This window comes from Nicotiana tomentosiformis, chromosome 11, assembly GCF_000390325.3.
Source record: "Nicotiana tomentosiformis chromosome 11, ASM39032v3, whole genome shotgun sequence".
NCBI classification, from domain to species: domain Eukaryota; kingdom Viridiplantae; phylum Streptophyta; class Magnoliopsida; order Solanales; family Solanaceae; genus Nicotiana; species Nicotiana tomentosiformis.
This window is the reverse complement of record NC_090822.1, coordinates 27,640,602-27,712,690: the sequence shown is the minus strand read 5'-3', so window position 1 is coordinate 27,712,690 and position 72,089 is coordinate 27,640,602. Positions and strand designations below refer to the sequence as shown.

General features: G+C 39.8%; 2 protein-coding genes and 1 long non-coding RNA gene across 3 annotated transcripts; 2 read left to right on the top strand and 1 right to left on the bottom strand.

Annotated features, from left to right (window-relative positions):
* Positions 1-5,442: 5,442 nt before the first annotated feature.
* On the top strand, positions 5,443-7,408 carry LOC138901178 (vicilin-like seed storage protein At2g18540). Its single transcript, XM_070188923.1, has 4 exons — positions 5,443-5,596; positions 5,681-5,719; positions 5,882-6,321; positions 6,872-7,408. Exons 1-4 carry the CDS (start codon positions 5,443-5,445, stop codon positions 7,406-7,408), a joined length of 1,170 nt encoding a protein of 389 aa, XP_070045024.1.
* Positions 7,409-36,814: 29,406 nt separating this feature from the next.
* Positions 36,815-37,246, top strand: LOC138901177 (uncharacterized). Its single transcript, XM_070188922.1, has one exon. It carries the CDS (start codon positions 36,815-36,817, stop codon positions 37,244-37,246), a length of 432 nt encoding a protein of 143 aa, XP_070045023.1.
* A 24,343-nt stretch (positions 37,247-61,589) lies between these two features.
* LOC117276679 (uncharacterized) lies at positions 61,590-62,813 on the bottom strand. The gene is made up of 2 exons (XR_004506947.2): positions 62,769-62,813; positions 61,590-61,840 (listed from the first exon to the last, which is right to left on the bottom strand). It is a non-coding gene; the product is annotated as an uncharacterized lncRNA (long non-coding RNA).
* Between the last annotated feature and the right edge of the window lie 9,276 nt (positions 62,814-72,089).

The following is a 72,089-nucleotide window of genomic DNA, read 5'->3' as shown; positions in this document are numbered from 1 at the left end:
CAGTTCTTGACTCATGGATAAGTACCTTAATTTGTTTGATCTCAACTCTTCTTAACTACTTTGACTAGAGAGTCTGGATAGATCCGATCCAAGTGAGTTATGTGCCAATGTGTGTGTAAGGTTTTTGTTGATATGCTATGCATGTCGGTTGAAGTCTAGAACTTGACATGTGTGTTTCCAAAGCGAAATAACAGTCTTGTTCAGTCTAGGAAGTGATATAGTCATTTCTTTGTTGAGCCAGATATATGTCTTTAACCTACCAAAACTTATGTGTATCTTAGTTTGTCCATTTGAGCATTTAATCCTACTTCTTTGGCAACCATACTACAAGACATATATCTTTGTTTGAATTGACTATCTGTTTGAACCTTTGACCTCTCTTGACCACTTGAAATTGTGATGAGCTTGTTAAAAGCTAAGGAGAGGTATGGTTAGGGTTTTTAGTGGAACTGAGAAAAATGGAGAATTTTGCACTGTTTAAATATTTGTGAGAGCCACTTGTAGGGAATTGAAATAAAAGTGAATTTGCTTGATAAAAAAAGAATCGGAACTTTGAAACGAGAAAAAAAATGAGTTGGGTATGTATTAGAATGAATTTTTGATTCCTTGCTATTGGTAGTTCTCATCTTATTTATGCTTAAAGAAATTGGGAGTTGATGTTATTATGTTGTGAAGGTTGGGGTTTGGTTATTTTTTATATATATATATATATATATATATATATATATATATATATATATATATATATATATATATATAAGTGCCCAGGGAGATATAGTCACTATTATCCAAATTGTATCATACCTGTCCCGCAACCTACATTGAAACCAATATTAAGTCCTACTTGATCTTTGACTGAATGAGCTCAATTAGTAAGGTATTACACAATGGGCAAGCCTATGGTATATCTTCTGTAGCACATGAATTTTATTTCCGAGAGTGAGTGAATTTTATCTATTTGAGTTCCTATTTGTTCTTAAATTTTATTCTATGCGGAAGTACTCTATTTTTGGTATGAGGGCACATGATTTGCAAAGAAAAGGTAAAGCCATTGACCTCTGTGTTAGAGTAAGTGAGCAGGTTGTGAAAAATAAGCGGTGCTTTTGAGTTAAGTCTTGGGGCTATAATGTTATGATATGGTGCATAGTTTGCTTTAAATATTCTTGGCATGATAAGTTAAGGAAGTTGTTTGATGAAAAGGTCATCTCTATGTGAAGTGTAGTTTGATAGCTCGAGAACGAGCAATGGTTTAAGTGTGGGGTATTGATGGTAGGCTAGAAATCCGTAGTTTGCACTCTAATACTATATTTTACTTGTGTTTGAGTTTAAATGATGGTGATTTATGCTTATAACGTGTGTTATGCCTTGCAGAAAATGATTTCAAGTTAAAAAGATAAAGCGGGGCTAAATTGAACAAGCTGGAGCTTTGAAGTCTGTATAAAATCCCAAAAATTAAATCGGGATCGCGTTCGGGGGTCGAGGACCAAGTCTGGATATCAAAAAGTGTACGAAAAATTTACTCTAAGAAAATTGCATTACCGCGCCGCATGGGGCACGGCGAGGCACGACACGGCTATGCAATGGTGCTGGCTTGTTAGATAACCTAATCTCTGAACTTTCCCACAGGCGCGCTGTATAGGGCGCTGCGCCCTGCGCCGCGTCTATGCATTTTCGTTAGAGTATTTTTCTAATTCGGCTTGGAAATGGTAGTTCCGTCCGGACCCACTTCTAAATGGCATAAATACACCAAAAATACGTTTTTGAAGGGACTTTTGACCTACGAAAGATTTGGGAAGCAACTAAGCCAAGAAGACACAAGGATTCATCAAGATTTCAACCAACAATCGGTGCAATACAGGAGTTTGTATCGAATCGTTAGCATTGATTTTTTTGTGTCTTTAAACCTTAATGAGATGAATGTTTTCATTGCTATGGAGTTATTTCTCTTAGGGTGTTGACATAGATGGTATATTGATAGTTTAATTAGGGATTCGATTCTTGACAATTACTTGAATTATTTGATGGAGTTTTAAATTGTATTTTGAAGTTGTTTATTATTTTGCTTAATCGAAAAAGGAGCTTTATATGGAATTTCTTTACATCTTATGCTCTAATTTAAATCCGTGATTCAACTAGGTAATTAAAAGAGCCTCTTGAGTTATTAATCAAACTAGAAAATAGGAAAATATTCGCGAGAAGTTACCCTTTAGACTAAAACCACTATTTTATTCGTTGCAATTGTTCACCGTGCTTCAATTGGATTATTTACTGAAATTAACTTTTAGTTGAAAGAGGAATCTTAACTTCTTGTATAATCTAATTATTTGGTGCATTCGTGAGAATCAACAGTATTATAGTGTAAACTACCTCAAGAATTGGATCCCGGGTCAATTATCTTGCACTTGTTTAGTCAATTACCCTTATTTCTCTCATTGATATTTCTTATTTGCCCAATTTTTGTCTTTCATGATCAATTGATAATTGCTTAAATTTTAGTAGTTAATTGTAGTTGATAATCATTCAAATCAAGTGTCAGTTTTCCTGGATACTAATCAACTAAAGATTATTCAAACACTGTTTAAATTCAATCCATGTGGAGACGATAATTTACTATACTATCTTTGATTGCGGCATGCTTCGCTTTTTGTCAACATGGATTTCACTCTTCGAAACCTCCTCCATCTCTATTCTTTAAAATTTTACTATGGTTGTATGATAGATTTATTGTGGTATCGATTCAGGATTGAATTCAACTTTGAGACTGCCCGTTCCTCGGAGAAGTGGAATGATTAACATAAGTACACTTCTTTGCTCTTATTCATCTCATAATCTTTAGTCTTTGAACTACAGATTCTATGAAAATGATTGAAAAAGTTCACGACATCAAGGAATATGCGGAGAAGATATCGTCTTCTTCTCCCGTGGATATGAATTCGTGGAAGTATATCTTTGTGCTTCCCGGATTGAAGGCTAAGAACCTTGGGTACTTTCCAAACTGATTATCTTCTTCCATTTCATTTCGTTCTTCTTCCATTTAACATTCCATGATCTTATCTTTCTTTCATTGATATAGGTCTTTGGTCAAGAAAAACTCAACCCCGGGTCTTGATTGAGATTCCAAAAATGAATAATGAAGCTCAAGATCAGATCTTGAAGTTGACCTCTATGAAATGGAAGAAGAAGAAGAAGAAGGATTCAACGAGTTCCATTTCGAGGAGGGTGTCCTTATCATCCCTCCGAGAAAAAAGACAAGGTCCGGCAGAAAGCAGAAAGAATTCGGGAATGACCACAGTAATCCCCGAGATAATTCCCTGAATGCTTAATTCTATCTCCGGGATGAGTCAGAAGAAAATGATCTAATTCTCATGGAGGGTGATGAAATAGAATTCCCGAGTGAAAGGAAAGTAGATGATACAATCCCCTTGATAAGAGAAGATAAACAAGGTCTCTTCTGCACTATACTCTTCAGGTTTTTCCCTTGTTCGTTTAGTATTTACTAAGTTCGTTCCTATTTATTGTAGACATGTGATCGAAAAAGTTCAACCTTATGCCATGATTGACATTCCGGAGATTGAGGAGGAAGTTCAGGCCTAAAGTTTAAAGTTGTCTGCTATGAAGTAGAAGAAGAAAAGTACCTTAGGTACTGATCCTGAGGATGACCTTGCCCGTCCTACTAGGGTGTTTAAAATCGAACCGAAACTGAAAACCAAACCGTAAAAGTGACTTAATGGCTTATTGGTATCGGGTTACAGGATTAACAGGTAATGAACTGATTGAAATTTTATTATTAACGGCTTATCGGCTTGGGGACGGATTATTCAATTTTCTTATCGGATAAATCGTTAACCCGTTAAGAATTTTTATATCTATATATTCTTATCCATAAGTATATTAAATATTCCTTTCACTTATCCATATGCAATACTTTACCTTGGATACAGTGTTTACCCTAAAAATTGAGTAACAATTAAACTTATATTGTGATTTTAAGGATATGTGATTTAATCCAGTACCAATTAATAAATAACGAATTGAATAAATAAATTGGACAATGAAATGAATCAAACCGGTCTGCAAACAACACCTCCACCTCAATTCGAGACAGTCTCGAGGCTAGTTAATAAGAATAATAGAAGATGGAACAAACATCGATGAACATTGATGAACAAAGAAAACAACGTATATGCATATTCTTATCAGTGAATAATAATTGCCCTTTACAAGTGAATGGGATCCCTCTTTATATAATAGAGGAATCCTAAATAAGGTACAACTCTAATAACAGAAGTAGATCCTATGATTGGCACTAACAACCGCTTTGATTTGATCTGTTCCGGGATTTCCGCCGTGATCTTCGACCGGTTACTGATATCTCGTCATTCTGTTATTACGCCTTACCCGACGTCAGTCATGCTTGATCTCGATTGTTGCTGGCCTCGATCTCATAGAACACTTCGATCTCTAGGCTCGATGTTTTATCTTCGAGCTCGAGCCCAATTTATTATGAGGTTACCCTCGGGGCAACTCCCCTGCCAACGAAATCGGGTATGTCCTATTTCGACCGTATACAAATAGTCCCCTCATTTTTTGGAGTGTAATGAGAAGAAAGGAATTTTGAAATTTTGATTTAATAACTCGATCAACTATGATGTCAACATCCTGACGTAAGCGACAGAAGCGATTGAAGCGTCATGTCTGCACAGTTTCCAAATTCATTAATTAACGCCAGTTAATGGTCGGCCACCAGTGCTTTCAAACCATCAAAATGGCTATTATTAATAGAACGCCTTCATAATCTTCTCAAACTTTACTTTCAAACTTCTTCTAATCTTCAAAAGCTCTTCTATTCTCTTCAAGTTCATCAACTTTGCCGGTTTCCGTTTGCCAATCTCTTATTTAAACACAAATTCTGCCTTCTTCTTCCTTAAACCTCATATAGCAATGGCAAAAACATCAAAGACCGTTCCTCAAGAGGAAAAGGCCTCCTCATCGCGGTCGGCCAGTGTCAAAACCCCGGTGGAGCCACATATCGAAGTGTGCATCCCCGGGGCCATGTGAACTTACTTCCGACTTTAAAGTCAAAAAAGCCGATGCGAGCCCATGTCTAGATACATCTGTTCGATATCCGAAGGCGATCTAGAGTCGGCGAAAAAATACTGCCACTAGGAGAATAAAGAGGTGGTGATTCCTATCCCCGAAGAGGACATCACCGCTCATGTGAAAGGGTTCTTAAGTATGTATACTTACCCTTTCACACTAGGTTCCGTCGATCCTGTCATAATCAACTTCTGCCGCCAATACCGGGTAACCCTAGGCCAAATCTACCCCTCTTTTTGGCGCATTGTCATTTTGCTCAGATTCTTCTGGAGCAAGGTCGAGGGTATGTCTTTCACCCTCGATCATCTCATTAGGCTATACAGCTCCCGTCTTTATCGGGGCGAAATGATAAGGCTTCAGCGCCGGGCCACGAAGGTGATGTTCTCGATCATAGACGTGGACAAGGACCAAGGGTGGATGGGCTGGTTTGTCCGAGTCAGGACCTCTGACTTAATCCCCGCCGAGAAGATGCCATTCCCCGAAGAATGGAACTTGAAGCGTAAGTAGAACCTCACTGATAACGTTTGATTACTTGTTGTGTTTCATTTACCTCTTCTCATCTATATTCTTCTTTATGGTGCAGATTCCCCCTGGTTTCCTGGTGCAATCCCGGACCTTGCAGGTTAGGTTCGACAACTGGTTTCAATCTCTTCGTATGCTGAGCGCTTGTGGCGCGATCTGGCCAAGGGCCGATGGGAGGCCAAAAATCATGGTAAGTTTCCCTGTCCGTGTTTGATGCTTTCCTGTGAAATACTTCTTTTTAACTTGATTTCTTCTCATACAGGTCTTGGAGATAATGTCGTCATGAGGCCGCCTCCCCTCGAGGAAGGGGAGGCCTCGAAGCCGACCAAAGACAAGAAAAGGAGAAGTGCCTCGACTCCAGATACCCCGAAGCCCAAGAAAAATAGGGCTCAAAAGTGGAAGATTGATCCCTCCGTTCTGTCTGTCGATGTAGTCCAAACGCTACGAAATGAAGACGAGGAGGGAGAAGATGCCGACTGCCTGCTGGTGGCTCGGAAGAAGGAAGGCATCAAAGCTTTGAGAACTGCTGAGCCGGTGACGATCGATGAGGTTCAGCCGCAGATCGAGGTGATCTCGGGGGAAGGTCCGAGCAGGGTCCTCCAGTCATCGGGTGCTGATGATGCCTCCTGCCGTGATGAGCAATCGGCGGGTGTGCCCGAAGGGTCTAGTTCTGAGGCCCTTCAAAGAGAAGAGAAGCCCCAAGTGACTTGCTCGGGGCAATTAACATCGATGATTCGCCGCCCGGCCCCACATTCTCTGAGGGTCAGTTTCGGTATGCCCGGTCCATTGGACCCCCGATATGGGGACGGACCCCGAAAAGGATGATATATTTTGCGGCTGCTTTGAGGGGGTCGATCATGTTCCCGAACTGGACGCATCACTCATTTTTGATGAGGCTTAGCGGCTTATGAACCAAGTGAGTTTTAGCCCATGTTACCATGCTTGCGTTTGTTCTTATTTCTCTAAGTCTGATTTCCTTCCTTTCTGTACAAGCGACAAGGCTTCATCGAGGAGTGTCCTCCAATTACCGAGCTGAGCTGGCCCGATGCGAGGCCGATCTCAAAAAGCTTATGGAGGAGAGAGACGCCCTCAAACTCCTCTAGTGTACAAAGAAAAGGAGATCATGAGTTTTCGAGCCGAGCTGACAAGAGATCATAAAGATCAGACTGAGCTCATTGAACGAGTAATGTAAATTTTTGGGAGCTTGTTATGTATTAACTTGATATAGGCGACTAACACTTTGATCCTGTAGGTTCAACAGAAGGCCGAATTGGTTGAGCAGCTTCGTGAGGAGGCCAAGATGAAAGAGGCTGAGACTTTGGGGTGGAAGCAGAACATGGACCGTCTCGCCTCAGAGAAAGAAGCGGTTCGGGCCCAACTGTCTTTGGTTGAGCTTCAACTCCAAAGTGTAAAGAAGGAGAACTTGGCTCGAGCCCAGAAAATTGAAGAGCTCGAGATTTGGTTGGCTACTGAGCTTGCAAGGGCCACATCCGAGGTAGAGGAGCTCGTGACCTCTTACCGAGCTGATGTTGAAGCCGCTAACACTCGAGCAAAGGAAATTTCTGACGCTGCTGAGGTTAGATTGTCCCGTGTTGCCGAGCATACTAGGCGCAAGTCTCGAAGAGAGACTCTTAAAGAGGTACATGCTCGTGGCTTCGACCTCACAGCTGATATCGAGAATGCGAAGGTTTTGGAGGACGAGGTCAGAGCTTTGCTTTCCGATGAAGAAGACTCTGCGAGTCGATCCGAGAGCAGAGGAGATGAAGATGAAGCTCCCGAAGCGGACTAGGCAGTTAGGATTTTTTCCCCTTTTGTTTTTTTGTGTAAGACCCTATGTGGTCTTTGTAAATACTTTGCATATATGAAAGATTCCTTTTCTTTTCGTTTCGTCTTCGATTTTTGATTTATGATAAATTTTGTTTTGCCTCTGCCTTGTGAAAACTTCATTGCAATCGTGTTGTTGTAGCCTCTATAATCGAGTGAGCAATAGCTCGAACTCAGAGTAGAACAAACCCTTAGGTTTTTTAGTTAAGCGAGGGTGAGTCCCCGAGCTTAACAATATGTTCAAGATTTTTATTTTGGACGGCTTGATCGAAGCCGTAATTCTACTATTTTTATAGCCGAGTTCGAGTAAGTTTCGAACTCATAGTAACAGGACCCTTAAGGTTTTATATCAAATAATAATGAATCCTTGAGCTATATTCAAGTCAGTTTTATTTGAGCTCGGAATAGTGGAACCCTTAGGTCCGAATTGAGTGAGAATAAAATCTCGAACTCCAAGTGTATTGGCCCTAAGGCTCTTTATATTGGGCCGATATGGCCTCTAAAAGATGGCTATTTTTTCCCTTTTTTGGTTTAGAAGACTTAGTAAAACATTTCTTTATGCCTTAACATGTATTCTTTACCCATTGGGTTTTTTAGAGGGTTCGATGTCAATTGAAACCCCTTTGCTTTTTGTGCCTTAGGACGTTTGTGTTAAGATAATTTGATACCTCTTAAGGTTTTTTGAGGGCTGATTTTATCGAAGCCCTTTAGATTACTTGCCGAGGGCAGCCTTTTTTAACCAGTTTTTCAAAGAATTCGAAGGCCTATTTTTATTACGGGATTCGGACGTCTCCGAACCGCCTTAATTTGGCCGTAGCCTTTGGGTATGGCTCTTGGGCTTATTTTGCAATAACATTCCCGAGAATAATGGCCTTGGCCTGTAGATCGAGGGGTGCCTCTTTGAGGTCTTATAAATTTGAGTTTAGATTACTCGAATATGTCGATCGTCAATGGCAGTCCCTGAGTGCACGAGGTATATTTGCACTTGTCCCTTGAGCCATTTCTCACAAAATCATAAGTATGGAGCTTGTGTAGTAGAAAATTTTCTTTGAGAGACAATATGTTTGATATAAAAAGAATGCTTCTTTGTATAATTTATACATGCGTACATGTTTTTCCATCGGGGCTCGACTAATCTATACGAACACGGTTCATTCGACCGTTTGGCCCATTACAAAGTTTCTCTATCGAGACCCTTGTACACGAAGTATTTTCCTCAAAAGTGTAACATCTGAGAGTGATGCCCCCCAGTATTCAAGGTTGATTGTAAAGAAGCCTTGGATACTTTTGAATGGTCCTCGGGTAGCACATAATTGTTGCCTCGTTAAAAACCTCGCCGGAAAAACCCTCTTGGGATAAAAACCGATCTAAGGGAAAACGAGTGCAACACATGCTTTAAAACCTGTGGTCTCGATGTCTTCGATCGATCACCTGCAGTGAGTTTGTGTCATATATATAAATGAAAAAAAGGAATAAAGTCATACCTTAGCAATAATACCGTTTGAGAAGCGATATGTTCCAATTATTTGGCAGTTGTTCGTCATCCATCGTGACGAGCTTATAAGATCCCTTTCCGACGATGTCGAGGACTTGGTAGGGTCCTTCCCAATTTGGGCCGAGCTTCCCTTCATTAGGATCTCGAATGTTTATAGTGACTTTCCTCAGGACTAAATCGTCGACTCTAAAGTAGCGAAGGTTGGTTCTCCTATTGGAGTATCTTTCGATTCGTTGCTTTTGTGCAGCCATTCGAACGAGTGCGGCTTCTCATTTTTCATCCAATAATTCGAGGCTAGTATTCATAGCCTTGTGATTTGGCTCTTTTGTTGTATGTAGAAACCTGGCACTGGGTTTCCCTACTTCGACTGGAATCAAGGCTGCAAAGCCATATACTAAGGAGAACGGGGTTGCCCCCGTACTGGATTTTGATGTTGTTCGATATGCCCAAAGGATTTCGGGTAGAATTTCTCTCCATTTCCTCTTAGCGCCGTTCAACCTTTTCTTTAGGTTTTGAATGATAGTCTTGTTCGTCGATTCGGCCTGTCCGTTTCCACTATGGTGATACGGCATTGATAATATCCTTTTTATTTTGTGGTCTTCGAGGAATTTCGTCACATTGCTGCCGATAAACTATTTTCCATTGTCACACACTATTTCGGCAGGTATCCCAAATTGACATACGATGTGATCCCAGATGAAGTCTATAATCTCTTTCTCTCTCACTTTCTCGAATGCCAGTGCTTCAACCAATTTAGAGAAATAGTCAGTCATAAATAAAATTAACTTGGCTTTACCTGGGGCCGATGGCAGAGGGCCGACGATATCCATCCCCCATTTCATGAATGGCCATGGGGATAGGACTTAATGAAGTTATTCTCCGGGACGATGGATCATCGGTGCAAACCTTTGACATTTATCACATTTTCAAACAAACTCCTTAGTATCTTTTTCCATGCTATCCCAGTAGTATCATGCTCTAATGATTTTGTAAATCAGTGATTCGGCGCCGGAGTGGTTCCCACAAGTGCCTTCATGGACCTCTCGTAGAACATAATCGGTGTCTCATGGTCCTAAGCATACTGCCAATGGTCCATCAAATGTCCTTCTGTATATTGTTCCATCCTCAGACAATGTGAATCGAGCAGCTCTGGTTCGTAGGGTCCTCGAATCTTTAGGGTCCGATGGGAGCTTTCTGTTCTTCAAGTATTCAGTATATTTATTCCTCCAATCCCAGATTAAGCTTGTAGAGTTTATCTCGGCATGACCTTCCTCGATCATGGATTTCGAGAGTTGGACGACAGTCCCCGAGCTGATCTCATCTTCCTTGACCGATGACCCCAAATTTGCAAGTGCATCAGCCTCACTGTTTTGTTCTCGAGGTACATGCTGTAAAGTCCATTCTTTGAAACGGCGCAAAGTTACATGTAGTTTGTCTAAATACCTTTGCATTCTATCCTCTTGAACTTTGAAGGTTTTGTTTACTTAGTTCACCACCAGTAAAGAGTCACACTTGGCTTCAATGACTTCTGCTCCCAAGCTTTTAGCTAGCTCGAGACCTGCAATCATGGCCTCGTACTAGGCCTCATTGTTAGTCAACCTAGAAGTTTTGATAGATTGCCTAATAGTGCTACCCGTGGCCTCCTTAAAAATGATGCCTAGACCGGACCCCTTCGCATTTGAAACACCGTCTATGAAGAGGGTCCATATCCTCGATGATGTACCCAATTTTAACAAGAGTTCCCTTTCAATTCCGGGTATGAGTGTTGGCATAAAATCGGCCACAAAGTCCGCTAAAATTTGAGACTTGATGGCCATCCAGGGTTGATATTCGATATCGTACCCACTGAGTTCGACGGCCCATTTGGCCAATCGGCCCAATAGTTCGGGTTTGTGCAAAATATTATGAAGTGGGTAAGTGGTTAATACGCATATGGGGTGACATTGAAAATACGGTCTTAACTTTCTAGAGCCGCTTATCAGTGCAAGTGCCAATTTCTCCAAGTGTGGATATCTAGTTTCTGCTTCTCCTATGGTTCGACTTACATAATAAACGGGAAATTACGTACCTTGCTCTTCTCGAACTAGGACACCACTTACCGCGATTTCTGATACTGCCAAGTACAAGTAAAGTTTCTCATCTGCCTTTGGAGTGTGAACTAGTGGTGGGCTTGATAAGTATCGCTTCAATTCCTCTAATGCCTGTTGGCATTCCGGGGTCCAGGCTAAATCGTTCTCCTTTTTGAGTAGAGAGAAAAATCTGTGGCTTCGATCCGAAGACCTCGAAATGAATTGGCCTAAGGCAACTATCCGTCCAGTTAGCCTCTGCACAGCTTTTACATTGTCCACGACGATGATGTCTTTGATGGCCTTGATTTTATCGGGGTTAATCTCGATCCCCCGATTCGATACCATGAAGCCAAGGAACTTTCCCGAACTAACCCCGAAAGCATATTTCTCGGGGTTAGCTTCCTGTTTTATTTTCCTTAAAATCTCGAACGTTTCCTACAAATGAGCCAAATGGTCCTCTGCGCGCAAGGACTTAACTAGCATGTCATCAATATAAACTTCCATTGAGTTACCTATTTGTTCTTCGAACATTGTGTTTACTAGGCGTTGGTAAGTAGCTCCTGCACTTTTTTGCCCGAAGGGCATTACATTATAACAATATGTTCCATACTTGGTGATAAATGAAGTCTTTTCTTGGTCTTTCGGGTTCATTTGGATTTGATTGTACCCGGAATAGGCATCGAGAAAAGTAAGGATCTCGTGGTCGGTCGTGGCATCGATCCTGCAATTGATGTTAGGTAGTGGAAAAGAATATTTGGGGCACACCTTGTTTAAATTCTTATAATCCACACACATTCTAAGTTTGTTCCCTTTTTTTAGGGACTAGAACTACATTGGCTAACCATTCGGGATATTTCACTTCTCGAATGGACCCTATTTTGAGAAGTTTAGTTACCTTGTCCTTTATGAAAGTGTGCTTTATCTCGGACTGGGGTCTTATCTTTTGCTTCACTGGTTTGAACCTAGGGTCCAGGCTTAGCCGATGCATCATTATCTCTGGTGGGATCCCTGTCATGTCTAAATGGGACCAAGCAAAACAATCTATGTTATCAATAAGAAATTGAAAAAGCTTTTTCCTGAGTTCGGGGGTTAATCCCGTTCCCAGGTATACCTTTCGCTCGAGCAGGTACTCTATCAATATAACCTGTTCCAACTCTTCGACCGTTGATTTGATAGTGTCAGAATCTTCGGGAACAATAAAAGTTTGAGGGGTCAGAAAATCATCCTCTTCTTTTTCTATCTCCTGCTTCCGTGACTCGGTCGAGGCTGGTGGCTGTGATTGCTATTTGACTTCCTGTTTACCTTTGATGCTCGACCTTTTGCGAGGTTGATAGTGTCGATATCAGCGTTACCTCATCGACCTCAAACATTTTCTTTGCAGCATACTGCTCCCCGTATACTCTTTTTACACTGGCCGACGTCGGGAATTTCATCATTTGGTGGAGAGTCGAAGGGACTACCCTCATATTGTGGATCCAAGGCCTTTCGAGTAGGGCATTGTACCTCATGTCGCCCTCGATTACGTGGAACTTGGTATCTTGAATGGTTCCAGCCACGTTCACCGGTAGAATAATCTTCCATTTAGTTGTTTCATTGGCCATATTGAAGCCATTTAAGACTCGAGCTGCGGGCACGATTTGATTTTGTAGGCTGAGCTGCTTTACGACCCTCGATCGGATGATATTCGCCGAGCTACCTGGATCCACTGAAACACGCTTAACTTGAACTTTATTTAATAAGATAGAAATTACCAGAGCGTCGTTGTGGGGCTAAGAAATGCCTTCTGCTTCTTTGTCGTTGAATGATAAAGTGCCTTCAGGCACATAATCTCGGGTTCGTTTTTCCCTAGTGATTGATACCTTAGTGCGTTTGAATGGGTCCCTGTGGGATTACCGACGATCATATGAATGACATGCTGGGGTTCCTCATGTTTATTATTCTTATTGGAATCCCTTTCTCTGAAATGATTCTTGGTTCGATCACTAATGAACTCTCGAAGGTGGCCCTCATTGAATAGATGGGCTACCTCCTCCCTTAATTGCCTGCAATCCTCGGTCTTGTGACCATGCGCGCCATGATACTTGCACATCAAATTTGGATTTCTTTGGGAAGGATCGGTTTGTATGGGTTTGGGCTATTTAATATCTTTGATCCTTCTGATTGCCGATACAATGCTCGATGCATCGAGCTCAAATCATCTACCTCGACCGACGATCCCAAATTCGCAAGAGCATCGGCCTCATTATTCCGTTCTCTTGGAACATGCCGTAGGGTCCATTATTTGAAATGGTGTAAAGTGATAAGCAGTTTGACCAAATACCTTTGCATCCTACCTTCTCGGACTTCGAAGGTTTTGTTTACTTGACCCACCACCAGCAAAGAGTCACAATGCGCCTCAATGACTTCTGCCCCCAAGTTTCTAGCTAGTTCGAGACCTGCAATCATGGCTTCATACTCGGCCTCGTTGTTAGTTAATCTGATAGTTTTAATAGCTTGCCTAATAATGTTACCCGCGGGGGGTTTCAAAACTATGCCTAACCGGGACCCCTTTATATTCGAAGCACCGTCCGTAAAAAGGATCCATACCTCGGACAATATACCCGATTTCAAAAGAAGTTCTTTTTTTACTTCGGGTATGAGGGTTGGCGTGAAGTTGGCCACGAAGTCTGCCAAAATTTGATATTTAATGGACGTACGGGGTTGATATTTGATATCGTACCCACTGAGTTCGATGGCCCATTTGGCCAATCGGCCTGATAGTTCGAGCCTATGTAAAATATTAAGGAGTGGGCAGGTGGTTAATACGCTTATGGGGTGACATTGAAAGTACGGCCTTAACTTTCTAGATGCGCTTACCAGTGCAAGTGCCAATTTTTCTAAGTGAGGATACCTAGTTTCCGCTTCTCCTAAGGTCCAACTTACGTAATAAACGGGAAATTGCGTACCTTGATCTTCTCGAACTAGGACACTGCTTACGGCGACTTCCGATACCGCCAAGTACAAGTATAGTTTTTTGTCAGTTTTTGGAGTGTGAAGCAGTGGTGGGATCAATAGATATCGTTTCAAATCCTGTAACGCTTATTGGCATTCCGGTGTCCATGCGAAGTCGTTCTTCTTTTTGAGTAGGGAGAAAAATTTGTGACTTCGATCTGATGATCTTGAAATGAACCATCCTAAGGCTGCAATTCTTCCCATTAACCTTTGTACAGCTTTCACGCTGTCCACGATGGTGATGTCTTCGATGGCCTTGATTTTGTCGGGGTTGATCTCAATTCCCCGATTTGACACCATGAAGCTGAGGAACTTGCCCGAACCGACCCCGAAAGCATATTTTTCGGGGTTGAGCTTCATGTTGTATTTCCGCAGAATCTCAAACGTTTCCTGCAAATGGGCCAAATGGTCCTCTGCGCATAGGGACTTAACTAGCATGTCATCAATATAGACTTCCATTGTTTTACCTATTTGTTCTTCGAACATTCTGTTTACTATGCGTTGATAAATAGCTCCTGCATTTTTTAGCCCGAAGGGCATTATGTTATAACAATATGTTCCACGTCGGGTCACAAATGAAGTCTTTTCCCAGTCGACCGGGTTCATCTGAATTTGATTATACCTGGAATAGGCGTTGAGAAGATGAGGATCTCGTGGCCGGCCTTGGCATCGATCATGCGATCGATGTTGGGCAGTGGAAAGGAATATTTGGGGCATGCTTTGTTCAAATCCTTATAGTCCACACACATTCTAAGTTTGTTTCCTTTTTAGGTACTACAACCACATTGGCTAACCATTCGGGGTATTTTACCTCCCGAATGGACCCTATCTTGAGAAGTTTGGTTACCTCGTCCTTTATGAATGCGTGCTTTTCCTCGGACTGAGGCCTTCTTTTTTGCTTCACCGGTCTAAACCTAGGATTCAAGCTTAGCTGGTGCGCTGTTATGTCCGGCGGGATCCCTGTTATATCTAAATGGGACTAGGCAAAATAGTCGATGTTATTGATAAAAAATTGAATGAGTTTCTTCATGAGCTCGGGGCTCAAACCCGTTCCCAGGTATACCTTTCGTTCGGGCCAGTGTTCGATCAGTATGATTTGCTCCAGTTCCTCAATTGTTGATTTTGTGGCATCGAAATCATCGGGGGTTATGAAGGATCGAGGGATCCATCGGTCGTCATCATCTTCTTCAATGTTCTGCTTACTTGGCTGGGTTGAAGCCGATGTCTGTGTTTGCTATTTGGCGCTCTGCTCTCCGATTGTGTCTCCTTCTAAACTTGATCATTTTATTGGCGAAGACGAGGATATTGATTTTGCTTCTTCGACGGAGAACATTTCCTTTGCACCCGGTTATTTTTCGTACACTATTTTGACACCTCCCGATGTTGGGCATTTGAGGACCTGGTGTAGGGTCGAGGGTACGGCTCTCATACTGTGGATCCACGGCCTTCCGAAAAGGGCGTTATATCTCATATCACCTTCGATCACGTGAAACTTTATTTCCTGGATGGTTCCGGCCACGTTTATTGGTAGGGTAATCTCGCCTTTGGTGGTTTCACATGCCATATTGAATCCGTTTAGAACTAGAGTTACGGGTACGACCTGATCTTGCAGGCCGAGCTGTTCTACGACCCTCGATCTGATGATATTGGCCGATCTACCTGGATCAATTAACACACGCTTAATCTTAGTTTTATTCATGAGTACGGATATTACTAGTGCATCGTTATGGGGTTGGATGATTCCCTCTGTATCTTTATCACTGAAGGACAAAGTCCCTATGGGTGCATAGTCTTGAGTTATAGATCACTTTTCCCTCACAATCGATGTTTTAGTGCGTTTAAGCATCGGTCCCTGAGGGGTATCGACGTTGCCGATGATCATGTGAATGACGTGTTACGGTTCTTCTAGCTCATTTTGCTTGCCGAATTCCTTGTTCCTAAAATGGTTCTTCGCCCTATCACTCAGAAATTTTCGAAGGTGTCCTTCGTTAAATAAGCGGACCACTTCCTCTCTTAGTTGCCTGCAATTATCCGTTCTGTGGCCATGATATTCGCGCATTTGATTAGGATTCCTTTGGGCAGGATCAGTCTGCATGGGTCGAGGCCATCTGGTGTCTTTGATGCATCCGATGGCCGATATGATGGCGGATGTACCAATGTTGAAGTTATACTCCGATAATCGAGGGATTTCTATAGGATCGGCATATTTATCAAAGTCGCTCTTGCTCATAAGTCCCCGAGAATTTTTTCCCCGATCAATCCTTCGGTTGTTCCGAACCGCATCACGTGCTAAATCGTTGTTCATCCGATCTGTGTCGTACGGTTGGTATCGGTCTCTGTTCGACCTTTGTTCTCTGTTGATTTCCCTCTGATTTTTAGTGGTTGTGTGGTTCTGACGTACGGGCCCATACGGAGCTCCCAATTGATCATCTCCAACCCTGATTTTTGATTGGTACCGGTTGTGTACATCTGCCCAAGTTATTGCTGGGTACTCGATCAAATTTTGTTTCAGCCAACGTGATGCTGTCGAACTTAGCTCGTTCAGTCCTTGGGTGAAAGCTTGTACGGCCCAATCATCTGTGACTGGTGACAAGTCCATACGTTCCATTTAAAATCGGGATATGAATTCCCTCAGCATTTCGTTACCCCTTTGTTTTACATTGAAGAGATCTGATTTCCTTGTTGCAACCTTTATGGCACCAGTATGTGCTTTTACGAACGAATCTGCGAACATGGCAAAAGAATCGATGGAATTTGGTGGTAAGTTAAGATACCAGATCATTGCTCCCTTTGCGAGGGTCTCTCCGAACTTTTTCAACAACACAGTTTCGATCTCATCATCCTCCAAATTATTGCCTTTGATGGCACATGTGTAGGAGGTGACGTGTTCGTTAGGATCGGTCGTACCGTTATATTTGGGAATTTTGGGCATACAGAATTTTTTGGGGATTGGTTTTGGGGCCGCGCTTGAGGAAAAAGGCTTTTGTATGAATTTTTTCGAATCGAGCCCTTTTATCATTGGCGGAGCCCCCGGTATTTGATCGACCCTAGTGTTATACGTTTTCACTTTTTTGTCGTTGGCTTTGACTCTTTTTGTGAGTTCCTCGAGCAATTTAGCAATTTCAGGAGCGGTCCCCGATTCCTGCTCGTTTGATTTCACTATGGCGGGCTTCGTTCTGGGGGTGGCTTCTCGAGGACGCGGATTGGAGTTCGGCCCACTTTGCATATGAGTTCGGCTCTGCAACTGAGTTATCGCTGTTTGTTCAGCTTGTAACATTTCAAAAATCATACGCAAGCTGACCCCGATTTCACCCGTGCTGTAGGTGTCTCAGGCTATAGGTCGAGCACCGCCCTGAACGCTTCTTTCCGGTTCAGAATGTTGATTCGTTTCTAGAGCTATTTGTGAATTGATATCCAATGGTACTTCGGCTCAAATTTTGGGTTCTTCGATTCGAGCCTCGTTGCCGTCGTCAGGTAGCCTTCCGGCCCCGGGCGCCAAGTTGTTGGTTTCATCTTGAAGGCCGGCTTCGTGGTCGATAGGTAGAGCTATTTTGAAGTTGTAAGCTAGAGTGTACTGTAGATTTATATCAAACAATCACTGTTACCCTTAGCCCCACGGTGGGCGCCAAACTGTTTACCCAAAAAATTGGATAACGTTAAATTTATATATGGTTCTAAGGGTGTGCGAATCCCTTTGATACAAAATGACAATACAGGTATTTTTGCTATAAAATGGGAATGATGGACGGGAAGACTAAAATGAGTTAGAAAAACAAGCACAATGAAATCTTAATGTATCTTGGAGAACTTGCCTCTATTGCAGTCTATCCCCCTTTTTATAGTAGAGGATCACTGCTTTATCTATAACAACATAATAAAATAATATATATAGTGGAGGACCCATGATGGTTTGTCTCTTCCTTGATTCTCACCAAAATTCTCTCCCTCGGTGTGGTTGTAACGGCTCTTGTCTGCGAGCTTGGCACTGGCTCGAGCTCGGTGTTAGGTCGAACCCCCAGTCTTGGTTCGAGCTCGGTTCTGCCTTGGGGAATTGATATTCGGGGCCTGTATCGATCGGTGTTGCCCCGTAGCCCGATTCGGACATAGGCTCGATAATGATATCGAGTTTTGCCGTTTATAGCGCGAAGCTCGACGTCCCTACTTCGGAATTCGTCGGAGCCTGTCAAGTGGATACCCTTCGATTGAAACGTCATTGTCTCAACCGGTTATTATGACTGAGAATCGGTTTTGACCGTACACACGTATATATAAAAAAATATACGTTGAATTAACACATATAAAATATACATCTTCAATTAAGATGACACTTAGACATGTGAAATATACATAAGTTACCTTCCACTCCCGAAAATGGAATAACATAATTAGCCATTAACAAAGGCTTATTTATTTCAACTTGAATGATCTCTGTTAGATCGGATACAAGTTTTAAATAGTCTCTCTTGGACCGGATAAAAGATACAAGTATTGGTTCGGAATGAACTTGTTCTAGTTGTATCTTTGTGTGCAGAGATTGAATCGTTCGTGTAGATTGATCTTTTCAGGAAAAAAAACTTGAAAAACTTCATTCTTGTCCTCAACTCGAACATAAAGTTCTCACTCATTATCATGAGATGGAGTTCTCGATGCTCTTTGTTCGTGTGTAGTATATGTACAGTCTCCCCCAGTGTTCTAGTTGTAAGTATGAAAACTCGGGCATTGTCTTGTGACTTCGACGGCTTTTTTTCGGCTATGTAATTTATCATGATGATCTTCTATTGGCCCGACTCCCGAAAAGAAAATATAGTAGACGAGAAGTGCTTCTAAGATGAAGATGGCGCTTCAGCTTCTTCGGTTAGATGTTTATTGACCCTGGCTGCGTACTATGAAGGTTCCAAACTGTTGCCAAGTCGAGGGTCTGTATAGTTATTTTTCTATTCGGGCTAGCTATATCCAGCTCTAATGGGTTTTCGAACTTGAGATCTTTCTCCAGAATGGTTTTCATATAATTTCCTTCGTGGACATCTCGTATCACATATTTCGTTTTCTTGGGCCTTAGGCACTTAGCTAAAGCACCATTTAACATTAGTTGATGTAATTTTCCTTCGATAAGTCAATACTATGTTGCTCGTATACTGAGTTGGCGAGATGCTTTTTTTTTATCTCTGGACAATATTCTTGCAAATAATTTACAAATTCGTTACATCAACCTATATTAAATTAGTTGATTTTATCTCGTTTTATCTCTAATCAAGGAAAAAATGAAAAAGGGTACAACTGAATTGCTTCAAAATTTGGTGATGTCTTTTATTAAATCAAGATTTGCTAATGCATCTGCCTCAGTATTTTCTTTTTGGGGTATTTAAGTTACTTTCCACTCCCGAAAATGAGCCAAAAGATTGGTATTTTTTTCCAGGAAAATTTGTCTCCAAATTTCTTGAACTACATATGCTCCTTGGATTTGATTAATCATGAGTTCAGAGTCACTTTTAGACTCTATATTTTTTGCTCTGAGTCACCTGGCTAACTAGAGCTCTGCCACTACAGTCTCATACTCATCTTTATTGTTAGTAATTGAATGTCATTTAATGAATTATCTAATTACTTCTTCGGTAGGTGCAATGAGTACTATCCTAGACCAGAACCTTTAACATTCGACGATCCATCTATATGGAGGATCGTAGGTCCGGGGAATTGTCTCGAAATATAATTGCCTCTTTTTTTGGGTTTTGAGAAGTATACATGTTTAGAATTCTGTTAACCCGAAAAATCGGATAACATTAGATTTGTATATGGTTCTAAAGATATGCGATACAATTTGATATAAATCGCGTAGAGAAATAGAAATATGTGTATTCTTGACTACAAGAATGAGAATAGTGAGCAAAAAGAATGAATAAGATAAAGTAAAACAAGCACAAGGGGATATCTTTCAATGTGAGAAGTGATCTTTTTCCCCTTCTTTTCTTGCTTACAATCCATGTCCCTCTTATAGTAGAGGGATCCTACTTTATATACAATAAAAAATACGTAGTGGAGAGACCATAATGTATTATCTTTTCCTCGATTTTTGCTAAGATTCTCTCCCATAGTGCGGTTGCAACGACCCTAGTCTGTGAGCTCGATACTGGCTCGAGCTCAGTACTGGATCGAGCCCTCGGCCTTGGTCCGAGCTCGATTATGACTTGGGGTCTCGGTATTCGGGGTGAGTGTTGGCCGATCCATGCATCTTCGATAATCTCCGCTTTGCCTCGTAGTTCGATTTAGATATGAGCTCGATAATGATACCGAGCTTGTCATTGATCGGTCTTAGAGTTTGAAGCTCGATGCCCTTACTTCGGACCTTGACCGAGCTTATCATGCAGATATCCTTTGATCGAAACATTATCGTCTCGACCAGTCCGTACGACTGACTCAAATCGATTTTGACCGTACACAGATAGTCTCCTCGTTTCTCGAAAAAGGATGTGACAAGAAATGATATAATTTCCCAACAGCTCGATCAGATATATACTGACGTTTTCATCGATCCCGACCCTGGCGTATGTGATAGCTATCCTATCGGTTCGGTTTTATCGAGGCATTTAATGTGTCAGACAGTGGTCGGCCACCTCTGATTTTGAACCGCCATTGCTCCAATCTATAAATAGACTTTCCTTCCACCATTCATCATTTTTACGTCTTCAATCATCAAAAATTTTCAAGTTCCTTTTCGTCTTTTCTGGGTTTTCTGCCTGTAAACTTGTGAATTTTACTGCAAACTCTTCCTTAGAACACCAAATACTTCCGTTCTTTGTTTACTAAATTTTAAATAGAAAAAACGTCTAAAACTATTCCGCAAAAAGAGACCGCTTCTTCATCTCGACCTACTGGTGGCGAGGATGCGGAAGAGCCCCGCCCTGAGGAATTCGTTCCGGTTGGGTGTTTGACCGTAGGCGATTTTAAAATTGAAAAGCCTTCTCCAAGACCGGGTCGGTGTGAGCCGATGTCGAGGTACCAATGTTCAATCACCGAAAAAGCTCTCGATAAAGTCATACAAGAATGCAACTGGGATAATAAACTCGTAGTAATCCCATCGCCCGATGAATCAATTACTACCTATATCAAAGGGCTCTTAAGTGTTTATACTTATCCTTTCACGTCGGGACCCCAAAAGGAAGGGCTTTTGTAAGAGGTACGATGTGACCCTCGGCCAAATCCACCCTTCCTTTTGGAGGATAGTGATTCTTCTTCAATTTTTCTCGAGAAGGGTCGAGGGGCGTATATTCACCCTCGATCATCTTTTGCGTCTTTACAGTCCCCGACTTTATCGAGGAGGGCTGATCAAGCTTGCTCGCCGAGCAACCAAAGCGCCATTCTCGAGCATAGACGAGACTAGGGATCGGGGTTGGATGGCCCGTTTTGTTCGAATTAGAACCTCGGATCTATTCCCTGCCTATGACTTGCCATTTCCCGAGAAATGGAATATGAGCCGTGAGTAAACGTTTCTCTTTGCCCGTTTTGATTTTGTGATTTCTTTCTATTTTGTTGATCCATTTTTCCTTATCACAGCCATAGCTCGAATGCCGGAACCGATCCCAGATCTTAGACAATAGGTCGAAAGCCTGGTGTTGCAGAGACCGTACTCCGAGCGTGCTTAGGTCGAATTATCAAAGGGTCGATGGGAGACTAGCAGTCATGGTAAATCTTTTTGTCAACTTGTCTCTTCATCGGTTTGTATGGTAAATCTCCCTCTTCCTTTTTGTAGGAGTTGGGAAAGATGTAGTCATGAGGCCGCCATCTGGTGGCGAAGAAGTTCCTGTCCTGAAGTAGGTGAAATAAAGGAAGAGAAAAGACGTATCGGGCTCCCCGAGCTCAGAAAAGAAGAAACCGGCTAAGAGATCTCGAAAGCCGAAGGGGGCTCTAGTGTTATGTCTTCGGAAGTGGTCCGCCATTCAAGGGAAGAGCCCGAAGGAGAGGAGAATTTAGCCTACGTACGGGCTAATGTTGTGATTCAACAGTTTTCCAATTTGGTGGAAGCAAATCAGGGAACCTTGGCCATAATCTCAGAACAAGGGATGAGTTCACGATAGTTGACATTGGCGGATCCCCTCAAATTTTGGATGCCATGATTCGAGAGGCCATCATGTTGGAGGATCGGTCCTATGAGGGTATTCAGGAGTCGGCCGATATCCACGGTTTTCTGGAGGGCATCGAGTTAGGTGCCTCGGAGGAGGTTACCGATTTTGGTGGAATGTCGGTACCCAAAAAGGCGTCGTGGTCGGGTTCTACCGAGCCTTCATCGATTCATAAACTGGTGGACCGATTTTCGGCCCCGAGTATCGATTCTCAACGAAGGCGGAAGATAGTGCTCTCCATACCTGCGGATACCCGAATTGTTTCTTCCCCTGTAGGGATTTCCAGTTACCTTCGGTCCTTGGTGACCGAAGAAGATTAATCAGTGATGAATGCGGTGGGGCCCGCCTATCTCTTCAACGAGGCCCAACATGCTTTGAATCGGGTAACTCTGATGGCTTTTTCGCCGCTTCTTTTACATAGAGTTACAGGTAATTCTAATGTTTCTCCTTTTGTTTGCAGGCTTCGGTTTTGCATCACGAGGCCTTTCTTCGAATCAGGGAGGAGCATGATGCCGAGGTTCGGAGCCTCACTGAGAAGAGTGACTCGTACAAGCTTCTTAGTGAAAAACTTTGAGCAGATTTGTCAGCGGCTCGGGAAGAGCATGAGGAGATGGCTGAGCAGGTATTCCGAATGTTCCATGATAGTGAAGATGAAAAAGAGATAACCACTAACGATCCGATTCTGCAGGTTCTGCAGAGGATCGAGCAGATTGGATGGGTTAACTCACAGGTAGATACGCTACTGGCCGAGGCAGAAGAATTAAAAAATGTATGGATAACTTTGCCTCGAAAAAGGAAGCCGTCAAAGCTCAGTTGGAGCTGTCCGATGCCCAACTTCGATCTGCGAAAGAAAATGCTTTGGGGCTGATCGAAAAGATGAAAGAGCTTCAGCATCGGTTGGATTTGTCCACTTTAGATAAAGCAGATTTGGCCAAAGAACTCAAAGTGGCCAGATCTGAAGTGATCGAGGGCAACAAAAGTGCCGATGCCAAAGTGGCTCAGTTCAGGATCGATGTCGAGGTTAACCAAGCCAAAGTTGCGAGCATGGTCGGACATGCAAAGTGGAAGGCTCGGAGAGAGGCTCTCGAGGAGGTCAGAGCTCAGGGCTTCAATGTTGGGGCCGAGATTGAAATTGCCAGGGCGGAGGAGAACAAAGCTCGGAGGTTGGCCTTTCCTGAGGAAGACTCCGATGACTCGGGGGAGTCTAAAGACGAGGACGATGCCGAGAATACGACCTCCGATGAAGATTGAGTCATTTAGGGCTTTAGGTCGATCGCTGCATTCTTTTGATACCACTTTCGGCTTTTGTATAAAGAACTTCTTTTGGAAGAGTAGCCGCCTCTGTACAAAAAATTTGTAAATATAAATCTTTCTTCTTTTTGAAGAAAAATAGCCTTTCAAACTAAATAGAGAGTTTGAATTTAAATCTCTGTTGCCTTCGGGCCTTGTGGGTAGTCCCCTTTGCTTTACTGGGCTCGAACATCCTTCAGTTTAAATAGTCAAGTGTTTGTTTTAATTCGAATAAATGAGTAGTTTTGCTCGAAATAATGTAGCCCGTAGGCGTAATAGTCAAGTGAGTGCTTGATCAAGATCGAAATAAAAGTAGCCCGCAGGCTTAGTAGTTGAGTGAATGATTCAAACTCGATGTAAGGCAGCCCATAGGTGTAATGGTTGAAGTAGCCCGTAGGCTTAGTGGTCGAGTGAGTGCTTGCTCGAACTTGAAATAAAAGTAGCTCGTAGTCTTAGCAGTCGAGTGAATGATTCGAAATCGATGCAATGTTGCCCGTAGGCATAATGGTCGAGTGAGTGCTTGCTCGAACTTGAAATAAAAATAGCCCGTAGGCTTAGCAGTCGAGTGAATAATTCGAACTCGATGCAATGTAGCCCGTAGGTGTAATGGTCGAGTGAGTGCTTGCTCGAACTCGAAATAAAAGTAGCCCGGAGGCTTAGCAGTAGAGTGAATGATTCGAACTCGATGCAATGAAGCCTGTAGGCGTAATGGTCGAGTGAGTGCTTGCTCGAACTCGAAATAAAAGTAGCCCGTAGGCTTAGTAGTCGAGTGAATGATTCGAACTCGAAATAATGTAGCCCGTAGGCGTAATGGTCAAAGTAGCCCGTAGGCTTAATGGTCGAGTGAGTGATTGCTCGAACTTGAAATAAAAGTAGCCCTTAGGCTTAGCAGTCGAGTGAACGATTCAAACTCGATGCAATGTAGCCCGTAGGCGTAATAGTCGAGTAAGTGCTTGCTCGAACTCAAAATAAAAGTAGCCTGTAGGCTTAGTAGTCGAGTGAATGATTTGAACTCGATGCAATGTAGCCCGTAGGCGTAATGATCGAGTGAGTGCTTGCTCGAACTTGAAATAAAAGTAGCCCGTAGGCTTAGTAGTCGAGTGAATGATTCGAACTCGATGTAATGCAGCCCGTAGGTGTAATGGTCGAGTGCGTGCTTACTCGAACTCGAAATAAAAGTAGTCGAGTGAATGATTTCAAACTCACAATAATGTAGCCCGTAGGTGTAATGGTCGAGTGAGCGCTTGCTCGAACTCGATCCTGTTTGCATAATAAATCTTGAACATAGAATATCGGTAAAGAAGAGGGCTTTCTTTGCAAGTCATTATACATGGGCTCATGTTTTGCGTCAGGGCTCGGGCCAACTACATAAGCATGGTTCATTTTGACCATTTGGCTCTTACAACGTTTACTGTTGAGACACTGTTTGTCATAAAATAACGAAGTAACTTCCTTTGCACCGAACTTGATAATCATCACAGATGCGTTCAATGATAAAGCCCCCAATATACGAGGTTGATTTTAAAGAGGCCTCAACAGTAGTATCGTTTCCGCTATATGGCTAGTATCGATCTCTGGTCGACTTTTGCTTTTTCGTACCAGACCTAGAAATCAATTGATCATCTTCGACTCTTATTTTGGATTGATATCGATTGTGCACATTGGTCCAAGTAATAGTTGAGTACTCGATCAGATTTTGCTTCAGCCGGCGTGAAGCCATCGAGCTCCGCTCATTTAGACCTTGAGTGAAAGTTTGAACAGCCCAATCGTCTGTGATTGGTGGCAGATCCATTTGTTCCATTTGAAAACGAGCTACGAACTCCCTTAGCATCTCGTTATCCTTTTGTATTACCTTGAACAGGTCCGACTTTATGGTTTCGACCTTTATGGCTCCGACATGTGGTTTTACGAAGCAATCTACAAGCATAACAAAAGAATCAATAGAGTTAGATAGTAAATTATGATACCATACCATTGCCCCCTTTGACAGGGTTTCACCGAATGTTTTCAATAATACAGATTCGATCTCATCATCTTCCAAATCATTGCCTTTGATGGCACACGTGTAAGAAGTGACGTGCTTGTTGGGGTCGGTCGTTCCATTATATTTGGGTATTTCGGGCATACGGAATTTTTGGGGATTGTGTTTGGGGCTGCACTCGAGGGAAAAGGCTTTTGAATGAATTTTTTCGAATCTAGCCCATTTATCATTGGTGGAGCTCCCGGGATCTGATCGACCCTGGAATTATATGTTTCTATTTTTTAATCGTTGGCTTTGACTCGTTTGTGAGTTCCTCGAGCAATTTAGTAATTTCGGGAGTAGTCCCCGATTCTTGCTCATTTGACTTCACTATGGCTGGTTCCGTTCTGTGGGTGATTTCTCGAAGCGGATTGGGCTCTGGCCTGCTTTGTACCTGAGTTTGGCTCTGCAACTTAGCTATCGCTATTTGCTGGGCTTGTAATATCTCGAAGATCATCCGTAAGCTGACTCCGATCTCCTCCACGTTATGGGTGTCTCGAGCTATGGACCGAGTACCGCCCTGAATGCTTTTTTCCGGTTTGGAACATTGGTTCGCCTCAAGATCCACTTGTGAATTGACATCTAGCGGTACTTCGACTCGAGCTTCGGTGACATCGTTAATTCGCCTTCCAGCCCTGGGTGTCAAGTTGTTGGTTTAATCTTGAAGGCCGGCTTCGTGGTCGATAGGTAAAGCCATAAATCGAGGGTTTGCCATTATTGATTTGAAGTTGTAAACTGGTGTGTATTGCAGATTTGTATCAAACAACCACTGTTACCCTTAGCCCCACGGTGGGCGCCAAACTGTTTACCCAAAAAACCGGATAACGTTAGATTTGTATATGGTTCTAAGGATATGCGATACAATTTGATATAAATCATGCAGAGAAATAGAAATATGTGTATTCTTGACTACGAGAATGAGAATAGAGAGAAAAAAGAATGAATAAGATAAAGTAAAACAAGCACAAGGGGATATCTTTCAATGTGAGAAGTGATCTTTTTTCCCTTCTTTTCTTGCTTACAATCCATGTCCCTCTTATAGTAGAGGGATCCTACTTTATATACAATAAAATATACGTAGTGGAGAGCCTATGATGTATTGTCTTTTCCTCGATTTCCGCCAAGATTCTCTCCCATAGTGCGGTTGCAACGGCCCTAGTCTGCGACCTCGATACTGGCTCGAGCTCGGTACTGGATCGATCCATCGTCCTTGGTTCGAGCTCGATTCTGACTTAGGGTCTTGGTATTCGGGGTGAGTATTGGTCGGTCCATGCATCTTCGATAATCTCCACTTTGCCTCGTAGTTCGATTTGGATATGAGCTTGATAATGATACCGAGCTTATCATTGATCGGTCTTAGAGATCGAAGCTCGACGCCCTTACTTCGGACCTTGACCGAGCTTGTCATGCAGATATCCTTTGATCGAAATATTATCGTCTCGACCAGTCCGTATGACTGACTCAAATCAGTTTTGATGGTACACAAATTCAACTACAAGTTTGCTAGGACTTTTGGTTTACTGGCAGTATGGGGTTGAAAAGTAATATCAAATATGTGTTAGCTCATTAAAATTTAAAAATCCAATCAACTTACTTTTGAGTTCGAGGTCGAGTGTCTTGCAGATTTTTGCGATTTAGCATGATGGTTCCTTACCTTTCTGAAGGTGAGACGTTGTTCTTATGATTGGGTCCTTGGTTATCCCGGTTTAGCTCCTATCTTCTTTTAGTGTCACTTCGTGAGGTGCTGGAGTAAGGCTAATAACGAATCCTCAAACCTTTGCGATCATATTCTATTCTTCTTGGCATATTTTTTGAATGCTCGGTGTATCTTTTTTGGACCTTCTATGAGTAGCGGTTCGACATACCATATCTTCCTCTATTCGAATCTTGGTACTGAATTGGTCACATCATTCCAGGTCATTGGTGGAAATTCCTGCATACTTTCTTGTAGTCTTCTTGTGGCCTCGAAACCTTTTCTATTTAAATTCTCCTCAAAGGCTATTGTAGCCCCAATTATCTGGAACATAAAGCAATAATATTCCTTTTTTTAGAACCTGTGTATGAATTCTTGGAGCAACTCCGTGCTTCCTTATTGAGTTTTGAAGTTTTATTTTATTCACTTTTCAATCTTTTGGGCTTCGGTACATGCCTTAATAAAGGCTTATACAAGCTTAGCAAAAGAGTTAGTTGAATTTTTGAGAAGTGAAAAATACTAGGTTATCGCTCCTTTTATTAGTGTTCTATCTAAACTTCTTCGAGCACTGGCTCAATCTCTGATTTCATCAGGTCAATTCCTTTGACTACGATTATGTATGTTATGATGTGATCCCGATGATCTATCGTTTTGACATACTTCAAAGTGTCCAGTATTTTGAACTTTTTCAAGATCGACAATGGAGCTGCACTCGGCTTCGAGGGTTGTTATAAATATTTATCGAGATCGATCCCTTTGATCCCTAGTAAAATTTTCAAAATTTTCTCCATACGTTTGCCTTGTTCATTGAGCTATTTCTAAAATTTAAAACTAAAATTTACAAATCTGAGTTGTCAGTTATACCTGAGCCTCTAACGCTGGTACCATTTGGGACTCCTCCAATGTCTAAATTTTAGGGTATAATAGTTGGAGTGGCAAGATTGACTCTTGGTAATGTCGGTGATCTATCACTCACTGTCGCCGTCAAGCTCATTATAGCCTCAATAATTTATTGACTCTAGGCTCTCAATGTATTTATGAATTCTGCCAACTCTAAAGTTCTTGATGTTGTTGCAGTTACTCTTCGAGGTGATGGCTCCCAAGAGCGTTGAGGAGTATAATTCCCCGGAGAGCTTTGGGTCAAGGGCACTCGATCGCTTTTATTTTGACATGTAGAAGTATCTCAACTTGGATGTTCTCAACTCTGTTGATTGTCTGGTCTCCAGCCATACGGTGGGCGCCAAACTATTTAACCCAAAAAATAATATTTAGATAATCAGTTAAATTTGTAATTGTAAGACCACAAGCAATTGATTCAATCTAATGATATTATCTTCTGCTAACGGAATAAAAATAGACATGAAAAATAATATCAGATAGTAAGTAATAAATCAAGAAATAAGTAGAAATAAAGTATTTCATATTTGATGATCCTTGATCGAATGAGTGTGCCAAACAAAGTGGGATGAGTGGCAAGCTGCGGAGGAGCATGTTGCTATGAATCATAATGTGCAAAATTGTGGAGTATAAAATTAGATGATTACAGTGATAAAGTGTGATTATTTATTGTACTAATTCTAAGTAGCTGTGAGCACCTAATTTTTTACCGTGCTTGAATATATTCCGCTCCCATCTTCCCACGCGTGTCCCCACTCTTTGTCCCCCACACTTTGTTCCCACTCCACTTTCTCTTATCCCCCATGCTTGCCCTCATGCTTGTCCCCCCACACTTTGTCCCCTCTCCACTTTCCCTTGTCCCCCATACTTATCCCCCACCCACAACCCCTCACCTATCCCTCCTTCAAAACACACGCACACATACGGAGACAGGGAGGAGGACAAGGAAAAGAGTGAAGAGAAAAACCGGGGTGCCCCTTTTTTTCTTCTTGTCCAAAGCCAAAACGCAGCAAGCTTTCTTCTTCTTCTTGATTTTTGACAAAACTTGAACTCCCTCACTTGGCTTCAAGACAGAACCATTTTACTACCCAAAAACCAGTTGTGTTCCACCATGAAAACCTGTCACTGAAGCTTCAAACACTATACCAAAACTCAATTGAAAACACACCCAAAAGAGAAGGGAAAAGAACGGCCTACCCCATCTCCTTCACTTTCAGCAGCCGATACACCCCCTCTCCCCCAAAAAAAAAAAATAAGTGACCCAGCGACCCTCACGATTCTGACAACTCCATAGCCGCCTCCTCCATAGAATCCTTCTTTCTCACTCGTTTTCTTATGTTTTGCCATATTTTTCGGCAAAACCAGCCGAGCAGCCAAACTCCGTCAAAGATCCGACAAAGCTTCTAGGTTGTGGTTCAATTTTCCGGCGGAAGTTTCGGTTACTCGGAAGATTCTTTGTTCTTGCACTTCGTCAATAGAGGTTCTTTTCTTTGTTTTCACTTTCTTCTATGTCCATATTACGCTCTTGCCAATGTTTAAATGAATGGTTTTTATTTTTTGATTTATTATTTATTTATTTTAGCATGAAGATACTTTAATTTGCTCTAATGGTGATTAACTTATTATATTTTCTTAGAGTAAATCGAAAGTATTTAATTTAATACGTTTGGGATAGAACATGGCTCTATTAACTCACTTGGATTTTCTTAATATTGAAAGATTTTAAAGTTTCATTCTTTTCTTTCTTCTACTGTTTTGCTCGAATTACCATGATTTATTAGCTTTCATTAAACCTTCTCAATTTGTGTTGCTTGAATGTTTGTGTTAGTAAGTTTTCATCGCTTTATATGGTATACTATTTAATGTTCTGTTGACTTTAATCTTATGAATATTAATTTCTTAATTGGTAAAAGAATGTCATGGGCTATAAGGTGGGTCTTGAACCATAAGAAATTTGGGCCAAGTAATAGATCATGTTAGCTAGCCTATTTAATCCCCAATAATATCTTGTCCATAAATTTGGCATCACGTTAATCTCAAACTTAGAAAGAATTAATTCATGAACATCGTTAGTATGCTTTAGGCGCGTATTAATTAATCAAATTATCGTGATTATGTACACGTTCGCGTGACATAGTTATGATTTTCAAAAATTAAAATTGAAGTATGCATTAGCGCAACTTTGGGCAAAATAACTTTAGTATAATAAAATATTATTAATTGTGTACACGTACGCGAGATATAATTTTGGCACAATAAACAAAACGGATTCACACAAGTGAATCGTTTCAAAGATAATTTCATATTTTAATAATTAAAAGCGGATAGATAAAATATGGAAACCAATAAATCACAGTTTATCCAAAATTAATTTAAGCCAAGTTTAAGTCAATAAAGCGACCGTGCTAGAACCACGGGATTCGGGAATGCCTTACACCTTCTCCCCGATCAACAGAAATCCTTATCCAAACTTTATTTTTGCAGACCAATAATAATAGAGTCATACATTTCTTTGACTAGAAATTCAAATAAAAGGTGACTTGGAACACCCAAAAACTCAATTCCAAGTGGCGACTCTGTAAATAAAATAATCCCTACTCAAGTTTGTCACTTTAATTGGAGAAACTATTTAATCCACCATCCATAACACATATTATCATTTTGGGGGCATAAAAGGGGTGTGACAGCTCTGGCGACTCTGCTGGGGGCTAACGAATTCGAGCTTGTACATTGACTTTATTTGGCTTTATTAATTTTTGTATATATTGTGATATATTTGGGCCTAATGTGTTGCTTGTCGAGTTTTACCGTTTTGATATTGTTGAACTGTACATATACATTGTATCTTCTCTCGCATCCCTCTGAGTCTTCTGATAATTAGTTATATTGTGTTTGCCTACCAGCATCACAAAATTTCTGTCTTGATATAAAGCCAGTTAGCCTACCAGCTTCTGGTGAAGGATTTAGTCACGTGTTTAGGCGGGAGAGCCGTTAGCTAGCCAGTGCTGTTCTACTACTGGTGACGCTTGACGCTCCTCGGCTCGGGTTGTCCGTCCGGGTAAGCCAGGTCTAGATACCATCTCCTTTAGGTTTTACAAACTTAGAAGAACAAGCTACAAATAATGAATATCCCCAGTAGGCTACGCTTTATTTGCATCATGTGTATTTGACTTAGCAGCGCTCGACATAGAGGTCGAGTTCTGTTTTAGGACAGGCTTTGTTGAGACCATTATGTCATGTTACGTGCTACTTGTTGCATTATTTGGGAGGCTTGCATGTCGACTGGCTTTAGCATATATCAGTTGAACGAAGAGAGAAAAAATAATGTGGTTTAGTGCATATGATTTTTAAAGATTAATTTTCATAAAAAAAAAAAGAACATAGTCGATTTTTGACCGAACTACGCGGGTCTGATTCTCACCGGATGTGAGATATGTAGGCAAACCTCATCGGTTCCAGCCCTAATTTTTAACAAAAAAAAAATCAAAAATATTTTCCTTTTCCTTAATTCCCTATTTACAATTTTCCTTAGAAAATATATTTTTTTAAAAATACTTAATCCAAAAATAGTTTTTTTTTATAGTCCCACAATTTAGCTTTTATTTATTTATTTATTTATATTCTTTTATAGAGTCAAAACCCAAGAAATCGAAATTTTTGTGTGTCAATAATATGTTTGATCAAAGCCTAACCCCGTATCTGGGTAGACAGGTATACCATGAGTGGGGAAAGAGGTAAGTCTGAAAAGAGGCCCAGATCAGAAGGGATACCAGATTTTCTCATTGTCGATCAGATACCACAGTTGTTGTGGGATTGGTGGAGAGACTTTAAGGAATATGAGCGAAACCAGATAAAGAAATACTTGGGACATTTGGTTCACATGATTACGATAAAGCTCAGGAGGGATGTGATTGAAGCTTTGATTCCGCACTGGGATCCTGAAAATAATGTGTTCCGTTTTACCGACTGTGAAATGACTCCGACCTTGGAGGAAATCGCCCATTTCCAGGGGTGGGGCCGCAATCTTCGCCGCCAAAGGCCCATAGTACCAAAAAATGTGAACGAGGGTAGGTTTCTGAAGCTTTTGAACATAAATTACGGACAATATGAAGGTCTAGGAGGCAAATGGGTTAAGTTGGGCTTTTTGTTTCAGTTGTATGGCCTAGAATGCAATTTCGAAAGGAATGTGGGAAAATTGAAATCAAAGGAAGATAAGGAAACATGGAAGGTACATAGAAGGTTTGCATTTATGGTCACTTTTTTGGGGCGTGTAGTTTTCCCGGAAAGAGAGGGACGCATTGACATCCGCTTGGCAGGTGTAGTTGAGGCTCTGACCTCAGAAGGGGGTGATTATACTTTGGTCCCTATGATTCTTTCTTGCATTTTCCGTGCTTTAACTAGATGTAAAATGGGCGCGCGAAACTTTGATGGTTGCAACATTTTGTTACAGATATGGTTTTTGGAGCATTTCTATCGTCATCCTACGATCACTAATTTTAGTGAGCTATGGCCCAATCATACTTATGATCACCAGAAAAGAATTGACGAATGTGACTTACCAGAGGGGATTGGTGCCTGGAAAGAACTACTTCTTACTCTATCTGCCAAACGGATCACTTGGAACTACGATTGGTTCTCCTCTAAAGAGGTCATTTGTGAGTCTGCATACCATTCTTATTTGGTACTCATAGGATTGGATGGTGTTCAGTCTTATGCTCCACTTCGGGTAATGCGCCAATTTGCACGACTACAGGAGGTGCCACCAACACGAGATATGAGCAAGTTCTGTTATGATTTTGGTAAAGATCAACCTCATGACGAAGAAGAAATTATGAAAATTTGGTATGCAAGTAAAGTCTCGGAGTTGAATGATATGGTAGAAGACCGAGATCATGGAGAGGTGATCCCTGAATATATTACCTGGTTTCATGACCCTTCGTTGCTTTTAGATAGGCCTGAAGGATCCAACAGGAGGAGAAATGATCAAAGAGCTATAGAAAGGTTAAAAGAGGAATTAGAGCATTCCCGGATGACCATCTCTAAACAACAAACCCAACTGCAAGCCGGAATCACTCAGATTCGTTTAAATATTGAGAAAGATTATCAATCGGCCTTACGGGGCATGGATAAAGATCTAAAGCATGCTAAAAATGAGGCGGCCCGCTTAGAAGAAGAATTGGCAAGCACTATTGGTTTAGTTAGAAGAGTTGAGGCAAATAACAATGTTGAAATGCATAAGCTGCAAGAAGACTTGAGTATCATTGAAGAGGATGCGCACCAACAACAATTGGAGTTTGATCAGCAGAGAGAGCAGTTTGAAAGAGAAAGGGCCCATTGGATACGCTCAAAGGGTCAGTTTCTTGCACAATTGGAAGAAATAAAAAGGCATAAGGGAGGTCATCAACATGCAGATTTTGAGGTAGAGCGGCGTCAGTGGATGATTGAGAGAGCTGTGCTAAACCGCCGTATTGAAGAATACGAGGGACGCGAGACTGAGATGGGTAACGCCCTCAACACTACCCAGATATGGTTGCAGAATTGTCACGTGAATATGGGGCAAGCTAGAGAGCAAGTACTTCAATTGGCAGAGAAAGCAGCATATATTCATGACGATCATCGTCATCTAAACAATGAGAAAGTTGGTCAACAGGCACGTGCCCTCGTTCCACAATTGCCGGGAGTGTTTCAGAATTTGTACGAGATGTTGGGGGGAGAGTGGAGGCCAAGGGATGCAGACCATTGATGATATCAGTTTAAGAAAGAATGCCATTGAAGATTAAAGTTTTAGTGCAGTCAATTAGTTTTTAGTTTCATTTTTCATTTGTCGTATTTTTAATTTTATATTTGTCGCATTTTCAGTCATATTTATGTCTTTAGAGTCAATTTGAATAAAAAATAAATAAATAACAAAAAAATCAAAATTGTTATTATTTTCCCGTGAACTACGTAATGATCTGATTCATGCGGCGACATGATACGTAGGCAACCCACAAAAGGTTCGATCAAAATATTTTTCAACGATTCTAAGATGAGGGATCAAAATGAGGCGTGAGTAAAAAAAAAGAGAAGAAAATAAGAGCGTCAATAAGAAGCAACCTCATAAGCCGGAATGAAACATGAAGCCTCCAAAAGCATGCTAGAAATAGTGACAATGATAGGAGCATGGCACATTATGTGTGATTCATATCTATAAAATGCTTAACCCTAACACGTTTGCTGTCTCTTACGTAGTAAGCTTAAGGTGGTTGGCTTGTGGTGAAACTGGCAACACACCATTACTTCACTAGATCTAAGGGAGCAGTAGTAATGGCCAACGATGATGAGATCGAGCTGATCACTGACGACCCCCAGGGTCAATCAGTTGAACAAGAGTCGGAGGAAATAAGAAAATTGAGACAGCAATTGTCTGATGTATATCAAGCTTGGGTGTCTGGTCAGCCTCCACCCCGTGGTCCCTCAGAGGGAACTTCCACCGTACCCCTGGCTACTCAACCACCGCTCCATACAACGAGCGACCACATCCTACCACCAGGGTATGTGCCAAACTACAGCCTCCACGTTGCTCCTGGTACCTCTAATGTGCGACCTCCAGTCGCACCGGTCAGGAACACTCCTCTAGTCGTGTCTGGCGCACCGGCATACACAATCCCGCCTCCACCTCCTGTGACGAGGCCAATTAACGAGCCACCATCTCATGCTTATGATGGCCAATACTACTCTCCAAATATGGCTTTCGGGGTCTCGGCTCCATATAATCAGACTCTTCAGTACGAGTCACCAGTGGAAAATGAAAAGCTTGCCAAGACGGTTGAGCCGGATGAGATGGCCAAGAAAATGAAAAGTCTTGAACAGAACATAAAGAACATACAGGGACTAGGGGTCACAAAAGTGTTTCGTTCAGTGATCTATGCATGTTCCCTCACATCCATTTGCCACCAGGGTTCAAGACCCCAAAATTCGAGAAGTATGATGGACACGGCGACCCTATCGCCCATTTGAAAAGGTACTGCAACCAGCTGAGGGGTGCAGGTGGAAAAGAAGAATTACTGATGGCTTATTTTGGGGAAAGTCTTGTGGGGGGAGCCTCCTAATGGTTCATTGACCAAGATATCTCTCACTGGCATGTCTGGGATGACATGGCCCAAGCCTTCGTCAAACAATTTCAATACAACATAGATATTGCGCCGGATCGCAATTCCCTGTCCAATATGAAGAAAAAGCCGACTGAAAGCTTTAGGGAGTATGCAATCAAATGGAGGGAGCAAGCAGCTAGAATTAAGACCACCCATGGATAACCACGAGTTGATCACTGTTTTTCTGGAGGCCCAAGAGCCTGATTACTTTCAGAACATGATGTCCGCAATAGGTAGACCTTTTGCGGAAGCGATCAAAATAGGAGAAATGGTCGAAAATGGCCTCAAGACTGGCAGAATTGTAAGTCAAGCTACTCTCAAAGCCACCACCCAAGCTATCCAAAATGGGTCAGGAAGTTTGGTAAATAGAAAGAGGAGAGATGAAGGGTCCATGATGACTTCGGGATCCAGGGAAGTTCATAGAGGGGAATCGCACCCTTATGTGCAAGTTCAGTAGGGGCAATCCAGCTACCCTCAATATTACTATCCCACGCCAATTCCTCAGTACTCTGTGGGACCGCCACAATATACAGTGTTTAACGCTCAATCATATGCTCGTCCTCCCAATCAACAGGTACGGGCACCAGCTCCAAGATTCCCCCGACCTCAGCAGCAAAATTTTCGGGCACCCTACAATGCTCATCCTAGGCAGGATTATGGTCGAGAGCAGAGGCCGGTGGAAAAATTTACTCCATTGGCTGAATCATACTCTAGTCTATTCTAGAAGTTGAAGCAGATGGGCGTGATTGGACCCATCGCTCCCCACCATATGCATCCTGATTCACACGGATTTCAAGCAAATTCTAGATGTGAATATCATTCAGGTGCTCCGGGGCTTAGCACTGATGATTGTTGGACCCTGAAAAGAGCCGTAGAAAGACTCATTGTTGAAAAATTGATTGTAGTCACGAATGGTGAGGACCCTCCTAATGTGACCAATAACCCGTTACCAGTACACAATGATGTTCATTTTGTGGGAATGATTGGCCGAGATCATGAATACAAGCCGGTTGGTCGAGCAGAAATGACAGTGGTAACGATTCAAGAGGGAACCAAACTGGAAGTAAATCCAAGCCTAGATGCACCGTTGATTGTGAAAGGCGCCCAGAGCTCAGAGAGGGCAACTTTATCTGTTCCAAAAATCTCAAGGTTGGAAGTTCGCTCCAATGTTCCAAACCCAAAGTTATACGTCCTTGGAGGTCACCCCATCACAAAGTAGAATCAGGGTGATATGACGGGTATAATAGAACCGATCATAATTAAGCCTGCCACACAACCCCGTGTAACAAATACGTAAACCATCCCTTGGAACTACAACAAAACTGTAGTAACCTACAAAGGCAAGGAAATCATAGAAGAAGTAGGGGAAACTAGAGGTTTGACTCGATCAGGGAGGTGTTACTATCCAGAAGAGTTGAGGAAGGCTAAGCAAATCAGAGAAGGTCAAATGCCAATAAAGAAACCAGTCACTAAAGAAGAGGCAGAGGAGTTTTTGAAAAATATGAAAGTTCAGGATTACTCAATCATTGACCAGCTGAGAAAGACTCCTGCCCAAATCTCTCTGTTATCTCTGCTCATACACTCAGGAGAGCATGCCCGTGTACTAATCAAAATCCTGAACGAGGCACATGTCTCAGAGAATACCACCGTGAATCAGTTAGAGAAGATGGCCAATAGATTTTTTGAGGTGAACAAAATTTCCTTTACTGATGATGAACTTCCTGATGAGGGATTCGGTCACAATAGGGCTTTGCACTTGATTGTCAAATGTGAGGGGCAGTATGTGAAGCGAGTCATGGTTGATGGAGGCTCGAGTGTATATGTATGCCCCCTCTCTACCTTGCAAAGTATGAAGATCAATGCAGACAGGATCCGACCCAGCAATGTTCGCATCCGGGCTTTTGATGGCTCAGCGAGAGATACCATTGGGGAGATCAACCTCACCATGATGATTGGGCATGTTGATTTTGATATTGTCTTCCAAGTAGTGGACATGCAAACTTCTTATAACTTTCTTCTTGGAAGGCCATGGATCCATACGGCCCGAACTGTGCCATCCACCTTGCATCAGATGCTCAAATTCAAGCACGACATGTAAGAAATTATTGTTCATGGAGAAAATGAGTTATCCATTTATAAAGACCCATTAATCCCATGTATTGAGGCTAAGGAAGGATGTGAGTCTATTATTTATCAGGCTTTCGAAGTGGTTGCTGTGGACCATGTTGAGGAAGGAAAGCCCATTCTGCATCCTCGTCTCTCCACCACATCTGTAATAGTGGCTGCACTTATGATGAGACAAGGTTATGAGCCAGGAAAAGGCTTAGGGGCATCATTGCAAGGAATTTCAGAACCCATTTCTTCGTTCAGTAACAGGGGTACTTTTGGTTTAGGCTTCAGGCCAACACAAGCGGACAAAGACAAAGCCAAGCACCGCAAAAAGTACGGGTGGGTCTTGCAGCAACCTATCCCTCATATTTTCTACACTTTTGTCGAGCCACGATTCAAACATGGTCAAAATTCCTCGGCGCATGCAAACATTAATGAAATTTGCCATGACCTCAGGCAGATGTTTTCTGAAGTGAATATGATCCAGGCTGGTGAAGGCACTAGTCGTGCCGATATTAACTAATTGGCCCAGAAACCATGCTCAATAACTGGGAAGCAACTCCTCTCCCCACAAGGAAGGAGTCTTGGTAGTTGACTTTTGCAGCTTCTTTCTTTTGTACTTTGGGTTACTTTCAGGGTTGTAATCCAAATATCTTAGCATGATTGTTTTATTTTGACGTTAACCCTTCTATCCTTTCAAATTCAATGAAATGCAGTTTAGTTTCGTATTAAATTTTGTATCTTTTCCTTTTCCTAATTCCTGCCCTTTTATTTCCATTTTAGTTTTTTTAATGCCGGCTTTAATAACATAACATGCATGCGGAATTCACGCCCAGATCTCAAAAAGCTGTCTAATTTCAAAATAATGCATCAAGAGGTCGAATATGATGAAGATAAGGTTTTTGATGAAATAAAAAGAGAGTTGGAACAATTTGAAAACAAGCCAAGGCCTAACCTCAATGAAACTAAGCCAATTAATATCGGAGGTCATGAAGAAGTCAGAGAAACAAAGATAAGCATTCACACTGAACAAAAAACCAGAGATGCCTTGATTCAACTTTTATTTAAGTATAGAGATGTATTTTCCTGGTCTTATGATGATATGCCTGGTTTAAGCGCCGATTTAGTGGTTCATAAGCTTCCCACGTATCCTGATTTTCTACCAGTCCAACAAAAGAAGCAAAAATTTAAAATGGACATGAGTGATAAAATCAAAGAGGACATAATGAAGCAATTGAGTGCCAATGTTGTCAGAGCCGTACGATACACCACCTGGGTGGCAAATGTTGTGCCCGTGCCAAAGAAAGATGGAAAAACTAGAGTCTGTGTTGACTACAGAGACCTGAACAAAGCAAGTCCGAAGGATAATTTTCCTTTGACGAACATCTATATTTTTGTAGATAATTGCGCAAAGCATGAGATACAGTCGTTCATGGATTGCTATGCTGGGTACCACCAGATTCTAATGGATGAGGGTGATGCAGAAAAGATCACTTTCAACACTCTGTGGGGTACCTATTGTTACAGGGTCAAGCCATTCGGTTTAAAGAATGCAGGGGCAACTTACATGAGGGCCATGACCACCATTTTTCACGACATGATGCACAACGAGATTGAAGTATATGTCGATGATGTCATCATAAAATCAAAGACACATGCTGATCATGTGAATGATTTGAAAAAGTTCTTCGAACGGCTTCGAAGGTATGACCTTAAACTCAATCCAGCCAAATGTGCGTTTGGGTTTCCATCTGGGAAACTCCTCGATTTTATAGTCAGTCGGTTTTATCTTGGATCCATCTAAGATAAAGTCCATTCGAGTTCTGCCACCCCCGAAGAACAAAAAAGAGGTCATGAGTTTGCTCGGAAGGTTGAACTACATCAGTAGGTTCATTGCTCAGCTCACAACCACGTGCGAGCCCATCTTTAAGTTGCTAAAAAAGGATGATGCAATCAAGTGGACGGACGATTGCCAAAATGCTTTTGACATGATCAAAGATTATCTATCAAAACCCCTGTACCGATCCCACCTAAACCTGGTAGGTCTTTGTTTTTATATCTATCGGTGATGGATAATTCCTTTGGATGCGGTCTGGGGCAACATGATGCGACAGGCAAAAAGGAACAAGCAATATATTATTTGAGCAAGAAATTCACAAATTATGAGGTTAAGTACACCCTTTTAGAAAGGACATGTTGTGCCTTGACTTGGGTCGCTCAGAAGTTGAGACATTATCTTTTGGCCTATACTACTTACCTCATATACATAATGGATCCTCTGAAGTATATCTTCCAAAAGCCAATGCCTACCGGCAGGCTCGCAAAATGGCAAATCTTGCTCACAGAGGAAGAGGTCAATTCAATAGAGGAAGTAGTTCTAGACGACAACCCTCTATGGAAAATGTATTTTGATGGAGCTGTCAATATCAAAGGAGTTGGGATCAGGGCAATCCTCATCTCACCTATTGGATAGTATTACCCTGCAACAGCCCGACTTCGGTTCTTCTGTACCAATAATATGATAGAATATGAAGCCTGTATCATGGATTTGAAAATGGCCCTCGATCTGGATGTGCATGAACTATTGGTTATGGAAGATTCTGACTTGCTTATCCGGCAAGCCCAAGGCGAATGGGAGACTCGAGACATCAAGCTTATTCCATACAGATAATGTGTACAAGATTTGAGCAAACGATTAAAATCCATCGAGTTCAGGTACATTCCCAGGTTTCACAACGAGCTAGACGATGCTTTGGCTACTTTAGCCTCGATGCTCCCTTATCCGAGAAACACCCATATCGATCCACTAGAAATCCATGTTCGGAATCAACACGATTACTGCAATATAATTGAGACAGAACCAGATGGTGAACCATGGTATCATGACATAAAACGATTCTTGAAAATGAGAGAATACCCAGAGCATGCCAAGGGAGATCAAAAAAGAACTATAAGGAGGCTCGCCAGCGGTTTCTTCCTGAATGGGGAAATTTTGTACAAAAAAAAACCCAGATTTGAACTTGTTGAGATGCGTAGATGCCACAAAAGCTGAGCGGATCATGAGTGAAGTGCATTCGGGGGTATGCAGACCTCACATGAATGGATATGTTTTGGCGAAGAAGATTCTGCAGGCAGGGTATTATAGGCTTACAATGGAGCGAGATTGCTTCAGTTTTGTTCGCAAGTGTCACCAATGCTAGATTCATGGTGACCTGATTCACTCGCCACCTTCAGAGTTGCATCCCATGTCCTCTCCTTGGCCTTTCGTTGCTTGGGGAATGGATGTTATTGGGCCAATTGAGCCAAAGGCTTCAAATGGGCATCGATTCATTTTGGTTGAAATTGATTACTTCACCAAGTGGGTGGAGGCCGTCACTTTCAAAGCAGTCACCAAGAAAGCAGTAGAAGACTTTGTTTATTCCAACATCATATGCCGCTTTGGTATCCCAAATACCATTATCACTGACAATGTAGCTAATCTCAATAGTCATTTGATGAAGGAGATATGCGAGCAATTTAAAATTATGCATCGCCATTCTACCCCTTACCAGACAAAAGCCAATAGATCCGTTGAAGCAGCGAACAAGAACATCAAGAAGATTCTTAGGAAAATGATCCAACGTTCCAGACAATGGCATGAAAAGTTGCCTTTTGCTCTTTTGGGATACCGCACGACTGCTCGCATATCTGTTGATGCAACTCCATATCTTTTGGTATATGGAACGGAAGTTGTAATACCGGCTGAAGTCAAAATTCCCTCTCTTCGGATCATTGTGGAGTCGGAGATAGAAGATACAGAATGGGTAAAGACCCGATTAGAACAACTAATGTTGATTGACGAAAAATGGCTAGCAGCAGTGTGCTTTGGCCAGTTATACCAGCAAAGAATGGCACGCGCTTACAACAAGAAAGTGCGTCCAAGGCATTTCGAGGTAGGCCAACTTGTCCTAAAATGCGTTCTTCCACACTTGGTAGATGAAGAAGGACGGGTACCAGACATGACTATTAATGCAGATGCAGTCAAAAGATATTATGTCTGATATATACCAACTGTGGAACTTTCATGCATGATTTTCTTAGATCGAGATGACGAAGGTCACCATTGCTCGCTATTCCAAGCAAGTGTCACCCTTTTGTTACCCCTTTTAAGCTGTATTTTTCTTCCTTGTTTTCCATTTTTTGGAACCTGTGTACTCAAAAAAAAAAGAAGTCAAATAATAAATTTTTTGAGTCATTGAACTACGTCCGACCTGATTCCGAAAAGATACGTAGGCAGCCTTACCCTGGGTTCGGTCCCATCGCAACAAAAATCCATATTCCCAATACTCCAAAATTGGGCCAGAAGTTTTTTTTTTCCTTATGGTTTTCCCGTAGAAACAGTTCCAAAAGTTTTAATTCAGTTCAAGGTTCTTTTCACCTTTTCCTGTTAAGAATTTCTGATCGATCTTTGAGAATGCTTGAAGTCCCCATGCCAGGGGCATTGGCCAACCTTCCGCATGAAAGAAAAAAAAAAAAAGAAGAAATGAGAGAGTCTTATCGGTGAAATCTTGTATGAGTACTGTAAGGCGACAGTGAACAGAGAAATGCAAGAGTCTTATTGGTAAAAACCAGATGGGCACCATAAGGCAACAGTGATTATAGAAATGAGAGAGGTCAGCTAGCAAAAACCCGCAAAGGGCGCTACTAGCCGAATGAGGGTCTTCGATGCTCCGGCATGAGCACAACCAAGACAGTTCATTGAAGTCGGCACATATCTCCAGATAAGTCTCCTTATTTCTCTCCCCAAAAGGGGCACCTTTTATTTAGACACAATTCCTTTTCACTTCCAATTGCTCTTCTATTCTTTTTCATAATTTTTCTTAGATTCCCTTTCGGTCTAATCTTGCATCAAAAGCAAAGCAAAAATGGCTGTAAAACTGTCTACAGTTTTTTCGTAATACCGGGCACAATTTGGAGCATATACGGCATTGACGAAGGCAGGAATCCATTTGTGATCTTTTTTGATAAGGCGGACAAAGTGTCTCAAAGAAACTAAAAAGGTCGCCTAAGCAAGACTTGCTCTATGGGAAAAGTTTATAAGCACTACAGACAAAAACTAGTTCTGAGTGCAAGACAACTAAATTTGATTTTAAAGAAAAATTGCTTTGCCTTAGATACAAGGGTTAACGGTACCGTGGACATCCGTGTATGAAACAGCCAGGGGAGACGTCAGAAAGACAAAGTCTCCAGAAAATGATACAAAGTATTCGAGCATCTCGGTACCACTCTGATAGAATTAGTTCTTCGATAACAGGGTGTCCGTGAACTCAAACTCCTCAGTACATCAAGGCCACAAACCGACCACCATTTTAAAAACTCACAAATTTTCTTTGTTTGAAGCAAGAACAAAGCAGTGCAGAATGGCGGTTCTCAAAGGATGAATGTCACCAAATGTAAGATCCTTAAAATCTTCAGCATGCATCACTACTGTCCATACCTCTCATTTCCATAGCTTAATCCAGGTAAAACCTTTTCACCTAGGGGGATACTGCTCATAGTTCCGGGTAGAAGTACTCTTCGCTAAGGATGTTTTATGTAGCTTAACCCAGGTAGAACCTTTAAGCCTATGGGGATCCAGCTCATAGTTCCGGGTAAAAGTACTCTTCACTCAGGATGTTTTATGTAGCTTAACCCAAGTAGAACCATTTCGCCTAGGGGGATCTAGCTCATAGTTCCAGGTAGAAGTACTCTTCGCTCATGATGTTTTACTTAGCTTAACCCAGGTAGAACCATTTCACCTAGGGGAATCCAGCTCATAGTTCCGGGTAGAAAGTACTCTTCGCTCAGGATGTATTACGTAGCTTAACCCAGGTAGAACCTTTTTGCCTAGGGGGATCCAACTCATATTTCCGGGTAGAAGTACTCTTCGCTCAGGATGTTTTACGTAGCTTAACCCAGGTAGAACCTTTTCGCCTACGGGGATCCAGCTCACAGTTCCGGGTAGAAGTACTCTTCGCTCAGGATGTTTTACGTAGCTTAACCCAGGTAGAACCTTTTCGCCTAGGGAGATCCAGCTCACAGTTCCGGGTAGAACTACTCTTCGCTCAGGATGTTTTACATAGCTTAACTCAGGTAGAACCTTTTCGCCTAGGGGGATCCAGCTCACAGTTCCGGGTAGAAGTACTTTTCACTCAGGATGTTTTACGTAGCTTAACCCAGGTAGAACCTTTTCGCCTAGGGGGATCCAACTCATAGTTCCGGGTAGAAGTACTCTTCGCTCAGGTTGTTTTACGTAGCTTAACCCAGGTAGAACCTTTTCGCCTAGGGGGATCCAGCTCACAGTTCCGGGTAGAAGTACTCTTCACCTAGGCTGTTTTTTTTAGCTTAACCCAGGTAGAACTTTTTTGCCTAGGGGGATCCAGCTCATAGTTCCGGGTAGAAGTACTCTTCGCTCAGGTTGTTTTAAGTAGATTAATAAAGGTAGAATCTTTTCGCCTAGAGGGATCCAGCTCATAGTTCCAGGTAGAAGTACTCTTCGCTCAGGTTGTTTTACGTAGCTTAACCCAGGTAGAACCTTTTCGCCTAGGGTGATCCAGCTCACAGTTCCGGGTAGAAGTACTCTTCACCCAAGTTATTTTTCGTAGCTTAACCCAGGTAGAGCCTTTCCGCCTAGGGGGATCCAACTCACAGCTTCAGGTAGAAGTACTCTTCGCCCAGGTTATTTTTTGTAGCTTAACCCAGGTAGAACCTTTTCGCCTAGGGGGATCCAACTCACAATTCCGGGTAGAAGTACTCTTCGCCCAGGTTAGTTTTTGTAGCTTAACCCAGGTAGAACCTTTTCGCCTAGGGGGATCCAGCTCATATTTCTAGTTAGAAGTACTCTTCGCCCGGGTAGTTTTTCGTAGCTTAACCCTGGTAGAACCTTTTTGCCTAGGGGGATCTAGCTCATAATTCCGGGTAGAAGTACTCTTCGCCCAGGATATTTTACGTAGCTTAACCCGGGTGGAACCTTCTCGCCTAGGGGGATCCAACTCATAGTTCCGGATAGAAATACTCTTCGCTTAAGTTGTTTTACATAGCTCAACCCAGGTAGAGCTTTTTCGCCTAGGGGGATCCAACTCACAGTTCCGAGTAGAAGTACTCTTCGCCCAGGTTGTTTTTTGTAGCTTAACCCAAGTAGAACCATTTCGCCTAGCGGGATCCAGCTCATATTTCCGGCTAGAAGTACTCTTCGCCCAGGTAGTTTTTCGTAGCTTAACCCAGGTAGAACCTTTTTGCCTAGGGGGATCTAGCTCATAATTCTGGGTAGAAGTACTCTTCGGCCAGGATGTTTTACGTAGCTTAACCCGGGTAGAACATTTTCGCCTAGGGGGATCCAGCTCATAGTTCCGGGTAGAAATACTCTTCGCTCAAGTTGTTTTACGTAGTTTGACCCAGGTAGAACCTTTTCGCCTAAGGGGATCCAACTCGTATTTTCGAGTAGAAGTACTATTCGCCTAGGTTTGCTTTTCGTAGTTTAACCGAGGTAGAATCTTTTCGCCCAGGGGATTCAGCATTGTTTTTCAGTAATACAGTGGCCAACCCCTGGTTACATTTCCTTTTCAGCAATACAGTGTGCCAACCCCTGGTTACATTTCTTTTTGAGTAATACATGGCACCATCCCTTGGTTACATTTTCTTTTCAGTAATACAGGGTATCAACCCCTGGTTATATTTCCTTACCAGTATCATGGTACACCATTCCCTAGTTGTGTTTTCCGAAATAGGGTCACCACTTCCTAGTTTTCTTACCAGCATAGGGTACACCAATCCCTGATCTCCTTACCAGTATAGGGTACACCAATCCATTGCTGTGTTCTCCAACATAGGGTACACCACTCCCTAGTTGATTTGATTTTAAATGCACGATACACCACTCTCTGGTATCATTGCCAATATAAGGTATCCCATTCTCTGACCACATTTTTCCAACTTACACAAATCCTTAGTTGAGACTTTCTTTTGGGACAATAAAAAAAAATCATCATGACCTTTTCAGGGTACACCATTACTTTTTTTTTTATTATTTGCTTTCAATAAAGAAGTAGTTTAGAATTTTGTTACAATAATTCACGAAATATTTCTTAGTGAAAACTGGGGCAGAAAAATTTCGTTCGTTTGTTTGTTGTGATGTCTGAGCAGGTTTTACCTCGAGGCACAAGATTCGAGATGAACAAAAGAAGAAGTTTGAATCCAAAATAAAGAAAAGAAAAGAAAAAAAAAGTGAATCCAAATGCAGAAGCAGATGGAAATGATATGGACCGCTCAAAACATGACTGAAGTTACGAGCTTCACATTCCCGTTTTGCTCAGAAGAAGCCGTAGAAGAATGAACTAGCACCTACAGCTAGCAAGCATCAAGGTTCAAATCAGAGTCTTCATGAACAACCAGTCAAGACTTAAGATCAACATTTAGAAGACTTATAAATAGGAATCTTGTAACTTATAACTGATAGGCTTGTTTAGTTCCTTTAGATTTTGATGTAATAACAGGGCCACGGACCGGAACCTAGCTCGACTTTCGAACTCATCACTCCATCATTCTTCTTGAACTACACGCGATCTGATTTTATTATAACCCGTGATATGTAAGCTGTCCAAAACCAGGACTCGGTTGTACTTTTCTTTTATTTTCTTCCTCTTTTGAATAACGATATGGTCAAAACTTAGTCACACTGCTCACTTTATCTTTGCCTGAAAACTTTTAATGTTTCCAAGCAAAGAGGGGCATGCTGTGAGCACCTAATTTTTTATCGTGCTTCAATATTTTCCACTCCCATCTTCCCACGCGTGTCCCTACTCTTTGTCCCCCACATTTTGTCCCCACTCCACTTTCTCTTGTCCCCATGCTTGCCCTCATGCTTGTCCCCCCACATTTTGTCCCCTCTCTACTTTCCCTTGTCCCTCACTCACAACCCCCCACATATCCCTCCTTCAAAACACACACACACAGACGGAGACAGGGAAGAGGACAAGGAAAAGAGTGAAGAGAAAAATCGGGGCGCCCCTTTTTTTCTTCTTGTCCAAAGCCAAAACGCAGCAAGCTTTCTTCTTCTTCCTGATTTTTGACAAAACATGAACTCCCTCACTTGGCTTCAAGATATAACTATTTTACTACCCAAAAATCAGTTGTGTTCCACCATGAAAACCTGTCACTGAAGCTTCAAACACTATACCAAAACTTAATTAAAAACACACCCAAAAGAGAAGGGAAAAGAATGGCCTACCCCATCTCTTTCACCTTCAGCAGCCGATACACCCCCTCCCCCCCCTCTCCCCCAAAAAAAAAAAATAAGTGACCCAGCGACCCTCACGATTCTGACAACTCCATAGCCTCCTCCTCCATAGGATCTTCTTTCTCGCTCGTTTCCTTCTGTTTTGCCATATTTTTCGGCAAAACCAGCCGAGTAGCCAAACTCCGTCGAAGATCCGGCGAAGCTTCTAGGTTGTGGTTCAATTTTCCGGCGGAAGTTTCGGTTACTCGAAAGATTCGTTTTTCTTGCACTTTATCAATAGAGGTTCTTTTCTTTGTTTTCACTTTCTTCTATATCCATATTAGGCTCTTGCCAATGTTTAAATGAATGGTTTTGATTTTCTGATTTATTATTTATTTATTTTAGCATGAAGATGCTTTAATTTGCTCTAATAGTGATTAACTTGCTGTATTTGCTTAGAGTAAATCAGAAGTATTTAATTTAATACGTTTGGGATAGAACATGGCTCTATTAACTCACTTGGATTTTCTTAATATTGAAAGATTTAAAAGTTTCATTCTTTTCTTTCTTCTACTGTTTTGCTCGAATTACCATGCTTTATTAGCTTTCATCAAACCTTTTCAATTTGTGTTGCTTGAATGTTTGTGTTAGTAAGTTTTCATCACTTTATATGGTATACTATTTAATGTTCTGTTAACTTTAATCTTATAAATATTAATTGCTTAATTGGTAAAAGAATGTTATGGGCTATAAGGTGGGTCTTGAACCATAAGAAATTTGGGCCAGGTAATAGATCATGTTAGCTAGCCTATTTAATCCCCAATAATATCTTGTCCATAAATTTGGCATCACGTTAATCTCAAACTTAAAAAGAATTAATTCATGAACATCGTTAGTATACTTTAGGCGCGTATTAATTAATCAAATTATCGTGATTATGTACACGTTCGCGTGACTTAGTTATGATTTCCAAAAATTAAAATTGAAGTATGCGTTAGCGCAACTTTGAGCAAAACAATCTTAGTATAATAAAATATTATTAATTGTGTACACGTACGCGAGACATAATTTTGGCACAATAAACAAAACGGATTCACACAAGTGATTTGTTTCAAAGATAATTCCATATTTTAATAATTAAAAGCGGATAGATAAAACATGGAAACCAATAAATCAGAATTTATTCAAAATTAATTTAAGTCAAGTTTAAGTCAATAAAGCGACCGTGCTAGAACTACGAGACTCGATAATGCCTTACACCTTCTCCACGGTCAACAGAAATCCTTATCAAGACTTTGTTTTTGCAGACCAATAATAATAGAGTCAAACATTCCTTTGACTAGGGATTCAAATAAAAGGTGACTTGGAACACCTAAAAACTCAATTTCAAGTGGCGATTCTGTAAATAAAATAATTCCTACTCAAATTTGTCACTTTAATTGAAGAAACTCTTTAACCCACCATCCGTAACACACATTATTATTTTGGGGCATAAAAAAGGTGTGACAGTAGCTATCTTCCTTGAATAATAGGTCCACTATGGGCAGTTATTTAGACGTCCATTAGATTTGGAAGATTTATAATTGACGAGTTAATGTTGGATTCCGTAACTGCTGAATTAATGCTGACTCTCGGATTTGTCAAAAGTTGCTGGTCAGTTGGTCTTCTAATTTGGAGACTTTGAATAGTTGCTTTCTGGCACTTGAATGTTTTTCCGGAGATACCTTATTCAAATATTCCCAGACTCTTTGGACACTCCATCATTTTTTGGTGACTCCGGGTGATTACGTTTGGATTAACACCATTGGATCCCAATTTAGAGAACTTACAATTTACCTTCTTAGTTGATCATTCTGTTTGGCCTGGAGCTGACTAGGCAGAATTTGTCACGTGTTGATCATATATGTCCACGTGTCAACACCATTTTTTACCAATACAGAAAGTCTCGCGGGGCATAAGCCCCATTGCTCTGGGCATATGTATCGGCGTTGGGCGAGTTTTTGCTTTGGGATATTATTTAATTTTAAAAGGTTTAAAAACTTAAAAGCCAAAATAATTTTTATTCTTAGTGATAACTTTATTCTCTCTCTTCGTCTTCTATCGGATAAAGAAGAAAACGATCAATTTATAAACTACAACGCAAAGAAGCTATCATCCTTCATCACTTGCTCTGGTTTGACGCTTCTGATTGTAGTTTACTTTTTGCTTTTCTTTCTTTTCAAGTTCTTTTGCTCTTTCTGGTTAGTATATACATATCTACTCAATTATTTTTCAAATCCTGATTAGTTTTATTAGAAGAAGTAGTCTAGTTTAATTTTTTGTCAATTGTTGATTCTGGATAGCGTTTTTTGAGGAAATCGTTCTCTCTCTCTCTCTCTCTCTATATATATATATATATATATATATTTACTTATTTTATATTTTCTTAATTTTTTATAATTTTTATGTAATTTTACCTTTTTAAGTATTTATTTTAATTATATTAATTTGTAAAATAATAAGAATTAAAGAATCGTGGTGCTTGAGGCCTTACGCCCAGCTCCTTGAGGCTTATACCTCGTCCCGTATCAGGTAAAACTTCTCGTGCCCGCACCTTTTAAAATATTGATTGATGAAAACAAAAGGCTAAAATAGGCTAATTACATTTAACCCTTTCTTCTTGTTAGACATATACTCTATGCCTAGCTAGAAAAATATAGAATCTTGGACGACAAATTAAGTGATTCGATATAGGTTGGATTCCTTGTAGAGGAATGGGAAATAATACAAATCGACTTTCATTTCTCTTTTAATTTGGAAGTGATGGAGTGTGTGTGTGTGTTGGGGAGGGGTGGGGGGTGCAAGGAATATATAGATAGTCAGGCAGGCATTTTTATTTCGGCTTCAAAAAATATATTTTATGTATTACTTATGCTTATTTTTATTTAATCCTCCATTGTTCATAATACACTAGTCCAATTAATTTAGATTCATGCTTAGAAAACTCACTACGAAGGGTTTAATGCTTCCAACCAAAGAAGACTTTATTATTAGGGCTCAAATTCGAGATCGATGGTTAAAGGTAAAAGAATCTTTACTATTTCACGTGAATTTTTGCCCCTTTAGGGTCATACAACCATATTGACCTTCCAAATCTAGAAGAGCTAGAATTTGCAGAAGGCCTCTTCTAGGAAAGCAAAAACAAAAATGGTCTTGCTTAAGCTGGCATAATTTTGTAACCAAAAGGCAGAAGAGAATCAGGTTTTTGTCTATAAATGTGAAGTACTACTGTATTTTACTATTGAATTATGATAGTGTGCGAACTAAAATGTAAGTAGTATGTTTTTACAATTGTTCAATAATGTGTATTAATTCAAGTCGAGAACAGTAAATGTAGTTCCACTTGTTACTCACATTATAAACCATGCTAGCCAAGAAAACTCGTTCCCCATATCTTCCTAATAAGAGTAACCCCCGAATCTAGAGTCTTAACTCCGTTCGCTTCACTTTTAATTGATTTTTTAGTCTTTTTTTTGGGTGCATAATATTTAATTTTTTCAGATAACGAGAAGGAGTTATTTTTTTTTTAAAGTTGTCATTGAAATAAAGAGCCTAAGAGTATTTATTGTATTTTCAATGAACAAATTAAGGTTAATATGTGTGAAAACGGCCAAATAATCAATTAAAGTGGACCGAAAGGTAGGGGTGTCAATGGTTCGATTCGGACGGTTATTTTCTAAAATTATACCATATCAATTTTTTGGTTATTCTATTATGTATAACCAAAATTAGACTTTTCGAAATCGCCCCAATATGTCGGTTTCTCTTCGGTATCGGTACAGTTCAGTTAATTTTTGCTATTTTTTAAAATATCATATAAAAGTCACTAGTAGAAGTAGAATGCAATAACATAAGTATTTTTATAGGACTTAGCAATCTCTCTAGATATTTTTACTGTTTAAAGGGTGATAAATTAAGAAAATATGAAAGATGACCAGAGTATAGAATTATCAACTATTCTACAACGGCGTAAAAAAACTAAACAAAGATAAAAAAAAATATAAATCACGCGAGTGAAAAGATATTAACCAAGTTGGAACTCAAGAATAAAGTCTATAGAAGATTAAATATTCTAAAAGATAAATCTAAATCATATGAAAGGAAACATATTCAATACATTGTAGTTTGCTACAAATCGCTAGAATACCTTGTGTCTTGCTAGTGAATATATTGGAAATAATTTATTTTTAATACGAGTAGCATTATAGGTTCGGGAATTAGGATTTTGAGTTTAATTATTTGTTGGCATGTAACTATTTTCACAATTCTAAGGCCCGAGGAAAATTTTAATACATTGTTATTTTTAAACATAATATATAAATATATTTTTCACATATAAATTTATTCGGTACGGTTCAGTATTTTTTCGGTTAATTTTTATAAAATAAACAATTTACCCTAATTATCGGTACGGTTATAGATTTATATAAGAACCTACGATTTTATTAAAAAAAATCTAAAAATCGATTCGATACTGTATAATTCGATCGGTTTAGTCGATTTTTAAATATTCATTGACACCCCTACCGAAAGGAGTATCATTTTGCCATAATTAAGTAACAATATATTTATGAAAGACAAATATCTCGTATTCATTGATTTAATGTGTACGTCGCATCGCGAGGATAAATTTTTATCCTTTCGTGGATCCACCCCTACTTAAAATCTTTTTAAAGAGGGAGCAAAAGGAAATAGAAGCCTCTCTCTCTTCTCTCACAATCTTTTTTTCTCTCTCTCTTCGTCCTTCTCAAAGATATGATTCTATTCCCACTTTTTTCAAAATTCAAACATTCCTTCCACCAATGGCCATTCTTTTCTCCATCACTAATTGGGATACCGCGCCCCACACACGCACTCAAAGTCCTATTTTTGGGGCCAGGACAAGTTGCAGTAATCCATGATTGGAGGGTTTTGGATGACAATAATTGTGTATCAACTACTTTGTGAGGTCATCTGCGTTGGATGCGTAATGAGCACTTTCCTATTTGGGTATGTTACCCCAAAAATAGATCAATTTTAGACTAGACGGACTTTCTAAATTATTCCTCCATCGCATATTCCCCTCATTGATATTTCTTTATTATGAGAGTAAACATTTCTAGTGAAAGTTTTGAATTTAAAAAAGCATTAACATTTCAAGGAGTATAATTTTTTTTCCTCAATATTTATGATTTTATTTACATTATTCCTTTGTTTCTAAAAGTTAAGAGAATCAAATAAAAGTTGAATTAACCCTAACTATTTTTTATAAATTATTTTACTTTAAAACGGTAGTGTCTAAGTCAATTTGTACGTAACTTGACCATTTTATTGAATAAGTTCTACTTCCTTCCAGCGTATGTATAAGATAACGCTGCCCAGACTACGTCTTAAGTGGTTGGAGAGAAATTACCTAACTTTTTTTTTGTCTCTGTGTTTGTATTTAATTTGAACTCTAATTTATGATCTTCTATGATTTTCATTCATTTTATTAATTACAAAGAATTTATTTTGCTGATATTCAATGAACCTACCATATAATCTCTTATCAAAATGCCTATAAGGGTGGGACATAGCAATCGCTTTCATTTCCTAGCCTATATGTACTCACCTTGCTATAACATCATTTGGCATGTCAAGAAATGGCACACAAGTACTTTGAAATGTTTGGTTTATGAGATTTGCATAAAGATTAGAGAGTGAAGTTGCAGCCAAGAATGACTTGCCGGCAAATTTCAAAGCAAAATTGCGATGATTTTCGAATTCCGGCAAGTTGTTCTTGGCTACAGTTTGCTCTCTTCTTCTCATGTCAGCCTCTTTAGACCTATGTTTTTCTACTTATCGGGATGAATTTACAGCTTTGAATTACAAATAATATCATAATATCACCACCCAGTAAGAGTCTTATGATTTGATTTTCTGGTATAACTATATAGTATTCGAATTTACTGGCCAAGATAATCTAGATTTGCCGCACGTAAGTTCCCTATCAAGGATTTCTTCATTCTCAAGGCGCAAAACCGACATCTCTGATTAAGAATGGAGGGATTGCTTCCATCCTTCCACTCCTTTTACTTTATGTCCGTTTTTATATTATTATTATTATTATTATTATTATTTTGTGGGAAATTTCCAATATTATAGTCTCGTGTCTATGCAAGGAAAGTTCCATGAATGGGTTACATTTTTAAGGGAAGGAAAAGGTATAAACCAACCTGTGGAACTAGAAGTTCAAAACTATAAGGATAAGCAGATAATTTGGTTTTCCAGATTTTCTCGCTTACGTCATCGTTATAAGGTGAGGATGGTAGATGTGCACCATATTTGATAATGAGTAGTAGTGAGACTTAAACCCATAATTTTTATTCGTCCTCGTACCAACATTCATCTAAAAATTTAAACTATTAAATAGATGATGTCTTTAATATATATTTACTTATTTAATTACTCTATTTGTCCCAATTTATATGTCACACTTTACCTTTTAGTCTGTCCCAGAAAGAATGACATACTTTCTTAATTAGAAACTATTTAATTTATATTTTTTATTTTAACCTTAATGTGATAATTTATAGTCACACATATAGTCTATGACTCATTTAGACCACAACTTTTATGAATTTTCCTTTTTTTCTTAAATTTTATGCCGAATTAAATACTGCCACATAAATGTACACCTAGAGAGTATGTCTTTAGTGAGGAAGAATGATGGGAAAGAGAATAGATTTTTTACTCAAGAAAAATTAGAATGCATATCTTGCATCATCAAATACTATGGCTGTCCAACGGGACGGGACAAAATTAACGGGACGGGACGGGACAGGACGACATTTAGCCAGGACGGTGGTGGGACGGGACAAACGGGACGAAACGGTAGGCCCATCCCGTCCCGCTAACAAACAGGACGGGACGGAACGGGACGGGACAGAACGGGACGGGACGGACGGTAGGCCCATCCCGTCCCGCTAACAAATAAGATGGGACAGGACGGGACGGGATGGGTTCGCGGGCCTTAAGTGCCATTTTTAAAAAAATTATTTAAGCATTGAGTTTGACAACGGATATTCTTTTGGCAATGACTAAGTTTTTAAAGTTTGCAACATCTAGTTTTTTGACTTATTCAATAAATTTAAAAATTAAACAAAAATTAGGAAACTAAGTAAAGAATTATAAAATATTAAAATAAAAGACTTGTAATAAAATATTCTAGCAATTATAAATATATAATAGAGTTATAATTTATTTAATATAATTTCAATCCATTAAGTAACTAAGTAAGAGTGTAAGAGAATTCATAAAATAAATTCAACGCTTAATCTCACATACAAATATAATTCTTTTGAATAACACCTAATCTATGCAGCCACCTTCTAGGAAGGGTTCTGTTTGAACTTTGAACTAGGCCTCTTAGTAGCCAATAAAAAATTATCATACTAATATTTGTAAGCTCCTATATAACTTCGTTGTAACTTATCTATAATTGCTCTCGGACATTGTTCTGGAATTGACTATGTTGATTGATGTTCCATGAGTTCCATGCCGTCATCGCTCCCAGTGCTAAGTATCTCATTGTATTCTTCTTCTTCCCTAGTGGTTAATTTTTCAAAACCAAGATTTCTTCTTTCTGAATTAATCCAATCTCTGAATAATACAGAAATCTCTAGGCTGTCCTCCGCTAATGAATGTCTATGATCTCCGATTTAAAATCTTGCCGCGCTAAAAGCACTCTCCGATGCTACTGATGATGCTTGAATAGCAAGGATATCTCGGGTCATTATGGAAAGTGTTGGAAAAGCCTTGCCACGCTCCCTCCACCATGCCAAAAGTTGTTCATTGCCTTCTTCGTCTTTAATACTTTCCAATCCTTGATTAAGATAAGAATCAAGTTCATCATCAATAGAGGACTCAATACCTGTTATATCATCCATATCTTCCCATAGAACTTCTACTCTAGACTTAGAAGTAGAAGGAGCAGTTTCACCACCTGTTGTTTTCATAGATTTATATTTATCAAACATTGATCTAACATAAGAATATATGTTTGCTTGGCATTCTTCGAGAGATGGTTGTTCATTTTCTTGAATTGCTAAATTCTCATAAATTTTACGAACAAGTCCCTTTGCACCTCTTAATTTTAAAGATGGGTTAAGTATAGTAGAAATTAAATAAACTTGGGGAATAGAAAAAAATACTTTTTAAATTTTGCAATCATTTCATTAATGGTCGGTGCATAAGTTGGATTAGTTTTATACTTACCAAATACAACAGAAATTCCATAAATATACCATAATATTTGTGTAATAGTAGGATAATATATATCAGAAAATTATTTTATATCATAATAAAATTTTTCTAAAAATTTAGTAAGCTCTTTGATCTGATCCCAATCAGAATCAACAATTTGATCAGCGGGGATACCATTATGCATATTAAATCCTTTTGTATATGCACCCGATAATCATAAGCAACTTTAAGCATTTCATAAGTAGAATTCCACCTAGTATAAATATCTTTTGGAACTTTTCTATATGGAAGGTTAGCACTAGCACATTGTTGAGCAAATTCACGAATTCTACTCGCTTTATTAGCCCGAAAAATATAGCCGCAAGCATATTGTACTTTACTACAAGCATCAGAAAATAAATTAATACCATCTTTTACAATCAAGTTAAAAATATGGCATGCACATCTAACATGAAAAATTGCCGGATTAATTGGACAAAATCTAGTTCTTAAGCTAGTTGCTGCAATTGTGTTAGCAGAAGCATTATCTAAGGTGATAGTTAAAACTTTATCAATGAGTCCATAAAAATCAAGTATTTGTAGAACAATAGTTGCAACATATGCTCCAGTGTGTTTTGAATCAACAAATTTATAACCAATAATACGTTTTTGCATGTTCAAGTGATGATCAACCCAATGACATGTAATAATTAAATAATCACAACCATAAGGACTACGACCTATATCAGATGTGATAGACACTTTACAATCTAAGTGAAAAAATACACAATGAATATACTGAAGATATTCGGTTTGAAATTTAAAAACATCATTTCTAACTGTAGTCTTAGGAAAACCTTGAAAAGAAGGATTATAAGTTTCTTGTATATAATGAACAAAAGAAGGGTGAGAAGGAAAAGTAAAAGGTAAGCCACATACAACTATCATTTTTGCTAAGTTCTCACGATCTCTATCTTTGTTATATGGGCGTAAAATCGTACCAGAAGCAGGGTCAAGCTGTTGTTGTAAAAAATTAGAACCCCCGCCAGATATACTAGGAGTGCTAGTACAAGTGTAAGGATCCGGTATTTGCCCGACTTCTATTTTAGCTTGTATCCATAAAGCTTTGTGGTCCCTACCTAAATGCCTAGATAAACCCCCCGTCCCACCACTTTTGGTGTGCACAAATCGTTGCTTACATATTTCACATGTAGCACGTTGATTAACTTTTTCATGTTTAAAAAATTTCCATACAAGTGATGTTTTGAGACGTTCACCCTTAGGCTTACCCCTTACAGGAGGTACAGGGGGTAAAGCTCCAGATCGAGATTGACTCTGAGTTGGAGCTTGTGTTGCGGGACTAGTGGGTGTTTCATCTAATTCTTCTTCCTCATTTTCTTCATCCTCATTTTCTTCGTCCTCAATAAAAATATCCTTGCCAAATTGTCTTTGTAAAGTTTCATGATCTAGTTGTTCTCCGAAATTAATATTATAACATGCGGGGGTTGGAAAAATGAAGTTTCATCAACATGAGTCATTTCATCTATATGTTTTCTAATTATAGGAGAAGGGCTAGGATTAGGACTAGGATTAGGATTACTACTACTTTCACCTTTACTACTTTTTTTACTAATTTTTTTAAATACGCCAAATATATTTTTAGGTGCCATAATTTAAATACGAAATTATATTTAAAAAGTTAACACAAAAATTAAAAACACAAATGAAATACAAAAATAGAACACGTAAAGTAAACACAAAAATTAAGCACTAAAATAATGCGCAAAAAATATATATTAAAATTAGGAGATGGAACGAGTGCACCGTGATTAAATATTGAAACTTGAAGAAATTGCCCAAACTATTGCTCCAAATACTTGATAAATTAATTTGAAACTTGAAAGTTACTCCAAATATTTGTCCAAATACTTGAAACATATCACTTGATTGCGAGAAAATTGAGAGAATAATATAGATAGAATGAAAGGGATTTGAGAGAGAATAATTTATTTTTGTGGGAAGAAATGAAGAAGGATTGGGGTATTTATAGTAGAAAATAGGGTCAAAGTATAATTTAATAAACTTAGGGATTATATTAAAAGTTTGGGGGTGGGGGGTGTTTTGGTGGGAGTGGGGGCCAAATATGGCCGTTTTTGGCCGTTGGGAACGGCTATTTTTGCAATTATAGCCGTTGCCCAACGGCTATAATTATAAAAAAAAAAAGGGACGCGGGACGGGACGGGACAGGTGGGATGGGACGGACGGGACGGGCGGAACGGGACAGACGGGATGGGCGGGACGAGACGAAACGGGATAAAATGGGACGGGATAAATGGGACGAAATGGCCATCCCGTCTCATCCCGTCTCCCGTTTAATATGGGGCCATCCCGTTTAAAATTAAATGGGACGGGACGGGACGGGACGTCCCGTCCCGTTGGACAGCCATACCAAATACACAAATAGGAACGTTATCAGCAGAATTAGTAAGTTCTGTTGGCGCATAATGAGGAAAACAAGTATAGTTATTCAAATTTATAATGAAGTTCAAAACACCCACTTGAGATAGATCACTTTGCGGCGCATAATTATGGTGCATGCTTTTGTACTTTTGGTGAATATATGAACTAGAAAAAATCACATCCTACATCCTACTAATAAAAGTTTCCACTTGTGGAACACAAGTTGATGTTTGTATTTTATTCTAATGCTAGTCATGATCAGCTTCAATCTAGCAATTTTCACCTTTTCGATCTACAAAGTTTGCCCAGAAAGTTAATTGAAACATTAAAAATTGGAACATATTAGATCATTTTGAGGGGATTCATGCTAACTATTATCTGATTAAAGAATATATAAGGGGTGTCGTCCAACACCACTTTATTAAAAAGAATTCACACACACATTTTAAAAAATAAAAATGCATTGTAAAAATCAATTAGGAACTTGCAATGCTTCTAGAGTTCTCCTTATAACACTCTAAAGTTCTTTGAAATATCTTGAATGTTAAGTGGTGGATGCTGATTCTAATTAACACCACCCTATCCCAAGCTTTTTGGTTTGGCTTGATTGTAACGTGATGACCTTAGCGAAGTGCCATGTCAAACTGATGATTAATTAGTCCAAATATTACACTGTGATATTTTTATCTCTATTTGGTATCATATAATGTCAAAGTGAAGATAAACTGATTTTTCTTCGTACTAGTAGGGAAATATGAGAATTATATGGGTGCAATATGGGTGCCCGACACTGAGATGGAAGGCAATTAAAACTATTAAGCTAAAAAAGTGAGGATACGCGTATAAATACAAGATAGTCTAGAAAGTATAGTGCATCTTACACTGTTGTGTGAAAATAAAAAAGGAGTTTGAAAAGAGCTAGGGTTCTTATATGCTAGCCAACAACTAATTGGAATTCAACTCAAGATATTCTAGGCTAGGTACTATCTCTGTGTAAGCTTTTTTAAAAAGGAATCTTTATGAAAATAGTCGGCTTGATTCATTATTTAATATTTTTAGTAAGTATATATAAATTATACTCGGTTATATGGAGTCGAGTATTGGCCAGTCAAGAAATCTCATGATCAGAAGTTGAAAGTAGCAGAAATAAGGATGTTAAGATGGATGTGTGGGCATACCAAGAGAGATAAGATTAGGAACGAGTATATTAAGGGCAAGGTGGGCGTGGATCCTATAGAAGATAAGTTGCGGGAATCGAGTGTGAGATGGTCGGGCATGTGAAGAGGAGAGACCCTGATGCCCCGATTAAGAGGTGCGAGAGGTTGACCATGACGGATCAGAGGAGGGGTAGAGAGAGGCCTAAGAAGTACTGGGGTGAGGTGATTAGGCAGGACATAGCGCTACTTCAGCTTACCGAGGACATGACCCTCGATAGGAGAGTGTGGAGGTCAAGGATTAGGGTTGTGGGTTGACATGCAGTCTAGACTTTCGTCTAGGCATCCCATGTCACGACCCAAAACTCAACCTGTCGTGATGGCGCCTATCATGGTACTAGGCAAGCCTACAACTCAGACATTACCAACACTTTTAAATTTTTAACATATTCTAAAACAAGTTTAAATAAGTGTCACGACCCAAACATCCTTCTGAACCACGTCGTGACGGCACCTCGTCTCTACGACTAGGTAAGCCTAACAATTCACAGAAAATACCAATATCGAAAGAAAACAAGTTTGACTTTTAACTGCAATAGATACTGAATAAATCAAAAGAACGATATCACTCGGCATGTACAATAACCAAACTCTACTTGCACAGCCTTTCCAAAACCCGGAATGTCATGAGTCACAAGATATAAAAGTAAATACCATCTCTATACACCGAAGTGTAGCAAAAACAAATAGAGAAGAAGTGTTTGACACGAGAAAGAATAGAAGGGGACTCTGAGGTCTGCAGATATGGCAGATATACCTTGAAGTCTCTAACAGCTGCCTCGAACTCACGGATACTGCGGCTGATAACGAGCACCTGAATCTGCACACAAAATATGTGCAGAAGAGTAGCATGAGTACACCACAATCGGTACCCAGTAAGTACCGAGCCTAATCTCGGTCGAGTAGTGACGAGGTCAGGTCAGGCCCACTGGTTTATAATAATAAAAACAGGAGAATAAGCAGTATAATAAGAGACTAAAGTTCAACAAAGGAAAGCACAGTGAAATAACATAACAGTGCACAGAATTAAGCGACAGGGGATCTCCCGAGATACCGTCTCGTAGTCCCAAAAGTAAATATGCAGGGAGATCTCTTGAGATACCGCCTCGTAGTCTCAAAGTAAATGTGCAGGGAGAACTCTCGAGGTACTGCCTCGTAGTCTCAAAGTAAATGTGCAGGGGGATCTCCCGGGATGCCGTCCCGTAGTCCCAAAAGTAAATATGCAGAGGGGTCTCTCGGGATACCGTCCCGTAGTCCCAAAATAAATATACAGCACAATCAATTACAAACGACAAGTACAGCAAAAGAATCTACAGTCTAGACTAAGTACAAGTCGGGAAAGAAGCAGGAATTCAATAGGCATGCTGCAAAGAGTTCAATTAAGCAAATAAGGTATGTAGACATGTTATTCTAAGCTAACAGGGTAACTACACATGCTAGTATATTCAATTAAAGGTGTAAACATGGAATTTCTCAGTAAAAATCAGGTTTTTCAACAAATAGCCCGTGTACGCACTCGTGACCTCGCATACACGGTGCTCACATAGTTAAATCAGTACCAAATCCTAAGGGAATTTCCCCCCACACAAGGTTAGGCAAGCCACTTACCTCAAATCAAGCTAAATCAGTCGGTAGCAATGCTCTTCCCACGAATATCCGACTCCGAATACTCCAAATCTAGCCAAAATCAATTACATACCACAAATATAGCCATAAGAAACTAATCTAGTCAATGAAATCTAAGCTAAAGCGAGAAATTAGAAAATCGCCCCAAAAAGCTTTCCCGGGCCCACATCTCGGAATCGATTAAAAGTCACAAAATATAAACACCCATTCACTCCGGAGTCCAACCATATAAAAATTACTCAAATCCGACCATGAATCCCTTTTCAAAACTCGAAATCTTAGTTGAAGAACTTCTTCCAATTTTTCTCAAATTTCAACCCCAAAATCCGAAATTAAAGATGAAATTGATGATAGATTAGTGGGATATAACCAAAATAGAGTGTAGAATCATTACCCAATCGATGCCTCTAAAAATTCGCCAAAATCCCGTCCAAATCCGAGCTCCCAAACTCAAGTTTTGATAAAAATAGCCAAATCCTCGTTTTTGAAATATTTAATAGTGCCCAGTGATTACTTAATCGCGATCGCGGAAATAGCCTCGCGATCGCGAAGAACAACTTTACTGCCCCAGAAATTAAGTCTACGCGAACATGTAAAATACCACATGAACGCGATGCTCTGACTCTCATACTTACATGATCGCAAACAACCCTACGCGTTCGCGAAGAACAACACTTGAATTCCACTACTGCTTTACTTCCTCTTTGCGAACGCGGCCTAGCCCACGCGTTCGCGATGCACAACCTGACCAACCTACACGATCACGTCTCCATATTCGCGAACGCGAAGAACAACTTCAGCTGGCCTCTCCGATGCCTTACGCGATCGCGAGACCTTTCTCGCGAACGCAATGAAGAAATGTCTACAACAAAAATACCAGAAATCTGCTATCTTCTTTTATAAGTTCAAAAGGTCCGTTAACTATTCGAAATCAACCCGAGGCCACCGGGACCTCAACCAAACATACCAACAAGTCCTAAAATACCATATGAACTTAGTCGAGTCCTCAAACCACATCAAACAACGCTAAAAATACGAATCATTCTCCTATTCAAACTTAAAGAGCTTGAAACTTCCAAATTCGATAACCGATGCCGAAACCTATCAAACCACGTCCGATTTACCCCAAATTTTGCACACAAGTCATAATCAACCTTACGAACCTACTCCAACTTCTGGAATCGGAATCCGACCCCGATATCAAAAAGTCCGCTACTGGTCAAAATCTCCAAAACTTCGACTTTCGCCATTTCAAGCCTAAATGAGCTACAGACCTCCAAAACACAATCCGGACACACCCCTAACTCCAAAATCACCTAACAGAGCTAACAATACCGACGGAACTCCATTTCGGAGTCGTCTTCACATAGTTCCGACTACGGTCCAAATCCTAAGGCTTAATCTTCCGTTTAGGGACTAAGTATCCCAAAACACTCCAAAAACCAAAACGAAATCTCCCGGAAAGTCACAATAGTAGAAAAAGATATGGGAGAAGCTGTTAATAGGGTATCGGGGCTATAACTCTCGAAACGACGGTCGCGTCGTTACAATAAGTAAACTCTCATAAAACTGGATAAAATGTCATAACTAAATACAGAAATTTTCGAAAACCAGGGTATCACTGAGTACATGAGCATCTATATAATGACATAGTCCGATACACTATCTAGAAAGTAGAACTGAATAAATAAAACAGAAAGATAGGGGGAGGAGAGTCAAGGTCCGCGGACACCATAACAGCTACCTCGATGATCTCCGAACAGGTAAAAACTCCACGATCAACAACCATTGTGCCCGAAAATGCCTGGATCTGCACATGAGGTGCACGGTGTAGTGTGAGTACAACCAACTCAATAAGTATCGCAATTAAGCAAGGCAATGTAAGAGAATCTTAAATTATTTAGGATACTAGTTGATTCAGTGTGATTCTGTCCCTTTAGACCAACACAATATAATATTTAAAGCTAACTCATAAGGCTTCGTGAGAAGAATATCCGTGTGTGCACGTGCAATGTTTTCTCAAAATACCCCACTCAACAATATTATGGCATGTAGAGGAAAAAACAAGTATATCAGATAAATGATCAAGGAAATACAAGTTCCACATACCGCACGGACAACTCACGTGCTAACAATAGAACCTATATGGACAACTCACATGCGACACAGACAACTCACGTGTAAATAATATCAATATATGGATCCGCACAGACAACTTACGTGCTACATGGACAACTCACGTGCCAATAATATCAATACATGGATCAGCACGGACAACTCACGTGCCAATAATTTAATCCGCCTGGCATAGCCGCATGCCCCAGTCCAACAATATCATATAGAAGTAATAAAACAAGTATACATGTATATAATGAATGAAATAAGATTCTCATATTCCCGGACTCATGTAAATAATATGCTAAAGTGTAGGCATGTGCATAGTGTGCTATTGTAGCTCAAACTAACAATTTCATCAATGAAAAGCATTTATTAAGCTCGCTCAGGGGTTAAACTTCTAAGTAGCCTCATCAGGTCTCAACTAGATCACATAAACTGTTACGAAAAAGCTTAACAGTCATTTTTGGGCTTATAAGAGCCTGAGCACAACCCAAACATGAATATATAATCCTGGTGCCCGCACATGGGATCATCCCCACGTATGTGCGCAATCAAAAGACGTGGTTATCACAACAATTCAGGAAACTGGTGCTTCAACCGAGTTTAAATACGATACTTACCTCAAACCGAGCAAATCTCAACTCCAACTAGCCCTTGCCTCGCGAATCAGCTTCTGAATGCCTCAAATCTAGCCACAAACAATTCGATACAATCAACATGAGCTAAAGGAATCAATTCCATATGAAATTACTAAGTTCTTAATCAAAAGTCAAAAAGTCGACCCCGGGCCCATGTCTCGGAATCCGATAAAAGATACAAAATTCGAAAGCCCATTCAACTACGAGTTCAACCATACCAAATTTACCAAAATCTAATACCAAATAATCAATCAAATCCCCAAATTATACTCTCCAAATCCCTAGCCTCAAACTCCCAAAATTCCACCTCAAAAACACACAAGCTAGGTGGGAAATTTAATGGGGAAACAATATTATTGAATAAATATGATCACAACTGACTTACCTCAAGAAACCCTTCAAAATCCCTCTCAAAATTTGCCTTAGACCGTGTTTGAAAAGTCCAAAAATGAGAAAAATCACGAAACCCTCGAATTTAATGTTCTGCCCAGTGCCTTCGCACCTGCGGGCCAAATATCCGCACCTACGGAATCACTTTTGCGATAAGAGTTCCGCACATGTGGAAGCACTTCTGCGAAGACAACCTACACTCCCCCTCTCCGCATCTGTGGAGCCTTGTCGCACCTACGTGATCGCAGATGCGGAAGATCCCTCGCACTTGCATCACACCCCAAGCCAACCTAACTCCGCTCCTGCGCTACATCAGTCGCACCTGCGGTGTCGCACCTGCGACCAATCTCCTCGTAGGTGTGATCACACCAGAAAGCTCCCAGCTTCAGCAATGCTCTAAATCCCATTTTCAATCCGATAATCATCCGAACTCTACCCGAGGACCCCGAGACCTCAACCAAACACACCAACAAGTCCTAAAACACGATACGAACTTGTTCGAGCCCTCAAATCGCATCAAACAATATCAAAAACACGAATCACACCAATTCAAGCCTAATGAAAACTAAGGAATTTCAACTTCTTCAATTGATGCTGAAACTTAACAAATCAAGTCCGATTGACCTCAAATTTTGCACACAAGTCATAAATAACACAACGGACCTACTTCAACTCCTAAAACCAAAATCCAATCCCGGTAACCACAAAGTCAACTCTCGGTCAAACTTCTAAATTTCCAAAGCTTCTAATTTTCTAACTTTTTCCATTTCAAGTCTAATTCAACTACGGACCTCCAAATCACTATCTGGATACACTCCTAAGTCCAAAATTACCCAACGGAGCTATCCGAATAATCAAAACTCTATTTCAGAGTTGTTTACATATAAGTCAATATCCAGTCAACCTTTTCAACTTAAGCTCCCAACCTTGAGCCTAAGTGTCTTATCGCATTCCGAAATATTCCCGGAACTGAATCAACTACCCTGACAAGTCAAATAATAACAACTAAGTATAAAATGAGCAATAAATGGGGGAACGAGACTACAACACTCAAAACGACCGGTCGGGTCATTACACCCTAGTAGTATTAGTACTAGTCTTGTATTTTACTATGCCTAGCCCCTTGCTATTTCCCATTATGTCATTATTTCCAGCAAGACTGAATTTATTTTTATAGTGTCGTATTCTTAGACATCTATTTTTGCACGTATCTCCATTTGTGCCTATGTCTATTTACCTGGTTGTTGCTACTGTCTATTTATTACTTTATTTTCACTTCTTTTGAGCTGAAGGTCTTTGGGAAACAACCTCTCTACCTTCATTAGGTAGGGGTAAGGTCTGCGTACACTTTATCCCCCCACAGACCCCACTTGTGATATTTCACTAGGCTTATTTATATTGGTTATATACATATTATGCATGAATTAGACATATATCATATATTCGCTTGCTATTTTTTGTTTAAGTGGTTGCGTAGGTGGACATTTAAGCTAATTCTTCTTTTTATATAGGCAGAATAGTTAAAGACCACCCCTAAACTTGATAATTTTTAATGATCCTACACCTTAACTATACGTTATTTTAATTACTCCCCTACGCTTATTTTTCAAATGTTATTACCTCCCTAACCTGCCACATGGGACTGAAAGTTTTCCAAATGACTGAGTGCGCGTGGGAGTGTATTTGTTTTCCACATCAGTTTAACATTTCCCTTTCCCAATCCGTTCCCGTCCCTTAATGGTAATAAATTAATTTTCCCCCAGGAGTTAAAATCACCCAACGAAGCTATCTGAATCATCAAAACTCCATTGCGGAGTTGTTTACATATAAGTCAACATCCGATCAACCTTTTCAACTTAAGCTCCCAACCTTGAGACTAAGTGTCTTACCGCATTCCGAAATATCCCCGGAGCCGAATCAACTATCCTGTCAAGTCAAATAATAACAACTAAGTATAAAATGAGCAATAAATGGGGGAACGAGACTACAACACTAAAAATGACCGGGCGGGTCGTTACACCCCAAGTAGTATTAGTACTAGTCTTGTATTTTACTATGCCTAGCCCCTTGCTATTTCACATTATGTCATTATTTCAAGCAAGACTGGATTTATTTTTATAGCGTCGTATTCTTAGATATCTATTTTTGCACGTATCTCCATTTGTGCCCATGTCTAATTACCTGGTTGTTGCTACTGTCTATTTATTACTTCATTTTAACTTCTTTTGAGCCGACGGTCTTTGGAAAATAGCCTCTCTAACTTCACTAGGTAGGGGTAAGGTCTGCGTACACTTTATCCTCCCCAGACCCCACTTGTGGTATTTTACTGGGCTTGTTTTTATTGGTTATGTATATATTATATATGAATTATACATATATCATATATTCACTTGGTATTTTTTGTTTAAGCGGGTGCGTGGGTGGACATTTAATTTAATTCTTCTTTTTCTATAGGCAGAATAGTTAAAGACCACCCCTGAACTTGATCATTTTTAATGAGCCTACACCTTAACTATACGTGATTTTAATTACCCCTACGCTTATTTTTCGGATGTTATTACCTCCCTAACCTGCCACATGGCACTGAAAGTTGTTTCAAATGACTAAGTGCACGTGAGAGTGTATTTGTTTACCACATCAGTTTAACATTTCCCTTTCCCAATCCTTTCCCGTCCCTTAATGGTAATAAATTAATTTTTCCCAGAAATTAAAATCACCCAACGGAGCTATCGGAATCATCAAAACTCCATTCCGGAGTTGTTTACATACAAGTCAACGTCCGTCCAACCTTTTCAACGTAAGCTCCTAACCTTGAGACTAAGTGTCTTATCGCATTCCGAAATATCCCCGGAACCGAATCAACTACCCTGTAAAGTCAAATAACAATAATTAAGTATAAAATGAGCAATAAATGAGGGAACGAAACTACAACACTCAAAACGACCGGCCGGGTCGTTACATCCCAGTAATATTTGTACTAGTCTTGTATTTTGCTATGCCTAGCCCCTTGCTATTTCACATTATGTCATTATTTCAAGCAAGACTGAATTTATTTTTATAGTGTCATATTCTTAGATATCTATTTTTGCACGTATCTCCATTTATCCCCATGTCTAATTACCTGGTTGTTGCTACTGTCTATTTATTACTTTATTTTTACTTCTTTTGAGCCAAGGGTCTTTGGGAAACAGCCTCTCTAGCTTTATTAGGTAGGGATAATATCTGAGTATACTTTATCCTCCCAGACCCCACTTGTGGAATTTCACTGGGCTTATTTTTATTGGTTATGTATATATTATACATAAATTATACATATATCATATATTCACTTGGTATTTTTTGTTTAAGTGGGTGCGTGGGTGGACATTTAAGTTACTTCTTCTTTTTATATAGGCAGAATAGTTAAAGACCACCCCTGAACATGATCATTTTTAATGAGCCTACATCTTAACTATACGTGATTTTAATTACCCCCTACGCTTATTTTTTCGGATGTTATTACCTCCCTAACCTGCCATATGGCACTAAAAGTTATTTCAAATGACTGAGTGTGCGTGGTAGTGTATTTGTTTGCCACATCAGTTTAACATTTCCCTTTCCTAATCCTTTCCCGTTCCTTAATGGTAAGAAATTAATTTTCCCCTCAAAATTAAAATCACCCAACGGAGCTATCGGAATCATCAAAACTCCCTTCCAGAGTTGTTTATATATAAGTCAACATCCGGTCAACCTTTTTCAACTTAAGCTCCCAACCTTGAGACTAAGTGTCTTATCGCATTCTGAAATATCTCCGGAACCGAATCAACTACCTTGTCAAGTCAAGTAATAACAATTAAGTATAAAATGAGCAATAAATGGGGGAAAGAAACTACATAACTCAAAACGACTGACCAGGTCGTTACATCCCAGTACTATTAGTACTAGTCTTGTATTTTGCTATGCCTAACCCCTTGCTATTTCACATTATGTCATTATTTCAAGCAAGACTGAATTTATTTCTATAGTGTCGTATTCTTAGATATCTATTTTTGTACGTATCTCCATTTGTGCCCATGTCTAATTATCTGGTTGTTGCTACTGTCTATTTATTACAACATTTTCACTTCTTTTGAGCCGAGGGTCTTTGGAAAACAACCTCTCTACCTTCATTAGGTAGGGGTAAGGTCTGCGTACAATTTATCCTCCCCAGACCCTACTTGTTGTATTTCACTGGGCTTATTTTTATTGGTTATGTATATATTATACATGAATTATATATATATCATATATTCGCTTGGTATTTTTTGTTTAAGCGGGTGCGTGGGTGGACATTTAAGTTAATTCTTCTTTTTATATAGGCAGAATAGTTAAAGACCACCCCTGAACTTGATCATTTTTAATAAGCCTACATCTTAACTATACGTGATTTTAATTACCCCCTACGCTTATTTTTTCGGATGTTATTACCTCCCTAACCTGCCACATGGCACTGAAAGTTGTTTCAAATGACTGAGTGCGCGTGGGAGTGTATTTGTTTGCCACATCAGTTTAACATTACCCTTTCCCAATCCTTTCCCGTCCCTTAATAGTAATAAATTAATTTTTCCCCAAAAATTAAAATCACCCAACGGAGCTAACAGAATTATCAAAACTCCATTCCGAAGTTGTTTACATATAAGTCAACATTCGGTCAATCTTTTCAACTTAAGCTCTCAACCTTGAGACTAAGTGTCTTATCGCATTCCGAAATATCCCCGGAATTGAATCAACTACCCTGGCAAGTCAAATAATAACAATTAAGTATAAAATGAGCAATAAATGGGGGAACGGAACTACAACACTCAAAACGACCGGCTGAATCGTTACATTCCAGTAGTATTAGTACTAGTCTTTTATTTTGCTATGCCTTGCACCTTGCTATTTCACATTATGTCATTATTTCCAGCAAGACTGAATTTATTTTTATAGTGTCGTATTCTTAGATATCTATTTTTGCACGTATCTCCATTTATGCCCATGTCTAATTACCTGGTTGTTGCTACTGTCTATTTATTACTTCATTTTCACTTCTTTTGAGCCGACTGTCTTTGGAAAATAGCCTCTCTACCTTCATTAGGTAGGGGTAAGGTCTGCGTACACTTTATCCTCCCCAGACCCTACTTGTTGTATTTTACTGGGTTTGTTTTTATTGGTTATGTATATATTATACATGAATTATACATATATTATATATTCGTTTGGTACTTTTTGTTTAAGCGGGTGCGTGGGTGGACATTTAAGTTAATTCTTCTTTTTATATAGGCAGAATAGTTAAAGACCACCCCTGAACTTGATCATTTTTAATGAGCCTACACCTTAACTATACGTGATTTTAATTACCCCCACGCTTATTTTTCGGATGTTATTATCTCCTTAACCTGCCATATGGCACTGAAAGTTGTTTCAAATGACTGAGTGCGCGTGGGAGTGTATTTGTTTGCCACATCAGTTTAACATTTCCCATTCCCAATCCTTTTCTGTCCCTTAATGGTAATAAATTAATTTTCCCCCAGAAATTAAAATCACCTAACATAGTTATCAGAATCATCAAAACTCCATTCCGAAGTTATTTACATATAAGTCAACGTCCGTCCAACCTTTTCAACTTAAGCTCCTAACCTTGAGACTAAGTATCTTATCGCATTCCGAAATATCTCCGGAACCGAATCAACTACCTTGTCAAGTCAAATAATAATAATTAAGTATAAAATGAGCAATAAATGGGGGAACAAAACTACAGTACTCAAAACGACCGGTCGGGTCGTTACATCCCAGTAGTATTTGGACTAGTCTTGTATTTTGCTAATCCTAGCCCCTTGCTATTTCACATTATGTCATTATTTCAAGCAAGACTGATTTTATTTTTATAGTGTCATATTCCTAGATATCTATTTTTGCACATATCTCCATTTGTGCACATGTCTAATTACCTGGTTGTTTCTACTGTCTATTTATTACTTTATTTTCACTTCTTTTAAGCCGGGGGTCTTTGAAAAATAGCCTCTCTACCTTCATTAGGTAGGGGTAAGGTCTGAGTATACTTTATCCTCCCCAGACCCCACTTGTGAAATTTCACTAGGCTTATTTTTATTGGTTATGTATATATTATACATAAATTATACATATATCATATATTTGCTTGGTATTTTTTGTTTAAGCTGGTGCGTGGGTGGACATTTAAGTTAATTCTTCTTTTTATATAGGTAGAATAGTTAAATACCACCCCTGAACTTGATCATTTTTAATAAGCCTACATCTTAACTATACGTGATTTTAATTACCCCCTACGCTTATTTTTTCGGATATTATTACCTCCCTAATCTGCCACATGGCACTGAAAGTTGTTTCAAATGACTGAGTGCGCGTGGGAGTGTATTTGTTTGCAACATCAGTTTAACATTTCCCTTTCCCAATCCTTTCCTGTCCCTTAATGGTAATAAATTAATTTTCCCCCAAAAATTAAAATCACCCAACGGAGCTATCAGAATCATCAAAACTTCATTCCGAAGTTGTTTACATATAAGTCAACATTCGGTCAATCTTTTCAACTTAAGCTCCCAACCTTGAGACTAAGTGTCTTATCGCATTCCGAAATATCTCCGGAACTGAATCAACTACCCTGGCAAGTCAAATAATTACAATTAAGTATAAAATGAGCAATAAATAGAGGTACGGGACTACAACACTCAAAACGATCGGCCGGATCATTATATCCCAGTAGTATTAGTACTAGGCTTTTATTTTGCTCTGCCTTGCACCTTGCTATTTCACATTATGTCATTATTTCCAGCAAGACTGAATTTATTTTTATAGTGTCGTTTTCTTATATATCTATTTTTGCACGTATCTCCATTTGTGCCCATGTCTAATTACCCGGTTGTTGCTACTGTCTATTTATTACTTCATTTTTACTTCTTTTGAGCCGAGGATCTTTGGAAAACAACCTCTCTACCTTCATTAGGTAGGGGTAAGGTCTGCGTATACTTTATCCTCCCCAGACCCTACTTGTGGGATTTTACTGGGCTTGTTTGTATTGGTTATATACATATTATACATAAATTATACATATATCATATATTCGCTTGCTATTTTTTGTTTAAGCGGTTGCGTGGGTGGACATTTAAATTAATTCTTCTTTTTATATAGGCAGAATAGTTGAAGACCACCCCTGAAGTTGATCATTTTTATTGAGCCTACACCTTAACTATACGTGTTTTTAATTACCCCCCTACGCTTATTTTTCGGATGTTATTACCTCCCTAACCTGCCACCTGGCACTGAAAGTTGTTTCAAATTACTTAGTGCGCGTGGGAGTGTATTTGTTTGCCACATCAGTTTAACATTTCCCTTTCCCAATCCTTTCCCATCCCTTAATGGTAATAAATTAATTTTTCCCCCAAAATTAAGACCCCAATGGTAACACCCCCTATTATCACCCTTATTTATTCTCTTCTTTCTAATTCTTCAGCATTTTCTTTCTTCTCATTTTCTTCCTTTGTCATTCCAATACCATTATAGCCATTTTTGGCTCTTATATTTGCCCAAATAACAACCATTGTTTTACTTGGAAGAAACAAGATGAATATTTTTTGTAGATGTGGCAAGCCGGCTCCTTTAAAAGTTGCATGGATTGATACAAATCCTGGACGACGATTCTTTGAATGTAGACTTTATCCAAAGGTAAATTCTTGTCGATTTTTGCAGTGGTATGAACCTCCATTTCCGGAGCAAGCAAACATTATTATTTTGGGGTTGTTGAAGAAGACTAACAAACTATCGAAGAGGTAAAGAATGCTAAAGTTTCTATTATTTTTCAGTTTGCTTCCAATCTGATTTTGCTCATGTGCAAACGATGGTTATCTGGTAGTATGTAATAGAAGTTAAGCAATCTGATATGTTATTCGACACTACTTTGTCAACATAAGGAATTGATGCCAATAACAATTTATATAAAAACAATCACACATAGCTGATAATTTAACAAAAAAGACGGATTTAACATCAAACAATAGAGTTGTACTATGCTGTCCATATACAGCTAGACACACATATGACAAACAACTTCACAAAATAAAGTTGTGTACCACCATCAGAATCTTTTTCTTCTTTCAATCTCTCTCTATTTTATTGCCCAGTTTGCCAGAATGTGTCTAGCACACATTCTGTATGCTCACTCAGGTAAAATCTCTTCAACAGTTGAACATAGACCCTGCATAAAAAAGTACATAAGCTTATTAAAAGAAGAAGAAAAAACAGTTGTGTTAAAACGAGAAAAATAAAAACAAAACAGTAATATGTACCTTTTGCATATCACTTATCATGATGAGTACTTTACCATCTCCCAGGGTTAAGTCAGCCACTCAGTCATCAACCTCTCTAGTCTCTCGAGCTCTCGGAAATCACAAAGATTAGCCCAAACAAAGATAACATAGTGTATCAACAAGAATTAAGAAGAGACTGAGATATGATACGCTAGTAAAACCATGACTGAGTAAAAGACAACAATTAGCAAGTAATTCAACAAGTACGCGACCTCTGTGGGTCCCAACAATACCATCATATAGCATAAGCATGATTTCTAACATGATTTGCAGTCAAATTTCTATAACACATGGAGAGCATATAGCTAGCAATAAGTTATTCAACTTTACAATTGTATGGAATGGACCAAGTCCCAATTCCTACGGTGCACGCCCACACGCCTGTCACCTAGCATGTTCGTCACTTCCAAAATACTCACATAATCCAATAATCCGGGGTCTCATACCCTCAGGACCAGATTTAAAACTGTTACTTATCTTAACCCGAGCAAAACTCTACTCCAATATGCCTTTGCCCCTCGAATCAGTCTCCAAATACCTCAAATCTAGCCACAAGCAGTACAATACAATTAAT

Bases quoted from the DNA above. Each gene is read 5' to 3' on its own strand.
- LOC138901178 (XM_070188923.1), top strand. From the start codon at position 5,443: ATGATAAGGCTTCAGCGCCGGGCCACGAAGGTGATGTTCTCGATCATA. The intron at 5,597-5,680 runs GTAAGTAGAACC...TTTATGGTGCAG, and splicing joins CGAAGAATGGAACTTGAAGC to ATTCCCCCTGGTTTCCTGGT. The intron at 6,322-6,871 runs GTGACTTGCTCG...TTGATCCTGTAG, and splicing joins AAAGAGAAGAGAAGCCCCAA to GTTCAACAGAAGGCCGAATT.
- LOC138901177 (XM_070188922.1), top strand. From the start codon at position 36,815: ATGGCCAATAGATTTTTTGAGGTGAACAAAATTTCCTTTACTGATGAT.